This window comes from Girardinichthys multiradiatus, chromosome 14 (genome assembly GCF_021462225.1).
Source record: "Girardinichthys multiradiatus isolate DD_20200921_A chromosome 14, DD_fGirMul_XY1, whole genome shotgun sequence".
NCBI lineage: Eukaryota > Metazoa > Chordata > Actinopteri > Cyprinodontiformes > Goodeidae > Girardinichthys > Girardinichthys multiradiatus.
In genome coordinates this window covers 9,179,505-9,251,593 of record NC_061807.1, presented here as the reverse complement: position 1 = coordinate 9,251,593, position 72,089 = coordinate 9,179,505, and the positions used below count along the sequence as shown (strand labels likewise).

The following is a 72,089-nucleotide window of genomic DNA, read 5'->3' as shown; positions in this document are numbered from 1 at the left end:
TTTAAACAACCTACAATACTTATAACAACACAAAAAGAAGAGAAAGACAAAGAATTAGTTATTAACTAGCAGCGAGAAGAACGGTCAAGATGTGTTCATTTACATTTCCCGCACCGCTCTGAACCCATCTGACCGCACCTCTCTTTTTATTATCTTTGGGGGTCCCTAGTTACAAAGAACGTTGCTCTCTAAAGGATGGGAAACAACAGCTGCATTGTAAACAGGTCATAAACACCATTATCTTTCAACAACATACTTCCACAGTCTCCATCGTCCAGGATCAGTGTGTCTTCTGTTCAGTGCAATCAGCCACCATCTTTATGACCTCCTCAACTGGACTGCTTCCTCCTAGCAAGCTCAGCTCCATTTATGATCTTTGCCTGCAGACAAACTCATCACATCCTTACTCACATACATCATGAAAGGTTATAAAATCAAAAAGTCAAGTTAAAGAATAGGAGAATATATAAGATAAATCTATATTCAATTATTCCAACATTTCCTCCCTCTTTATCTTATATAACAGTCACTTCTTTTAGATTTTTAACTGTAAGATTATTTTCATGAGTACAAATATAATTACACTCAGAGATACTTACTGACATTTAAATCACAGATTCATATAGAAATGGATCTGGGTACAGGTCAGAAAAGTGGTCAGTTGCATCCTCATCATCTTCATCATCCTGATGTTTAAGTAACGGATAGAGTTGTGTAACTCTGTCTTCCATAGGAGAAATAGCTGTGGTGATGAGACGGTTAAGCAGAGAATGAAGTCAGGGAATACAACAACATCCACACAATGTCAAAATTGCAGCAAACACTGCAAAGGAAATTATTACTGATGATACTAAAACTTTATACTTCCCAAACACATCCAGCCAGGAGTCCCACATCAAGGTGTCTACTCCATAATGCTCCTTCATTTTGCCTTTTAAAGATCTCAAACCTTCTATGGCTTTCGTTAGGCTGCCATCAGCCAGCAGCAGTGTTGTTAGGTGTGAATGTGCAACATTTTTCTCCAAAAATAGCACAAACTTCTCCTTTTTCAGCTAACAACTTGTCCAAAGCAATTCTATTCTGGAATGACATCAGGGAAGTTGAAGCCAATTAGTCATGGACAGTTCAAACCCGCTTTGTGTCCAATTTCCTAGTTTTTGTACATTGTAATGAATATAGTTGATCCTATCTACGTTTCTGTTCAACGTACACCACCAACAGATACTTGATTCAAATCCTGCAGCTACTTGATCAGTTAATTTATCTTCATCTATAGCATCTATGTATGTAGAGTCTCCCTCAGTCTGCCAAGCTACTGCTCTGCACTTTCTATCACACCAATCATGTGGGTTTACACTAGATAGTCCATCTGTTACTTCATCTACTAACATAGAATATACTGAAACTGGTAACAATAAAGTAATTAGAGCACAGAGTCCTGTTACTTTTGAAGGTAATCGATCAAACAACCTGTCGTCATCACACCACCACCAAATGTCTCCTCTAGAGACTGGTTTAAAATACTTATTTACTTTTACAATTGTAATACATCATACTGCAATGAGATTCCCCAATGTATTGCCTCTCTCTGTCATAAAGGAATGGTCTCCACACACGTTAACAAGGCTTTGGACAGAGCAGCACAAAGCTTCACTGAACAGCCCAGCCAGATCAGACCAGAGGCTGTAGAGATAAAATGCAAGATGTGCTGAAAAGATTCACTTAGATCAATTAAATTCATTTTTCTGTTTACAAAATATAGAATAACCAAGTATCTCTCAATCATCCACATAATTAAACAATTTAGCCAAATTTGTTTATTAATTACTTGGAGACTAATAAAGTATTTCTGAAATTGAATTATAATAAGCTACAAAATTAAACAGCTACTGAACAAAACATTGATGGCCATCATGAGTTCTTTCCTTAGCAAAATAATTCATTGCCTTTTGAGCTCCAACTAGATGATAAATACAATTTCACTTAATATATGCTCTTGCATCTTATACTGCTCTATATTTACTCTCACTCACTTAAAACTGTGCACATATATTTATATTATATTGTAGATATGTTTATACTGTTTAATTTGTACTGTATTGCACCGAATACGCCAAAACAAATTCCTTGTATGTCCAAAAATGTACTTGGCAATAAAGCTTTTCTGATTCTGATTCTGATTCTGATTCTGATAAAGGTATATTGAAGATGTTAAAATGGGACAAATTAAAAAGCTCAGAGTAACCAGACATTTTAAACAAATTAATACAGCACTTGAGCAAATACTGTAATGGGAATTAAGAGTCTAACAAAGTCAAAAGTTGCAAAATCGCTGACGCCCCACTCACTGTTAGGTTACTACAACAAAATACACTCGATATTTAACAGAAATGTTTCACTGTTGATGCTTTGACCTTAGAAAAGCTGAAGAACTGATATTAGAACAGTCTCTATGAGTTCAGAAGCAGATTTAGTGACCAGACTAGGAAACTATGTGACAATAATCAAATTAGTAACCTTATGGGATCAGAAACAGATTACCTGTTGGTTGGAACTTTCATATATATCTTTGCATTCAATTTTAAACTACTATTTTCATTTTAATTTGAATCCTTTGTTGCTTGTTTAATTTTTAATTTATGGGAATCTTATTTTAATATAAAAAGAAATGTGAATTTCTGCAAATCAGTCAGTCAGTCATTTTCTACTGCTTATTCCATAGTGGGTCACAGGGAAGCTGGTGCCTATCTCCAGCAGTCTATGGGCGAGAGGCAGGGTACACCCTGGACAGGTCACCAGTCCATCACAGGGCAACACACAAACAACCATGCACACACTCATTCATACACCTAAGGTCAATTTAGAGTGACCAATTAACCTAACAGTCATGTCTTTGGACTGTGGGAGGAAGCTGGAGTACCCGGTGAAAACCAACGCATGCACGTGGAGAACATGCAAACTCCATGCAGAAAGACCCCCGGCTGGGAGTCAAACCCAGAACCTTCTTGCTGCAAGGCAACAGTGCTACCAACTGTGCCACCATGCAGCCCAATTTCTGCAAATCTTTGTTGTTAATTAATGTCTTTATTTTGTTCCTTTCTGCATATAAATAGGTTCATGTCAGACGTTACCATGATCTCCTTTCAAACTATCAACTATGAAACGTGCAGCGACACAGATGAACATTATGGGACCAGAGATGTTTCATGGTGGAACTGATTCAGCCTCACTATTAAGTCACAACAAACAAGCCCAGGGTTTGATTGCATGAGTTGCATTTATAATCTGACTAACAAATAACTAACTGTATTGCTTTAAGTTTTCTCTTTTCTTTTTTTTCAGAAGCTGCTAATCTTTCCCATTCTACCCACCTTGTTCCAATGGCAGACATACAAATGTTATCAAATGCTTTGTTACATAGGGGAAGGTAAGGTCCAGAAACAACCGTAATGTTGCCTCAGGATTTATCTTATTGAAACTGGAGGTGGCCATAGGGATACCGGTGAGTCATTCCTACAATACAATCCATGTGTCGAGTACATTTGAAAAGTAAAGCATTCACATAGTTAGGACAACAAGTAAGCGAAGGGACAATTAAAAACAATTTTCAGTTGCTAGGCAGACTATATAGCAAAACTAGGTGTAGAACATTTGAAATATTTAACCAATTGTAAGCAGTTTACTAAGTTGCTTCAAAGATTTAAGTCAGGTTTAACCAACCTAACAATACTTATAACAACACAAAAAGAAAAGAGAGACAAAGTATTAGTTCCTTTTACTCGCTTTGCGAGGAGAAACGGTCAAGATATGCTCAGTTACAGATCTCGCACCGCTCTGAACAGCATCTGTCCGCCTCCTCTTTTTATTGTCTTTCGGGGGTCCCTAGTTTACAAAAACATTGTTCTCTAAAGGATGGGGGAAAACAGCTGCATCTTAAACAGGTCATAAACAGCTTTATACATTAACAACACATTTCCCACAGTCTCCTCCAACTTGTAGGGTCAGTTGTGACTTTTGTTGAGTGTAATCAGCCTTCATCTTTATGACCTCCTCAACTGGACTGCTTCCTTCTCTGCTAGTTCAGCTCCATTTATTATCCTGCAGACAAACTCATCACATCCTTTCTCACACATATATCATGAAAAGTTATATAATCAAATAGTCAAGTTAATAAATAGGAGAAACTATAAGACAAATCTTTATTCAATTATTCCAACAATTTACACTGTTGAATATTCTTCCTTTTTCTACCTTTAAGTATTTGTGCTGAATGTGAAATTGTTGAAAAACATCAGTGTTAGCAAACATTAGTTTTCCTAAAACTTTGCTTCAGCATCTCTTCCTGTTCAGACACTTTTCTCCTAAGCTCCCTGCTTGCTTGTATTCTTTTACTCCTAACTTTTTATCTCTTTGCCAAAATTACGGAAATATTGGACTAAAACAACTTCTTACCAGCGACTCCCAAGGATTATTATTATTATTATTTTTTTTTTTTTAAAGGACTTTGATGTTTTTATAATCGAACTCGAAAGCAGGACAAGTTGACGCCAGCTAATCAGCACAAAACGTCTCCCTTCACCACAGAGGACTTGGACAAACTATTACAGAAATTGTCTGTTTTGGAGATGAAAATCCATGGACTAGAAGTGAATGTGGAGGTAAATATGAGGTACAACGATGATTCAACTCTGCCTGTGATCCCAAACAGTGACAGCCAGCTCAACAACTCAGCCGGCAATCAGAACTCTGAGAATAAACCTACCGGCAGACCCACTGGCATGTTTTAAGGCCATGCCCCAAAAATCAAAGTGGACGACTCACTGGAAGATCTCAGCAATTAAATAAATTATAATGGCCAGAATTACAGAGAAATGTCCCCGTTTCTCCTGGGAAAAGGAGACTTCGACAGCGAGCTGCTGTCACAACAACTGATAGGAGTGAGACAGCTGGAAATAATGGAGTTCTCCTCCAGAACAGATTTGCTTCACTACAGAATGAAAACCAGGAAAATGATCCATCTTCTGAGAACAATAAAAGGTTTGAGAACAACCTTCATTCTAAACAGTCTTCTCCTAAGCTGCCAGAGAAAAAGCGCCCCACCAGACCAAGAACCCTAATAGTGGGCAACACAGCTGTGGATGGGATTAAAAACTTCTGCAACAAAAAAAAAAAAACACAGAAGTTCTGATTGGTACCAGTAACGTGGTCTCTGATATCTCAGAGAATATTCTTGCAATCACAGAAAAGCACCCGTCTCTAGAAAACCTTATTATACACTGTGGAGCCATGGATGACGTGGCTAAGAAAAAATCAGAAGGACTGAAGGAGGATTTCATTCGTCTTCTGAATATTGTTGGAGATCTCAATATCAAAGTGTTTCTCAGCGGACCCTTTGCACCGATTTTCTGTGGAGATGAGATTTTTTCCAGACTTCTGATGATTAATAAATGGTTGAAAAAAACATATCCTTCTACACCTGTGAACTTCATCGACAACTTTAATGTCTTTTGGGAAAAAAGACAACTCTTCAAGCAAGATGGTTTCTGTTTGAACAAGCCAGGAGTCAGACGTCTCACATCTAATCTCTTCTATTCAGTAAATAATCCGCCAGCAGCTTCGACCTTCAGCAGAGAACATGGAGTATCAACAACAATGATAACGCTGCCTCCAACAGCTCCAGCAGAGACAATCTGGCTGAGAAAAGAGAGGTCATCACAAAAGGTCTCCCCGTCGAAATCCACAGGAGAAGTTATACCCCCATCCCCCCAAACCCAGACCCAGACCCAGACCGCACAGAACTCTCCCATCTCCCCACTGAGCCGCTTTTTGCTTTACTGGATTCTGATAACATAAAATAGAGCTCTTAAAATCGGGACCCAAATGGTTCTAACATCTTCTCCATTCAACACCCCCCGTGGCCGAGGCCCTGCTACTGAACCAACATCTTCCAAATGCTGCAGAGCTCCACCACCTCCCAATCTATCTCCTACTAATCAGGACCTTCAAATCACTTCTCTGTGATACAGTCTGGGCCCCAGTGGTAACTATCAGAAATGAACATGTCCAGGAAAAACTTGGGCCCCTAATAGGAGATAGTTGTAAAATCTCTGTGCTTATACGTGACAGAAAGAACAAGTCATATAAACTGGCTTTATTGAACATTAGATCTCTGTGAGGAAAATCATTTTTAATCAATGACTTCATTACTGACCACAATCTTGATGTTCTGTTTTTAACAGAAACATGTTTACATTAATTTAATGAAGCTCCCATTCTGATAGAGGCGACGCCTCCGAACTACAATTTTCTTTGTGAGAGCAGACAGCAAAGAAAAGGTGGAGTGGCCACTTTGTTTAAAGATTTATTAGAGAGTAAAAAAGTATTTCTGGACAAATTTGACTCTTTTGAATATTTTACTCTCCAGGTAAAGAGCCTGGTCCGAACAGTCAGTCAGTCATTTTCTACCGCTTATTAGTGGGTCGTGGGGGAGCTGGTGAATATCTCCAGCAGTCTATGGGCGAGAGGCGGGGTACACCCTGGACAGGTCACCAGTCCATCACAGGATAACACACATACAACCATACACACACTCATTTACACCTAAGGCAATTTAGAGAGACCAATTAACCTAACAGGCATGTCTTTGGACTGAGGAAGCCGGTGAGAACCCACACATGCATGGGGAGAGCATGCAAACTCCATGCAGAAAGACCCCCAGTTGGGAATTGAACCCAGGACCTTCTTGCTGCAAGGCAACAGTGCTACCAACTGCACCACCGTGCATCCCTCCTGTCTGAACCATGTTCTTGAATATTTACAGGCCTCCTAAGTCCAAAACAAACTTTATCAGTGATTTTATTGAGCTTTTATCTGTGATATGTGTTGATTATGACTGTTTAATTATTGTGGGAGACTTCAACATTCACATGGACAATCCTGAAGACAGAAGTGCAATAGATCTATGTGACACTCTTAGAAATGTTGGTTTGACTCAACATATTAAACAGCAAACAGGGACATATTTTGGACTTGATCATCACTAAGGGTCTAAACATTTCCAAGGTGTTTGTAACTGATGTTGCTCTATCTGACCACTTTTCTGTTATTTTTGAAACCATCATCTACAATGACTCAGTTTGTCAAAGAGACATGATAAGAAAACGCATCTTTAAGGACGGTGCAGCTGAAACCTTTAACCAGATTTACTCTTCTACCTCCACTTTGACCTGTAACACTGTAGATGAGCTGGTAGATAACTTTCATTCTAAAATCTCAGACATCATTGATTCAATTGCTCCAATTAAAGTGAAAGTCGTTTCTGGGAAGAAAATGTCTCCATGGAGAAGTGCTCCACCAGTCAGAAGTGAAAGAAAGGAGTGTTGAAAAGCTGAACGCAGGTGGAGAAAGAGTGGACTCCAGGTTCACTATATTATCTATAAAGAGAGACTATACAGATATAACCTACAACTGAAAAATGCAAGAGAATCTTTATTTTCTGAGATCATCAGTAAAAACATTAACAATACTGGTGCATTATTTACCACGGTCGACAGGTTAACAAACCCTCCTGTAACTGTAGCATCTGAACTCCACTCTACCAGGACCTGCAATGAATTTGTTAACTTCTTTACTGAAAAAACCCAAAACATCAGAGAGGCAGTCAGAACATCCACATCAACTCCAGGACCAATGTTGTTTCCAACTAGAACTCATTTTATCAAAATTTCACAATTTCCCCAAATAAACTACAAAATCTTAGAAGAAATCGTACAGCAACTAAGCTCTTCTTCCTGCTGTCTCGATGTTTTACCCACAGCTTTCCTTCAGGAAGCTTTGCCTGTAATAACATCTGATTTAACACAAATAATAAACACGTCCCTTTTGTCAGGTGTTTTCCTCCAGGCCCTGAAAACAGCAATTATCAAACCTCCCCTTCATCAGTAAGATTATTGTAAAAGCTGCGTTTCAACAGTTAAACAACTTCCTAACAACGACCAACCACTTCGATGTCTTCCAGTCAGGCTTCCTGCTCACCACAGTACAGAGACTGCTCTTGTCAAGGTGTTCAATGACATCCGTATAAATGCAGACTGTGGAAGAACCACAGTGCTGGTATTATTGGACCTTAGTGCAGCATTCGACATTGTTGATCACTCCATTTTATTAGAGCGCCTGGAAAACTGGGTCGGCCTTTCTGGTACAGCACTCAACTGGTTTAAATCCTACTTGAAGGACAGGGACTTTTTGTGTCAGTAGGTAACTTTACATCAGAGAGCACAAAAATCACATGTGGCGTTCCCCAAGGGTCCATCTTAGGGCCCCTCCTATTCAATATCTACATGCTCCCCCTAACTCAGATTTTAATAAACAACAACGTAAGTTATCATAACTATGCAGACGACACACAGCTATATGTTACGATGTCACCAGGTGACTATGAACCCATTCAAGCACTGGGTAAATGCTTAGAAGAAATCAATGCATGGATGGGCCTACATTTTCTTCAGCTGAATCAAAACAAAACTGAAGTAATAATCTTTGGACCAAAGGAAGAGCGTTTAAAAGTTAGCACACAGCTTCAGTTAATACAGCTAGAAACCACCAGTCAGGCTGGAAACCTGGGTGTAGTGATGGACTCAGACCTGAACCTTCAGAGGAACATAAAGACAGTAACAAGGTCAGCCTTCTATCACCTAAAGAACATCTCCAGGATTAAAGGACTCATGTCTCAACAGGACCTTGAAAAACTAATTCATGCGTTCATGTTTAGTAGAATTGATTACTCCAACGATGTCTTCACAGGTCTGCCTAAAAAGTGGATCAGACAGCTGCAGTTGATCCAGAACGCTGCTGCCCGCATCCTCACTAGAACTAAGAAAGTGGAGAACATCACCCCGGTTCTAAAGTCCCTACACTGGCTCCCTGTAGCTCAGAGAATAGACTTTAAAATACTTCTGTTAGTCTATAAATCACTGAATGGCTTAGCACCAAAATACATTACAGACTTGTTGTCAGTGGATCAACCACCCAGACCTCTCAGGTCTTCTGGCTCAAATCTACTCTGCAGAACCAGAACCAAACATGGAGAAGGAGCTTTTAGTTCTTATGCTCCACTAATCTGGAATAAACTCCCAGAAAACTGTAAAAATGCCGAAACCCTAAGTTGCTTTAAATCAAGATTAAAAACTTATTTGTTTAGAGTGGCCTTTGACTGGGCCATCCAGGCATGATTAGTTGCGTTTTCAGTCCAATTTTCCTTTCATTTTCTTGTCCATCATTCTATTCTCTTTATTTTATTTGACTTTTTTAAATTACCTCTGTGTTTGATTTTATCATTTGATTTGTTTTTTTGTGTCTGTATCTGTGTTTATTTTCCTTGTGATTGTATGTACAGCGCTTTGAGTGTCTCATTGCTGAAAAGCGCTGTATAAATAAACTCACCTCACCTAACCTCACCTAAGGATTAGAGGCATAAAACTATGTTGAGGAATAGAATTGTGCAACATTGAGAAACATTTCACAACTTCAGATAGTTATTTATGATGTTATACTGGAGGTGACTTGCTTAAATGTACGCTTTTAGTGGATATATTTCAAAATAAAAATGTTTCAAACGACAGAACTAGCAGTTCTGAGTCTTTGGTCCAACGAGTATTTATTTATTTTGTTTATTTGGGTTGTTGAGGATTGCTGGGAAAGGAATTTGGCTTCTTTACCGTTGTCACAAACCTTCAAATTTGATCTTCATGAGACTGGTAAAGAGTATTTTCAGATGTAAAGTGAAAATAGATTTTAGAATCCTCTACTTACAAACCACCACCTGGAACAAACTGCAAAACCAGTATGATTAATATGCAATTTAATTTGAGAAATGAATGAACTGGGAAAAAGCTGAATGAACGATGATTTATGCACAAAATCAAACATACATTTAGTGATTATAAGATTTCTCCAAGGATAATGATCATAAAAAGATGTTAGGTTAAAACAGAGGTCCAATCATGGGGCATTGAGGGATTATTATCTGTTATACCAACTACAGAGAGAGACAGTTAGATCTCTGAGGAACTATGAACATTCTTGTGATGAACAACAACTGGAAGCAGACAGCATTTGGCTCAATTTCATGTGTTGTAGGACAGGAAGCATGAAATATGTCAAGGAATTAGACCTCTTTAATACTGTTACATAGGAAACATTATTTTCTTCAAAATGACAACAGAAATATATTTCTAGAAATCTGGAAATAGAACCATGAGCCACAATTATCACAAAACAACTGATTAGGATCAAGTTATTGTCTCTTATCCTCATGCATGAATACATTTTAAATTACTTAATAAAATTTAGGAGATTAGATTTTATACATTACATGTTAAGGACTAACGGATGAGAAAATAAAAGAATTTAGGGCTAGGAATACAAATGCACAACTAAGTTCAAATGAAATTAATATAACAATAGTAATGGCACATTAGGACAGTTTTAATGTTTTTAAGGTGTTACCCAGATCCCAAGAAAACTGTGTGGGAAGTTTAACCTCTAACATATTAACTGAAAATGTCAATGTTGAACTGATGCTTAATGTAAGTGTTATGTGATTTTACTTCAACTCTAAACTCACTGAAGGGAAGATCTTAGGAAAAACCAATGGTCCCTTTAAGGCAAAATGTAGTTGACATCTCTTTCGCAAATAGAGAAAGTACAATGTGATCTGGATGTCTCTCAACAGCTATATGGAGAACTTTTTGACTCTGTACAGACAATTATGAATCAACATAAATTAACATAATCTTTGAGAGTAAAAAACTGCAGTGGTGTTTGACGTGTCTATAGAACAGTCTCAGACTGTCAGCAAATTATGACGTTTATATCATAGGAGGGAGGAATGAACTGCCTACCTTGGAATTGGTTATCTTCTGTTTTGAGAACTTCCAGGACTTGGAGAGACATCGCCAAACATCACATTCCTTGCACAAAGCACACAATTGCAGCCTCTGTTAAGTATTTGCTCCCTGAATATAGAGGAATAAAGGCTAAAAGCTTGGCATAGAAGTTAAAACTGATCTTTGAGATAAGAGAATGTGTGGAGGAACAAACCCTTATGGAGCTAAGAGTCTTGGCACTGGATGCCAGTTTTTAACTGAATGAAAACTAAAAATACTGGCAGGAGAGAAGAAGTATCATGGAATTTAAATATTAGTACAGAAGCAGTGGTTAAATTAAGTTAGTATCATGGAGATACAACATTATTCACACATACAAGGACACAGAATGTCAATAAACAAGAAAACTTTGAATGCTGAAAACTGACTTCTTCATCTGAAAGATTGCAGAAACAAGATGAAGTTGACTACAGAATATCAGCTGAAATCTGATAAATTAACAAAATAGCAGAAACATTAGCACCTGACTATGTGGAAAATAGCTTAACTAGGTGAAGTTACCTCAAAATAACTTATTGAAACAGTTATTGAAATGCAAGAACTGACAAAACCTAAAAAGACGGCCAGCTGAGATGATACTGGAGCAAACTGAAGAAAATATAACCTGAAGAAGCTGAAATCAATGCTAATATATGTTAAAATAAAAATGGCATGAACTGCAAAGCAACAAGGAAGAATTAACAAGTAAAAGCAGAAAAAAGACAAAAACAAACTAAAATTGCCTAAAGAACCAGAGAGAGAGGAGACAGACAGACGTGGAGTGAGATAGAGGTAGACTGGCTTTGGTCTCCATTCTCTATCCTCCTGATTTACTTCAGCAGCCCCACAGTGACAGTTTAGTGGCAGTTGAAAACTGCAGATATCCTTCTCCATGGAATAAACTGGGATGCATCATCTCAAACATGCATCTCTCATTAAAAAACAGCATCTAATATCAAAAAGAAATGTTATTTAACTGTGAGTGGAAGAACCATTTGAAGTACATAAGTGACAAGGCTCATGTCTTCAGTCAAATAAGATGGAAACTGTAACGATGAAGCAACTCAACCAGAACCCAAAACGCAGCCAGACAAGAGAATGGTTAACCAAGTTTTAATATTAAAAAAAATAATAATAATAATTGGGTAGAAGAGGTTCCACTGAAGCGGTCAGACAGGAAGAACAGGAATGGAGGTTTATCAGGGAACTGAAATCCAGCCGGGGAGGAAGGGGAAGTGGACAACAGGAGATCTCGGGGGTTCCAGGAACAAACAGGAGACAGAGAATATTTCCACCAACCAGATGCAGAAACGGGAGACAATCCAAGGTAAAGCACTGGAGGGTTTCAGGCAGGGATAGTCCAGTAATCCAGAGACAGAGTCAGAGACAGGCAGGTTTCAGCAATGTGAGGTCAGGACTTTTCCAAACAGCAGAAGGACAATTCAGAAATCTGTGGTCAAAAAACAGGCAGGATCAGATAACCAGAAAAAACTCTCTTGAAACATGAATCAAGGCTTGAAAGCTGTGACAGAGGCAACAAACGATCTCGCACTGAGCTTCTTCTTCTTCTTCTTCTGTGTTGTTTTTTGGCAGTTGGCAAATAACTTGATGATGTGCATTACCGCCACCGACTGGTATGGAGTGTGGTTCTTCATGGTTTTAAATCTTATTTACTATTACAACAATCAAATTTTATTTATTAATTTAGTGCTTTTGAAAAATCTAATTATAATTTGAATATGTTTGCTACCTAAACTTCTTTGCAAAGTATCTCTCAATATAAAATTTTCTTTAATACCTACAAATTCTCTCCTTAAAATTGTTCTTTCTTGTTCATATTTCTGACACTTCAATATTACATGTTCTATTGTTTCCTCCTCTCCACAATAATCACATTTTCCTGTATTATGTTTCTTTATCTTGAACAATGTAGAATTAAGTCCTGTATGTCCTAGTCTTAATCTTGTAATTAATCTTTCCTCTTTTCTACTCCTTCTTCCTGTTCTTACTTCTCCTACTATCTTGTTGATTCTGTAAAACCATCTTCCTTTCTTTTCTTCATCCCACCTTTTTTGCCACTCTTTCCTGATTCTCTGTTTAATTATATTTCTTGCCTCTGACCTACTAATATTTATTATAAAGCTAATGTGTAACTCTATGCGTTACATTAACGCTCAGCTTGGACTCCTGCTTTACTTGCACAATGATCACCTGCACTGTTGTATTGCTCTTGCATCTTATACTGCTCTATATTTACTCTCACTCACTTAAAACTGTGCACTTATATTTATATTATATTGTAGATATGTTTATACTGTTTAATTTGCATTGTATTGCACCGACTACGCCAAAACAAATTCCTTGTATGTCCAAAAACGTACTTGGCAATAAAGCTTTTCTGATTCTGATTCTGATTCTGATTCTGATGTTGTTTTGTGTTGCCTTCTTTGCCATCCTGTCCACCTTCTCATTCCCTCCAACTCCTACATGTGCTGGTACCCATAAAAACACTAATATTAATCCCATTCTTTGTATTCTAAATAAAGTAAGTTTTATTTCCAACAAAATGTCTGGTCTACCCTCTGAATGATTATGTTTTAAACTTAATAATGCTGAACTTGAGTCTGAACAAATGATTGTTTTTAATGGTTTTATATCCTCCACCCACTGCACTGCTAACAATATTTCTAATAATTCTCCTGAATATACTGATAATCCATCTGTAATTCTTTTTCCTACTTTTATTTTAAATTCTGGTATTACAACTGCTACTCCTATTTTTCATTTGTTTTTGATGCGTCTGTGTAAATCTGGACATAATGATAGTAATTGTTTACATATTCTTGTATTATACTTGAATCTAATCTACATTTCTTATCCTTTTTCTTTTTCATCAATGCCATATCCACCACTGCTTCTGGTAACAGCCACGGTGGTACTACTGGCAAAGGCAACATTAAACTTATTTCTTTTTCATATATTTGAAATTTTTCTGCTATATTATTGATAATCCAACCAAAACTCTTAACTTGTTTTTTTTCTTTTTCCCAGCATGGTTTTAAAATATCACGTGTAGGATGATCCGGATTATTGCTTTGTAAGTTTATCCAGTAATTTATTGCTAACTGTTTCCTTCTTAAATCTAATGGCATCTCTCCCATCTCTACCTGGAGTTCTGCTATTGGACTGGTTCTGATTGCTCCTGTACAAATTCTTAAAGCTTGATGTTGTATATTGTCTAATTTTATAAGATGAGTGTTTGCTGCTGATCCATAAATTATACTTCCATAATCAATATTTGATCTAATTAATCCTGTATAAATTCTTTTTAATGATGTTCGATCTGCTCCCCAATCAATACCAGCCATACATCTCATAATGTTTAATATTCTTTTGCATTTATCTATGATTTTTTCTATATGTACTTTCCATATAATTTTTTCATCAAACCATATACCTAAAAATTTTATATTTTTTACTTGTTCTAAAACTTGATTGTATAATTTTAGTTTTATATTTTCTCTTTTCCTTTTCTGTGTAAACACCATTAGTTTTGTTTTTTCCACTGAGAATTTAAATCCCCATTGATTTGCCCATTGTTCTATTCTAATAATCTCATCCTGTATTTTCTTTTCAATAAGTTTGATATTACGACCCCTTTTCCATATAGCTCCATCATCTGCAAATAGTGAGCAACCGACTTCCTTACCAATATTTTTAAATACATCATTTATCATTATAGAAAACAATAACGGACTTATAATACTTCCTTGAGGAGTACCATTATCTATTATATATTTATCTGACAATTCTTGACCAATTCTTACTTGTATTGTTCTATTTGATAAAAAATCTTTAATCCAGTTAAACATTTTTCCAGTAATACCCATTTTATGTAATTTAATTAATAATCCTTCAACCCACATCATGTCATAAGCTTTTTCTATATCAAAAAATACAGCTACTACATTTTCTTTGTTTATTTGTGCTCTCCTAATTTCATATTCTAAACATAATGCAGAGTCATTTGTGCTTCTCCCTTTTCTAAACCCATTTTGATTTCTAGATATATATCCATTAATATTTAAATAATATGTTAATCTATTATTAATCATTTTTTCCATTATTTTACAAATATTTGATGTTAATGCGATTGGTCTATAGTTTTCTGGTTTTGTGTTATCTTTTCCTGGTTTAACTATTGGAATAATTATTGCTTCCTTCCAGCTCTGTGGCAGCTCTCCCTCCTCCCAGACTTTATTGTATAATTCTAATATTTAGTCTTTTGCTTTGTCATTAAGATGTTCTATCATCGTATAGTAAATTAGATCTTTTCCAGGTGATGTATGTTTTGTTTTCCTGGTAACAAAGTTCAATTCTCCTTGTGTAAATGGTTCATTTATTAATTTATTTGTATCTACATTATTTTGCATTAATTCTTTATATTTCATCTTTGTGATTTCCCTACCTTTCTTTCCCTCTTCACTAATATTATTTGAACTATGAATTTTACTAAATGTTTTAGCTAATATTTCTGCTTTTTCTTTATCTTCCGTTATAGTTATATTATCTATTTTTAATATAGGATATCCATATTCTTTTCTAATACCCTTCATTCTTTTAATCGTTTTCCAAATTTGATCAATTTTTGTTTCTCTCCCTACGGTATTACAAAAGTTTCTCCAATATTCTCTTTTTGCATGTTTAATGATCTTTCTTACCTTTGCTTGCTTTCTTTTGTACTCAATTAAATTCTGATAAATTGGGTTACTTTTTAACATTTTAAATGCTTTATTTCTTAATTTTATTACTTCACTACATTCTTTTGTCCACCATGGCACAATTTTTTTATCGTTCTTTCTTCCTCCTTTTTTTATTGATTCTTCTGCAGCCTGTAATATTTTTTTACAGATATTTATATTTAAACTATTTATATCAATTGACTCATCTATTTCTTCCAATTTCTTTTGACTTAAATATTTAAATTTTTCCCAATCAGCCTTATTAAAGTTCCATCTTTTATATAATCATGTATTCCTGTTATTTATTAATATTCCTGTTATGATTTTAATGGGATAATGATCACTACCTACTGTTGTATCTTTGTCAATGTCCCACTCACAGTTATTGGCTAAACAATTTGATACTATTGTTAAATCAATCACAGATTCTGTACCTGTTTTTACATTAATTCTTGTTCCTCTTCCATTATTTATACATACCAAATTTTTTATTTCCATTATTTCTTCAATAACTTGTCCATTTTTATCATTACATTTTCCCCATAATGTGCTGTTAGCATTAAAATCTCCACACCAGATTACTTTTCCTTCTAAGTATCCCATTAATTCATCCATCAACTCAAATGATAATATTTTACATGGATTATAAAAATTTATTATTTTACATTTTTCCTTTTTATTGTAAATTTCAACTACTATATATTCTAACTCTTTGCCTTTTCCTAATATCTGATATTGTATCCCTTCTTTTATAAATATTCCACATCCTCCTCCACTTCCTTCTTGTCTATCTCTTCTGATACTATTAAACCCTTTAAACACAAAATCTAGGTTTGGTTTTAACCACGTCTCCTGTATACATATAATTTCTGGTTTTTCTTCAATTCCATCTATATACCATTTAAATTCCTGTCCATTAGCGATTAAACTTCTTTCATTCCACTGTAATATTATCATATATTTCTATCAGCTGGGGTTCCTCCTTGCCTTCCATCTGTTTCCAACTTTTTATTAATGTTTTCCCAAGATCCTTCTTTAAACCCTAAGAACTTTTCTGCTCCTCTGACTATTATTTTAATCTTTTCTGTTTTGTGTTTAGCCTGTTCAGTGCAGTTAATGACATAAGCTATGAATAATATCAGTTTTTCCAGACATTGTAACATTTTCCTCTGATTCTACTTTTCTTTGTTGATAATCTTGAATCCTAATTTGACCTTCATCCCTTGATCTTTCTTTCTGTACATTTTTGACTGCTTCAGCATAGCTTATGTTTTTAATCATTTTAATTTGTTGGATTTCTTTTGCTTTCTTCCTTACCTCACATCCCCCGAATGTAACTCTATGTTGCCCTCCACAATTGAAACATTTTTCCTGCACTTCTTCCCCACAATCTTCAATTCTGTGATCTTCTCCACACTTTGGACATCTTTGTTTTCCTTTACAGACAGCTGCTATATGACCATATCTCTGACATTTAAAACATCTTAGTGGTGGAGGAATGAAAGGCCTCACAGAAAAACTCAGATATCCTATTTTAACATTTTGTGGCAACACCTTTTCTTCAAAGTCTATTAAAATTGACAGGCTTCCTACTCTTTCACCATTTACATTTTTTGTCAGTCTTTTGAGATTTTTTATCTTTGCACCAACAATGCTTTTTTTTAACTTGTCTATATCTTCCTCCATAGGAATGCCATAAATTACCCCCCGAATGATTTTATCTTCTCCTATAATCTTCCTCTCTGTCACTGTTTTCTTGCAAATGTTTTCCACTTGTAAAGCCTTTCTTCTTTGTTCTTCAGTTTTACACACCACCAGTATATTTCCATCTCTCAAGACCTTCACCATTTCAACATCTCCTATCTTTTTTTTAATTTCTCTAGATAGTGAAATAGGACTCAGGTTCTCTTTTTCTTCTTCATTTTTTATCTTTAATATTATTTTACATTCTTCCCTTCCAATTTTCCTCCTAACTTCTCTCTCTTCTTCAGAACTGTTTTCTTCCAACTCTCTTTTACTCCTTTGGCTGTCTAACATTTTTCCTTCTTCTGCTTTACTTCTTCCTCGTCCTCTCCCTCTACTTACTGGCGTCCATTCATCAAAGTCCATATTATCCTCCTGTGTATCCATTCTGAACCATTCACATACCAGTTTATGCCTTTTACTGCCACTTCCAAAAGTAAATAATTTCTACCACTGTGGGGTTCTTAGTAGACCAACGTTTTCAGATCGAAGTTTCGCGCCAAGATCCTGCCTCCAACCAATCCTTTTCCGGGTTCAACCAACAACACCGCCGACCGCCGACCGCCTCCCCCCAGTAAGGTTACTTTGACCGGGCTGATTTCTCTGTCTCGCACTGAGCTGGTGACGAGCAGCTGATTAAATAGGAGCAGCCCAGTGCAGGTGAAGGCAATGAGTAATCAGCACAGTCAAGGTGGAGCTGAAGGGCTGGAATCATGACAGGAAACCTGAGCTTATTGGTGAAGCCTGAACAACTCATCTAAATGTTCTGATGTCTCTTTCTGATCAAAGGGGAGTTAAGTCAAAAGTTTATGAGATCGATTTAAGAATAAAATAACACATGAGGTGAGGTCACACACGTTTTATAAGATTACTAATTTCTGAAGGGTAATAAGATGCACACTAGACATACTATTTTCAGGCACTGGATCAAATTTAAGACTTTTCATCTTATTTTGACTTACTGTACAAAAACACAGTAGTTAGCAATGTCAATCTATCTATTTTCAGGATAATGTCTGAGAAATACATAGTTTAGAACAATATCTGTGCTGATAGGATGAGGTAGAATGGCACTTCATGCTTCCAGGGGAAAAGGTGTTTGCTTGAACTATCCTTGTTAACTTCTGTTTCTTTCTTTGGCATGAAAACCCTGAGCAAATATAATTGATTATCGCTGCTTAAAGGAGCAGTTCAGATCTCTCTATTAATAGCCTTTTACAGGTGATGAGAGGGAACCAAATTGACCTACAGAACGTTTCCCTCCGTTGATGTGGAGGTTGGACCTGGGTTCTCGTTCAGAGAGATTTTATAAGAAAGTTCTTTCTGAATTGAAAATGGTTTGACCATTTATTTTATTTCTTAAGAACCTTATGTATTTTTTATTTGCTGCAGTACAAATCTAATCTAGAAGATTTTCACCGTTAAATTTGGCTTCAAAGTTCATTTCTGCTCATAATTATTTTGTTTTCTGAGATTCCTATGTACTCGGGGCTGGAGTTGAGCACTGCTGTAAAAGTCATCACACCCCTGTTCACATCATCATCGCATTGGACTATGATAAAGGAGGACGTTGAGGAAATACAGGAAAAAGGACGTTGAGGAAATACAGGAAAGGTGATGCTAACGATGCAGCGACACCCAGTTTACATGTGATACTTCTTTTACAACTATGATCTGAACAAGTTCCCTGACGTCTGATGCTTGGATAACATGTATGATATAACAACTAAGAGGAGATTAGTAAGGGTTTAACTGCCATTTTTGTTGTACAACGTTTTCTCCTGTTTCTGTTAATTTAGGAAGGTAAGATTAATGTATTTGGTTTCAATTTATTTTATCAGGTGAGGTTTATCCATAAAAGGCAGATCTGTTTGGTTGTTATTTTGGCCTGGGTTAACCCTAAAGTTACAACAATCTCCTTTTTGCACAACTTAAGTTTTGATACTAAGTACATTAGTTGGTTTCATATTCGGTGATTTTATAGGGCTTTGTATGGTTTAGAGGGGAATATGTGGAACAGTTAATCGGACATGAAAGTGGACACAAATAGGAATCGGACTGTGGAGACATCGAGAATACAATCATATACGGATGAAGGATGTTTAAGTAGACGTGGTATTTTAATGTCATGGGTTAGCAAGATACTGGTCAGTAATGACACCATTCCAGAGACTGGTTGTACAAGTAACCTTTTTGGGCGTTGGACTCAGAGACCTATGGACATATGAAGACTTTGTGGGACCCTGAACCAGAATAAATGCGATGGCAGAATAATAAAGTTGAAAAGAACCAATCTAAGAGACTAAAGAAGGTTCCAGGAAGACCAAGGACAGAGACTGAACTACACTGTGTTGCTGCTGAGAATTTTACTGATGTTTTTCTATTTTCTGTTATAACTTCAAATTTGTCTTTATGTCGTTTTAATGTTCTGAATTGATTCAAGCTGTTTATGCTCTCTGATAGAATGGGAGCATCCAGTCTTGTGATATTCAGCTCCAGAGTTTCAACATGGTCAATGTTTTCTGTTACATATATTGTGGTGAATAGGAATGATGAACCAGGACCTGATTGGCATGAAAGATCCTTACAATAGATGATAATGATGCATATTAGATTCAAAACAGAAATCTCTCGTTCAGATTGGTCGAGAATGAGATTTCTCTGAGGCCTCCAGACGTTTTTCCTGCCTTTTAGAACAGGTAGGTTTTTCGACTGGTGTGCCCTAAGCCAACCTGAACGTCCCCTTCATCGATACATAAGCTTGGGAGTTTGACTGACATGGATGTTTTCCATGGGTGAGTTGATGAGATGTGTTCCTGAAGGAGACTTTTGGGAAGAGCTACAGAGTAGCCGGATTTAGTCTAATTAGTGAATAGGTTTAGTTTATCATAGTATAACACAGTTAAAATAATGTGCGCACAGGAACTTTAAATAGAATCTTAATTAATTAGTTGATCCCGAAATTTCAGACCTAAATAAGAGCAATCATTTAGGGTTGCTTAATATTGTACATAAGGTAAGTTCACTACCTTCCATAATCGTTCACATTTTTATTCCGTTCACTCACTCAAGAACATCACATATATTCACAGGATATTTACAATATGAATATAAGAGCTCTCTCAGCTGTTAATTAGCTTAAAAACCTAATTAAGGGGGGAACATGTGGAAGCATAAAGCTTTGTTTGTTAGATTAAAAGTGTTATTATTATTTATACCATATGCAAGATGAGTTCTGTGAAGAATTGTTCACTGAGTAAACATGCAAGCCTTCTGATAATAGATTGCATTAGGGAAAAGTTATTGGCGAGAGGAAAGACTAATGGGCTTGTTATTGCAGTTCAGCCAGGAAATCTTGTGATACCCTGACCCCTGCCAGGTCAGTTTGACATTATTGTTCAGCATCCAGGTAAATGATGTTACGGTGTAACTGTCACGTAGACCAACTTGACGTTTTCCAGATGTTTGGCTGAATGTGTATTCCCGGAAAAGTGATAGAGAACCAATGTTGTAGGTGCCAAAAGTTTTACATAAATGAGTATGATGATTTCAATTGGTCAAGAGGACCCCAATACACACCAATGTTGAGTATTTGTATAAAAAACAAGGATTGAAAGTTGGGGATACTTCTGGAAGTTTTGATGAAGATGTTTTGTGCGCTGTAAGAAATAAAATTCCCCCCATGAAGGCTGGGAAGAGAGAAGACTCTTGAGTTTTGTGTTAATTGCTTTTTAGCTCAGCAGTAAGACCGCCCTGTCTCCCACACTACATTAGTGGTACAATGTTGGAAAAATATACAAACTGTTAACATGTCAGAATCACAAATGCGTGATATGTTTCAGCTCAAGATTGAAGCTCCATTTTATACTCTGAGCTACCCTCATTGTTGTCAGTACAGTCCAGTACAGTACAGTTTCCCTAAGATGGTCTAGACAGTATGGGAGAACTTTTTCTCCAACTTTAACTCACTCCCCAAGAGTAGTTCTCACAGCTCCTAAATTATCTCATGACCAATCGATAGGCTTATAGTCAGGTTCAGACGCAGAGCTGACTACGCAGAAATAGCCAGAGTGAAACAAAAAGAGGAAGAGCCTTTTGAAAAATATACGATTAGACTCACAAAAGTGTTTAAAATACATAGTGGTTTACAAGAAGATGAAGACGAGCAAGGAGCTTATCGACAGCAGTTAAAAGATGCACTACATGCTGGTTCCAGGGATGCAATTAATACCTGGGTAAGGAAACATTTTATAGGGTTCCCCACAGCAAATCTAGAAGACTATGTTAATCATGCCCTCCATGCAGAAAAAGTAATGAAGGATAAAAAACACAAAAAGATAGTCAACACCTTTTTTTTTTAGCAAGAAGAAGAAGAACAGATTTATTATCAGAACAACAGAGGAAGAGGAAGATTTAGAGGCAGAGGACCAAAACAGCAGGGGTCAGAAAGGAGGAGTGAGCAGAGGAAATTACAGACAATACACCTCAGGATGCTGGTGTTGTGGAAAAGAAGAACATCTGATCAGAGACTGTCCTGAGAGGAGAAATAATGATTCAGCATGACTAGGACAGAAAATAAGTGAAATTGTTCCTAGTACCTCAGACACTGATGAAAACAAAAAACCAAAAACACAGTGGCAGGATATCCTCCTAAAGTTCCAGGACCTTCTCTCCCTAGATGGCATAAAACCTGAAGTTACCTTACTGTTGAATGGAAAATCAATTACTTTTCTTTGTGATACCGGAGCATGGAGGACCACCTGTAGAGAAACAATCCCAAATTCCAGACTTAGTGATCAACAAATAACAGTAAGGTCAGCTAGTGGGAAATTAACACAAGTCTGTGAGTCTGAACCAGTTTGGATAAGAGATCCCAATGGACAGTCATGTCAGCTATCTATTCTAATGTTCCCTGAGTGTCCGGTGAATCTATTGGGACGAGATGGATTATTACATCTGGGGTTAGCATTGATTCCAACCTCAGAAGGACATATTGTAGTAAAGAGAAAAGCAGAACTCAGCCAGGGAGATTATTTTGTGTTAAAAGGAGTGGGACCACATTATTATAACAGAAGGAAGAAATGTCATTACTCAACTACAAGATCAGATGACACCAGATGATCTACATATTACCATGTGGTATAAAAATACTCCTGGACCAGATAAAACTTATGAAGAAGCATTAACTAAAGTAACCCCTACAAAAGTCATGGTAACTTATGTTTATACAGATGGGAAGAGTACGTCAGTTGCTGAAGTAGTGTTAGAGGAAGACACTAGGAAGCTCTGCAAAATGTGGACACCTCCACACATATCTTTATTCAAGGATAAAGAACTCAAGTGGCATGACATGAGAAGAATAGTGCAGAGGGGAAAAGATGTCACAGACTGGTTTGCAACAACAATGAATACAGAAACTAGTGCATCCACAGGATTAACTAGGAAGCCATTATTCTGGACAGTGACAGTGCAGGAAGGGAAACATTTACATACAAAACAACAATGAGAAATATTCCTTACTGAACAAGAGGAACAGTTCTTGAATGAAGTCCCTGATAAGTTATGGTCAAAAGACCCAACTGATGTGGGTTTAGTAAAAGGATCATTACCTGTTCAGATTAGAGCAAAAACAGAATACAGGCCCAGAATAAATAATACCCTTTGAAACATGATGCACGTGAAGGAATAAAACCAGTAATAAAGGATTTAATAACTGCAGAGGTGATAATAAAATGCGAGGATTTACCATGTAACACCTCCGTTTTTCCAGTTAAAAAACAAGCTCCATCAACAGGATGGCGCATGGTACAAGACTTAAAGGCAGTTAATAATGCAGTTGTTCAGAGAGCACCGTGTGTTCCTGATCCTTATACATTATTAAATTCCCTAAGACCAGATGCTAGAATATTTACTGTAGTTGATATAAGCAATGCATTTTTCTCTGTACCTGTAGATAAAGATAGTCAGTTCTGGTTTGCATTCACCTTTGAGGGACAAAGATATACTTATACCAGTCTACCTCAAGTCTACTGTGAAAGTCCAACTATATACTCTCAGGTAATGAGTGCAAGTATGGCCAAGTTTGACCCTCCAGGAGGTAGTCAGGTTTTACTATATGTTGATGATGTGCTATTAGCCTCTCCTGATGAGGAAACCTGTAAAAATGACACAATAGCATTATTAAAACATTTAGCAGAAGAAGGACACAAAGTCAGTAAAAATAAACTTCAGTTGTTTAAAAATTAGGTTAAATACTTAGGTCATAATCTTAGCGCAGGGGGACGCACAATAGTAGAAGAAAGAAAGACTGCAATATTACAAGTTCTAAAACCAGTAACAAAAAAGCAAATGATTTCTTTCCTTGGACTAACTAATTATTGTAGAAACTGGGTGCCAAATTATGCAGAAATAGTAGCTCCATTAAACAAACTAATGTATGAGGAAGAGCTGAAAATGACGTCTAAATTGAAATGGAGTCTAGAAGCTGAAGAAGCATTTACCAACATAAAACAAGTTCTAGTTTCCAGTACTGCTTTAGCATTACCAGATTATAGTAAACCGTTTGTTCAGATGGTAGATTGTAAGGAACATTTTATGACTTCAGTTCTGGTTCAACAACATGGAGATAAAATGAAACCAATAGCCTATTTCTCATTCAAAACTAGATAGTGTTGCGTGTGTGCAACCATATTGTATGAGAGCTGTAATTGCTGCCTCCATGGCGGTTGAAGTCAGTGCTACAATAGTGTTATTTCACCCTTTAACCTTAAGAGTTCCCCATGCAGTTTCAGCATTAATACTGCAGACAAATATGACCTTTTTATCACCTGCCAGACATCTGTCCTGCATGTCAACCTTACTGTGACAACCACACTTAACTATAGAAAGGTGCACCACTTTAAACTCAGCAACACTGTTACCCACACCTGAAGATGGATTCAACATGATTGTCAAGAATTAGAAGAAAAAGAAGCAAAAACTAGAAGTGATTTGCAGGATCATGAAATAGTTTATGTGAATGATTCCCCCAGAAAAGATGAGAGGGAGAAGATACAAACAGGATATGCAGTAGTGACAAGATACAGTGTTAGAAGAAATTCAACAACAAAGTCCACTACAGGAGATAGAAATGTGGAAAAAACATGGAGCTGCATTAAAAGATGAAAACTATATTTGACCAGATAATAAACCTGTCCTACCAAAGAACCTATAAATGGGCAGCAGTATTGCAGAGAGGAATGGTAGGACAGATATATTAATATTATAAAACATATGGATTTAATTCTTATTCATAAAATGTTTGTAGAACATGTTTAACGTGCAAGACACAATCCTCAAGGGAATTTAAGACCATGAAGGGGACAATTTCCAAAACCAAAATACCCTTTCCAAACAATTCATATGGATTTTATTGAGTTAAATCATAGTGAAGGGAAAAAGTTCTGTTTAGTCATTATAGATGCATTTTCTAAACGGATAGAACTATTTCCAACTAAACATTACAAGCACCTCAGGGTTAACACCCTATGAAATGTTATTTGGAAGACCATACAGATTACCACAGTTCAAAAATAAGTGGGAGTTAGATGAAGAAGCTAACCTAGCTGATTATATGAGGAGTATGTTAGAAAAGTAACAGAAACAAATTCAAACAATGAGGAATGTTTTATTTCCCAGAAAGAAAACTAACTAGTGAAACCAGGAGACTGGGTGTTAATAAGGAGTGTAAAGAAGAAACATTGTTATTTCACCTAAGTGGGAGGATCCATATTAGTTATTATTAACCACTGCAAGGGCAGTAAAATAACTGAGAGATGAACCTGGATTCACCTTACACATTGTAAAAAGATCATTTCGGTTGAAAGCTCCGTCAGGGGAAGTGATTTATAGACTGATAATAGGGTGGACCCAGACATTTAGAGTCTGGAGAGACCTGAAAGTCAGTGAAGACAATTAAGACACTGGAACCATTTAGAGGAGTGAAAATTTCAGCCAAAATGATTTCTAGATGGATGAACAATACTTTCCGATGCTGTGTGTTTATATTTTTTTTTATATTGATTTTTTATTTTTCTGGTATTTCTGGGAACCAGTCAAGATGAATATGTAACAACACCTGTTATGAGTTATATGAAACAAGTAGCGCTAAATCAAGGTAGGTAAGATAACCTAACTATGTGTACTAAACAAACTTCTTATACTTATGGTATTCAAGTGTGCGTGAAATATAAAACCACAGCTGTGGTGCTGATCCCACTCATTAGCTTGACCAAACGAGGAAGGAAAGGGCAGGATTATAGAAGTTATAAATGGTATTTAACTAATGATAGAAGAGACACCTCATGGTCCATGATGGTAGCTGATGAAGGAAATAATTGGACACCAGAGTGGTGCACCACTGCTTATGCTAGTTATTAAAAGAAGTTGTTTAAGTTCCATAAAGCTGATAATGTAATCCAGGTAACAATTAACCTCACGCATAACTCTTTATGTCCTCCCGACTACGTTACATCAGGAGGAAAATGTTGGGGATTTCTCCTGTGGGTAAGTAAAAACTGAAACAGCTCTCTCCCCTAAGACTACAGCGAAGAGAGTAAAAATTATGTTAGGAAAGTGCTAAGCATCTCTGGGAACTCCTTCAAGACTGTTGGAAAACCATTTCAGGTGACTACCTCTTGAAGCTCATCAACAGAATACCAAGAGTGTGTGGAGCAGTAATCAAAGCAAAAGGTGGCTACTTTGAAGAACCTAGAATATAAGACATATTTTCAGTTGTTTCACACTTTTTTGTTCAGTATATAATTCAACATGTGTTAATTCATAGTTTTGATGCCTTCAGTGTGAAGCTACAATATTCATAGTCATGAAAATAAAGAAACCTTTTTGAATGAGAAGGTGTGTCCAAACCTTTGGTCTGTACTGTATGTATATATATATCTTAACAGTTGTTCTACAGATGTGTCTACTGCTAGAACTCTGTGTAGCATTGACCTGTTCTCTAATCTGAGCTGCTGTTAACCTGCGATTTCTGAGGCTGGTGACTCGGATGAACTTATCGTCCGCAGCAAAGGTGACTCTTGGTCTTCCTTTCCTGGGGCGGTCCTCATGTGAGCCAGTTTCTTTGTAGCACTTGATGGTTTTTGCGACTGCACTTGGGGAGACTTTCAAAGTTTTCCAATTGTTTGGACTGACTGACCTTCATTTCTTAAAGTAATGATGGCTACTCGTTTTTCTTTACTTAGCTGCTTAATTCTTGCTATAATACAAATTCTAACAGTCTATTCACTAGGTCTATCAGCTGTGTACTGTATCCACCTCCTGCACAACACAACTGATGGTCCCAACCCCATTTATAAGGCTTGAAATTGCACTAATTAAACCTGTTGCCACCTTTTTTTCTTACTATTTATGGCTGGCCATCCAGTTCGGTATATGTAAGCCTTGTGTGTATCAGCGAATTACTTATGCATTAACCCGCGGAGGAGGTACAAGTCCAGGCCTCGAGAGCTACTGTCTTTCATGTTTTAAGTGTTTCCCTTCTCCATCATACCTGAATCAAATGAATAGCTTATCAGGCCCCTTCAGAGCTGCATGACATGCTGATGATGGGATTCATTCTTTTGATTCAGAGGTGTGGAACCGGGACAGCAACCCTTAAGGACTAGAGTTGTGAAGACTCTGCTCAACTCTGAGTTGAGTTGCTGCTTTTCATGTAAATTGACTTGAGTCATTGCCATACTAATGCTGTGTGAGCTGTCACGCACAAAGACCTTAATCTATAAGATGACTGAAGTAACATTTTATTAGCAAAATTTGACAAGAAACATTTTCTAACTAGGGCTGCATGGTGGCGCAGTTGGTAGCACTGTTGCCTTACAGCAAGAAGGTCCTGGGTTCAACTCCTGGCTGCAGGTCTCTCTGCATGGAGTTTGTATGTTCTCCCTGTGCATGTGTGGGTTCTCACCAGGTGCTCTGGCTTCCTCCCACAGTCCAGAGACATGCCTGTTAGGTTAATTGGTCTCTCTAAATTGCCCTTAGGTGTGCATGGTTGTTTGTCCTGTGTGTCTCTGTGGAGATAGACACCAGCTTCCCCATGACCCACTATGGAATAAGTGGTATAGAAAATGAATGACTGACATTTTCTTACTAATCCCAACAACATGGCCATTAGAATGAGTCAACCTTTAAAAACAGAAACTAGATCTAATACAGCCCTGTGTTATACATTGGTGACTTAGTGTAAAATATTAACATTATTGTTCTTGTGGTATCAAAAATAACAAGAGTCATCTAGGGTGTAGAGATAAAACAAGTGTTAATTGTTGAGAAAATGCACATACAAAAATTGGATATCTTCTGTTCACTGCATTGTATACTTTCTGTTTTTAACATTAGGAACCAGTAAATTTCTTCAAAACAGACTGAATCCATTATGCAGTGGATTATCGGTGGATGAGCAACATACATGCTTAGAATCAATGTGACATTTAGAAAATACTGGAAAATATATAAACATGTTTTCTGTAACTTCCAATTGTACTTTTGTATTCAACAGCAAATACTAAAGATTGATGCCTCAACCTACCTTAGCTAACAATTGCATAAGCTATAAAGAAACAAACTGTCAGACATGACTTATTCAAATGTGTAAAATTGTACAGATTGCTCTTGGCAATTACCAATGCTGTTGGAAAAAATGTATAAGACTGACAATGTAACAATGTTTGAGTTTTAGTCCAGGCGCAATAACAAAATATCCGGATTAATAAGTCTGGCTCCTTGTATTTGATTTAGCTAAACTGCCACAAAACACGAGGCACTAAAGAAAGCTTAAAAAAGAAGCTTCATTATATTTTCTAGATCTCTTGTAATAATTTTTCTTGTTGCTGCTGTAGGTTTGTTTCATGCAGCTGGAGAACTTGGATCTGGTGAAGACGGCTCTGGATATAGTAATAAACAGTGTACTCATTTGTTTTGTGACCACCTCAATGTATCATGTGAAACTAGGAATGATAAAAGAAACTGGATTTTTTGTCAAAACTGGTTTTCTGAAACAAATGGACAATTACAGGAGTAATTTGCATAACTTCAAAATACATATTCTTTATGTCTCTTTGCAGCTCTTCTCTGGTCTGCATGAACCGTTTAAAAGTAGTGGGTTGCAGTTGCTGTCCAAGCAATGTCCATTACCCAGACATTGCTTTCAAGAGTGGTATTAAATTCAGAACAAAAGTCTGGGAAATTTTCATTGCTGTGAGCTATTTGGAGAATACTTCAACATGTGTGACCCACTGGTCTTCTTGCGAATGCCGTCATATCTTGAAATTCCACAAAAATGCTGTTTGTTACTGTAAGATCAGATCCAGTGCAGAATCACATACATTTCTGAAGTTTAATGTCATCCAGCTCTCTGATGAATCTTTTGAGATGATTTCCCACATCTTTTTGCTTTGGAGACAAATCCTCAGCAAATTTCAGCAGTTGGCAGACTTTTTTTGATGTTGGTTGTAGGTCTGAGAACAACTTGATCAGTGCCTCTGGACTGAGGGAAAGATGTGGATGGATGATCTCTCTCCATCAGTCAATGACGAACATTGGTTTTTGAACAAGCTGCTTGTGTGCTATTTCATCAAGGATTGTAGAGTCTCAGCAGTTATTCTTTTTCTACACCCATAACTGTCAAGAACTTCCACAAGATCATATTGGTCAACAGCAGAGAAATGCTGGACTGCTTCCCTCAGAACCTCACATTGTTGGGTGCTGACAAACTGTAGAAAATGTGCTTTAAGATCGCTGAAAACACTACTGAAAAGCTCTTATTCAAGAAAATTTATTTGGAAAATACTAACAGTCTTGGTAACCTTTCAAAAGTATTCGTCCAACTGCCTTCCATTTTTCAGCAGGAAAATCATGGCGAATGAAGGGGACTTTAACTGTTGTACTGAGGGTGCATCGCTCATTGAATTTATTCCAGAAGCAGGTGAGAACATCTCTTAGTATACCTGAGCCACTGCCTGCTTCTTCTGTGTTGTCTGGAAGAATGCGCTTCACATTCAGTGTTTTTCTCATAATATCTGAATCAGAGAAAGCAGTAATAATGTCATGTAAAGTGTTAGTAGGATGTACAGTGATTGTTACGACATCATTTGGATTGGCTGGACTGAGGGGTACAAGAAAACCCCTGTAGGTTTAATGTGTCTTCTGTATCTTCCTCAACATTAAGAATGGGACCGAAAGTAATTTCTTAATCATCTGAAGGTTCTAAACCAGGGTGGGCATCAACAGAAGAACTCCTGACTTCCCCCATTTGCAATGGATTATTTTAAAGCTACTGCTTTCCAAGACAAATAGGACTTCAGATGCTGTCATCTTGTTCAGGAACGTTTGGCTTTGTTGCAATGTAGAAGCATAACATTGTCAGCCTCGCTACTTCATACATATTGACAATCATTAGGCAGGTGTCATCAGTAAGGTGGTTCTGTTTAAAGTCCCAAACCTCAAATTCAAAATAAGTTTCAGGACCCTTAGGAGACATGCCATCAGGAAAATAAAGTTCGCTATCATTGCAGTGGCAATGATGTGGTGTGTCGGTGTGGTTGTGGCGGCGTGGTGGGGGACGTCAGCCCTGAGTGCTTGCTGCTGGCCGGGGACCTCTTGCTGGGTTAGTTTATCCCGTCTTGGTATGGGGTCGGGGGTTCCGTTGTGGGCACGGTGCTCGACTGTGTCTGCCATGTTGGGCCTGTGGGCGGGGGCAGCGTAGCGCTGAACCCTTGCCTTGCCGTCGCAGCACGCTGTGTGGTGGGGGCATGACGTGGCCAGGTGCTTGGAGCAGAGCTGTGTGGGTGTTGCTTCGTCAGCTTTTCAGGGGCTCACCTGTGGGGGTGTGCCCATGTGTTGTGTGGAGGGGATTCACAGCATTTGGGTTCGGGGACATGTGTTTGATATCTGTGTCCTGGTTGGGGTGGCCCTGTGGGGAAATTCATGTTAGGGTTCATTGGGGGGGGGGGGCTCATGGGGTTGGCTCAAACTCAGACCCACAGGTGTTTAGATTTAGGTGTTAACAGATACACAAATGTTCTATATTGAGCCGCATTATAAGTACCGTGCATTTTTAAACTGTTAATATGAATGTTTCTGCAGGTGTAGAAGCAAGCAGTGTTATCTTGTATTCTCTTCATCCTTCTTTCTTTCCTCCATACTTTTCTCCTTCTCTCCCCTTTTCCTTTTGGCCCCACCTCTCTCTCTTTCATGCTTCTTATTTTTTTCCTTTTCATTTCTGTCGGTAACAATTAAAATAATCCGAATGCAGTTTCTAATAAAGTTTCTTTTATGAATATCAAGTAGACTTTTAAAGAGTTAGCTGTAATGCTCCACTTGTGAAAGTAAAGTTGTTGGGCTTTTTCTTGGCACTCAGACAACAGTTCTGAGCGCTACTCTGGACAGGATATGTTTACAAAAATGTTTTAAAAAGGTTTCTTTCCTTCCTAAAGAATATGTTTTAGTTCAGCATCAGTGACCATTTGAATTTTTCTAGTGCCATCTCCCTGCTTCGCTTTCACCTGTTTGGTTATTTTTTCATCACTGTCTATCCATCCTATCTCAATATTTCATTTTGCTTTTGTTTCTTTGTCTGTCTTGTTCTGTCTTGTGAGGTGTTTTCCTTTGGACTTTCCTTTTTGTTTTTCATTTTCTCACAAAGCTTCTGCAGAAGTCCTTGTTTTCTTTTTGAGAGTGCTTGTTTGCTTTTGCAGAAATTGAAGAGGGCAGTTTGGTCTCCATAGGAAGGGATGTAATTTTCCAGAGTTGCATCATCCATCAGCGTTATGACATCACAATCAATCTGCACAAAACCAGACAGAAAACACAATTATTTTCTTCAAAGTCTTCCCTGCAAATCAGTGTTAAGTTCATCCTTAACATTGAACCCTTAGGTGCAATGTTAAGCTTATGCTAGTAGGAAAATACTGACTTTAAATAGCATAAAAGCTATATACTGTTTTAGAGAGACATAGAATGATGGAAGAAGGAGCTAAAGCATACCCATTCAGTAAATAAAACATCATCTACTTTATTAAAAAAAAGGAAAGAATGGGGTAATTATCAAGTAGGTCCAATAACAGATTCATAAATACACAGTCTATTTAAGTTAAAATGTATTACACATAGAACACACTATGAAACATTGTAAATCATTACTTAGAACAGCAATGGGATCATCTTGTTAATTATTTATTTATTTACAGAATAAATAGACGTGCCTCTCCCCAGACACCGCCTCCAGCTCCTCCGGGGGGAACCCAAGGCGTTCCTAGGCCAGCCGAGAGACATAGTCCCTCCAGCGTGTCCTGGGCCGTCCCCTGGGCCTCCTCCCGGTGGGACGTGACTGGAACACCTCCAGAGGAAGGCGTCCAGTAGGCATCCAGTATAGATGCCCGAGCTACCTCATCTGGCTCCTCTTGATGTGGAGGAGCAGCAGCTCTACTCCGAGCCCCTCCCGGATGGCCGAGCTCCTCACCCTATCTCTAAGGGAGTGCCCGGCCACCCAACGGAGGAAGCTCATTTCAGCTGCTTGTATCCAGGATCGCGTCTTTCGCTCATGACCCAAAGTTCATGTTCATAGGTGAGGGCAGGAACGTAGACCGACCGATAAATAGAGAGCTTCGCTTTTCGGCTCAGCTCTCTCTTCACCACAACGGACCGGCACAGTGCCCAAATTACTGCTGCAGCTGCACCAATCCGTCTGTCGATCTCCCGCTCCATTCTTCCCTCACTCGTGAACAAGACCCCGAGATACTTAAACTCCTCCACTTGAGACAGGACCTCCCCTCCAACCAGAAGAGGACAAGCCACCCTTTTCCGGTTGAGAACCATGGCCTCAGACTTGGAGGAGCTGATCTTCATCCCAGCCGCTTCACACTTGGCTGCGAACCACCCCAGCACATGCCGTGGGTCTTGGCTAGAAGGGGCCAGCAGGACGATGTCATCTGCAAAAAGAAGAGACAAAATCCATTGCTCCCCAAACCAGACTCCCCTCCGGCCCTTGGCGGACCAAACCCCTGCTCTGCTTATACAGAGACCAGATGGTCTAATAAAGGGCCCCCGATTCTACACTCCTGGAGCACCCCCCACAGGGCACCATGTGGGACACAGTCGAATGCCTTCTCCAGGTCCACAAAACAGATGTGGACCGGTTGGGCAAACTCCCATGAACCCTCGAGTACCCTGTAGAGGGTATAGAGCTGGTCCAGTGTTCCACGGCCGGAACGAAAACCACACTGCTCCTCCTGAAGCCAGGGTTCGACTATCGGCCGGACTCTCCTCTCCAATACCCTGGTGTAGCCGTCATTAAGAACCTGTTACGGCTGCAAAAGCTTACGAGCTCACAAATAAGATCAGATCCGCTACCAATAGGCAGTCTAAAACACAACTTAATCTGTTTATAAATATAGTTATTTTCCCCTCATTTCAAATAGTTTCTGAACTGTTCTGCTATGCTGGATCCTCAACGCTCTTGCTTTGCTTCTCTCCCCTCAGAGCTCGAGGTTTTTGTGAACAGCCAGCCTTTAAAACGTAATGTCTGTCTGCTCGCTGCTAAATACCCCAGTTAAAAACAAAGGGAGAGAAACTAGTTGTGTTTCATGTTATTTTGCTGAATTACAACAACACAGTACAGCTCGAAAACACCGCTTATGAACAGAGATTTCAGACACTACACGAGAGCGCATGTGCACTTACCTCCAAAACAGAGCGGTTGCCAAGGAGATTGGTGCGTTCGATTTAATGGACTTGGAGATTTTACACAGGTGGTGCAAAGACATAAAAAAACGCTGCTTGCATTAGGACAGGACAAACAATAAATCACTTAGCATCTACAGACTTTTACATAAAAACCGCGAAAACAACCGAATTTTTAATTTAGATCAAAACTTGACCACAATGCAGAGAACAATCACTTCTTTGTTCAAAAGAAAACACGGAAACTGAAGATGAAAAGTTATGCATCAGAAAATGATTTATTGTTGTTTCATACATGGAAGTTCTTTAACAATTGAAATATTCTACATTGTCTCAAGTGATTCTAATTTCTGCCTACAGTAAAGTAAGATACTGATACGTTTTAATTAGTTTGAGTTTGGCCTTTGCGGAGAGAGAGAGAGATCTTGAGGGGGCCAAAGATGAGAGTATCAATTAACACACACACACACACACACATTACATATATATATATATATATATATATACATATATATAGTTTTGTGGTTATTATTGTGGTTTTAGACCACAATAATTTATTAGTATGGTGTAGGGCCTCCTTTTGCAGCCAATACAGCATCAATTCGTCTTGGGAATGACATATACAAGTCCTGCACAGTGGTCAGAGGGATTTTAAGCCATTCTTCTTGCAGGATAGTGGCCAGGTCACTACGTGATACTGGTGGAGGAAAACGTTTCCTGACTCGCTCCTCCAAAACACCCCAAAGTGGCTCAATAATATTTAGATCTGGTGACTGTGCAGGCCATGGGAGATGTTCAACTTCACTTTCATGTTCATCAAACCAATCTTTCACCAGTCTTGCTGTGTGTATTGGTGCACTGTCATCCTGATACACGGCACCGCCTTCAGGATACAATGTTTGAACCATTGGATGCACATGGTCCTCAAGAATGGTTCGGTAGCCCTTGGCAGTGATGCGCCCATCTGGCACAAGTATTGGACCAAGGGAATGCCATGATATGGCAGCCCAAACCATCACTGATCCACCCCAATGGTTCACTCTGGTCATGCAACAGTCTGGGTGGTACGCTTCTTTGGGGCTTCTCCACACCGTAACTCTCCTGGATGTGGGGAAAACAGTAAAGGTGGACTCATCAGAGAACAATACATGTTTCACATTGTCCACAGCCCAAGATTTGCGCTCCTTGCACCATTGAAACCGACGTTTGGCATTGGCATGAGTGACCAAAGGTTTGACTATAGCAGCCCGGCCGTGTATATTGACCCTGTGGAGCTCCCGACGGACAGTTCTGGTGGAAACAGGAGAGTTGAGGTGCACATTTAATTCTGCCGTGATTTGGGCAGTCGTGGTTTTATGTTTTTTGGATACAATCCGGGTTAGCACCTGAACATCCCTTTCAGACAGCTTCCTCTTGCGTCCACAGTTAATCCTGTTGGATGTGGTTCGTCCTTCTTGGTGGTATGCTGACATTACCATGGATACCGTGGCTCTTGATACATCACAAAGACTTGCTGTCTTGGTCACAGATGCGCCAGCAAGACGTGCACCAACAATTTGTCCTCTTTTGAACTCTGGTATGTCACCCGTAATGTTGGTGCATTTCAATATTTTGAGTAAAACTGTGCTCTTACCCTGCTAATTGAACCTTCACACTCTGCTCTTACTGGTGCAATGTGCAATCATTGAAGACTGGCTACCAGGCTGGTCCAATTTAGCCATGAAACCTCCCACACTAAAATGACAGGTGTTTCAGTTTCATTGTCCAACCCCTGTATCTCATTAATTCAGCATTAAGTAACCATGTGACCATGGTCTTGCCATGCATCCTCCATTCACCAGTCATTTCTTTCAAAATGCCTCAGTATAGTCTTAAATGGTAAATGGACTGAATTTATACAGCAATTTTCCAGCCATAGCAACCACTCAAAGTGCTTAACACTAGAGGCACATTCACCTTATCACACTGTCAAAGGAGCACACATTCAACTTGAGGCAATTTGAGGTTAAGTGCCTTGCCCAGGGGCACATCAAAATGTTACAGGAAGTAGCTGGAATTAAACCGACAGCTTTCGGAGTGTGAGATGGCTACTCTTCCCACTGAGATCAAAGGTTTTCAAAAGCTTTCAGCTGCATGAAAGCATGTGAGCAGGACCAAGTCTCAACATCTCGCCATGAAAGATGAAACTTTAATAACTTCCACACACAAAGTCGCATCAGTACCAGACTTTCTGACTCATCTCAGACCAGCACTCACCACATTCACTCGCTCATTTGCTGAGATCACTTATGACCCGCCCACTTAGATTGGAGGTCACATGTTTCACAGATGGGTCTCCTCCTTTGACACTCTGATTTATACAGATTTAAAACAGTTTCTGATAACACAGAACATGATGTTACATCTTGCTGTGAACAGTGATTGTTGGCTGAACTTGGCAGAGTGGCGGACTTCCATATCTGGCCGTTTACATACAATTAGCTCTAAATCACAAGCATGCTGCTCTAAACCAGAGATGAATATCCTAGTCAACCACCAAACAGCTCTATTGGATTAAATTTGAATTTTAATCTACTGTGCCCCCTAGAATATTTCAAATGGATATATGTTCCTGTTACATCATCGGATCCGCATCAATATGTGCTTCATCATGGAGGAGGAGGTGCAGGATGCCCGGAGTCGCAACAAGAGCCGGAGAGGCGCTAAACTGCGAGGGTCGCCTATTGCTGCTTGCAGCTTTTATTTATTGTACTGATCCCCAAACAGATATAATGTGCTAGGCGGGCTTGCCATATCATCCTTTCAGCTCCGCCTTCTTCCGTATCTATAGTCGCAGCGAGATTTCAGTTATCGCTGTTTCTGAACGGTGGATATTTTATTAATAAATGGTTTAACAAACAGCTAATCTAAGAAGTTTTAGTGTTTTAAGTTAAAACTCTTGGTCCCTTGTTGTTTCTTTAAATCATAATATCGATCTAAGCTAAATACGTGAAACTGTCGGGCGGTGGATCAGAACCAGGAAATGGATTCTTTAGCGACGTTCTCCCTGGTGTCGGTTCTGATCATCTTCATCTCACCTGTCTCTACAGGTGAGGTTCTGCAGCAAACATTACAGTTTTAAAGTGATTTTGATGTGAGATCCGGAGCTAGCTTGTTACACTGATTGTTCATGGAAACATCTATGTTTAAATCAGTGATCTTAGTCGCTGTTTGATGACGTCAGCAATGCTGGTAAATACGTCAATCGGGGTTTAACAAGAATTTAAGATGGATGAACAGATAAAACCAAAGAGAAGGACTATGAACCATTGAGAAATGTCTGTTTAAGTATCAGACTGTTTGGTTTTTATAACAGTGACCCCAACATTATCTGTGGAGCCTCACATGGTTCAACTCTCATGTCCACACTGGCTTAAACACTGCATCATGGGATATGTAGTTCTTTCTATACTGTGTGTTGATACCAGCATGTTGTGGTCCTATAGCCTTCAGACTGATGTGAGATCTCTAAAGCACCAACAATCTTATGTAAAAGCCAGCATCTTCTCGTTAGGTTTCTTTAGTTAGTAAACAGCAGTTTAATAAATGACCTTTAACCTCTCTGCTCTGCTTCCTCTCCTGCAGATCAGAGAAACATCACAGCTGAAGCTGGACAGGACATCATTCTGCCATGTAGAGCTCCTGACAGTAAACCTGTTATAGCTGTAAAATGGACCAGAACTGATCTGGGACCGGATTATGTTTTTCTGTACAGAGATGAGCAGATTAGTCTGGAAAACCAGCTTCTATCTTATAAGAACCGGGTGAATCTGAAGGAGGGACAGATGAAGGATGGAGACGTGTCCTTGGTTCTGAAGAACGTGACGACTGATGACAGAGGAACATATGAATGTCGAGTCGTCCAGACAGAGATAAAAAGCAGGACGACCATTATCATCATTAACCTGGATGTACGTCTTCCAGGTGAGTTGCTGTTTAATTGTCTCTAGAACAGTTTCAGCATCTTCTTGGTTGTTCAAGTCAGATGGAAAAATCAGAAAACTCTGAGTATATTAACCTTGAGTTTGGAAAACCTCAGGGTTTCCAGAAAGAAGGCTAAGTTTAAATATATCACCATGGTAACAGTTCATGTGAAAGAAAATAAACCTAGCAGTCGCTGCCCACTGCAGCAGCTGCCTGTCATTAGTTAATATTATAAACTCTAAATGAAGTGAAATCAGGAGTTTTACTGTGACGTCTGACTCTGAGGGAGCATCTTCTGTCCTCCAGTGGGGTTCTGTGGAGTCCTCCTGGGTTTATAGTCGACACATTAAAGCTGTAGTCCATAACTTCTCTTAAATGATGGTAGAGAGAGGACATTTTGAAATCTAACTGCTTTAGCTCCGCCCCTGCTCCCCCTCCCCTCCTGAAGGAGCTGGAAGCCACGCCTCCTATATACGAGTGTAGGCGCACGGCTAGCGGTGTGAATACAGAGAATAACCGCATTGATCCGGCATAAAAACAATCGACCGATGAAGCGTAAGGTTGAACGTTGTTCTAATCACCAAGCTAACACCTCCCTCTTCTTCCACTGCATTCAAGCTAGCATCATAAATGCAGCATATTATAATTATCTACAGCATTATTTGTGTTTTTTAAAAAGATTTTTGTTATAACTCGCTACTAAATAAATTTAGTTTTTACCTCCTAGAAGAATCTTTGCCAACTCTTCATCATCTTTGAGCCCTTGTAGATCCTCCACCTTTTTAAAGTATCTCCAACGTAAATTCTTCTGGAAAGTTGTGAACGTCTCTCAGCCAGTTTAGTAGAAGGACATTTAAATGGTCTAAACTTTCTTTGAGAAGCAGAAAATAGTCGAGGAATTTGTAACTTTGGTCCTTGGTTTGATCTCTCCGTTGTAAATGTAGCTGTGCGCCTGCATCTCTTCACTCCTACTCGTGGCCCTATGAGACATTTACAAACTCTTTCGTCTTCAGATTCCCTGCAGACTCTTACCTTGTTTTTACTCTACTTCTGCTGCTCCTCAAATGCTGTCCTCTTACGTCACATCCTCTCTTCCTTCTTTTGATGCACTGGGACCAGCACGCATTCACACTGCAAGCGAACAGCTGCAGGGTTCCTGTCCTGCTTATTTTTAACAGAAATACGGACACAGTGAGTTGACGGTTTTTTGTGCGAGACTTCCGGTCGGATACTTCCGGTCCCTGGCTAGCTGACTTCCTTTTACTGTAGCGGCTAATACAACATGTTTTCTTCACAACCAACTCATTGTTATGGCTTCGATAAAGTCCAGGACTGTTTGTGTAGGAAGAGGCGGTCATAAAAATTGATCAGAAGAAAGGTTCACCTGGAGCAGGACTCTTATGATCATCGGCCGCGTACGATTGCTGAATGTGGGTGTTTACATGCGGAAAAAAACCTTGACTGGAATAAATTATGATCGGTTTAAAAGAGAAATAGTAATCTGAATGCAGCATTAATAATACAATAAAATAATCCAATGACGTGTGTTTATTTGCAGCAGGATCCATTTAGGATAGAAGCTTTCTGGCATGCAGAGGTGTCAGATTTCCCAGAAACAACCACAGCAGACGTGTTGTACTTCTGCCTGTGCAGAAAAACAACAACAGAAAAACAAACGTTGAGGTGTGTTGGTTCTGAATGTTCGGAGTGCATAGAATGGACCTGCACCACGTTCTGGGAGCGGTTTAGGTGTTATTACTTTTCATAATTAGGCTACAGGCTCAGCAAGACATGCTATTACTGTTCTTGTGATGAGGGGGCAGGAGGAAATTTAATTCAGTTCAATTCAAAAATACTTTAATCATCTCAAAGGGAAATTAAATGTTGTTGTAGCTCATATTATGCAGGTTTCTTCAAAGTTGTAGATTAATAAAATAAACATCCTTCAAGGTTCTATGCTGTCCGGCGCTGCTGCCCCGTCCTCCACATATCTGCTCATTTACTTCAGTTTGCCCCAGTCCGAATGACATAATCGGAACCAGTGATTAGAAGGACGCTAATCGGATTATTGATCTGCATAAATCACCCCTACTCAATAAGGAATACCATTTCATTCCACCTGACCATAATATCACTATCAGCGTGTTTACATGACGCATTTTTTATTCGATCGGCCTTTTATTGCCAATATTTATGTACATGTAAACACAGTTAGTACGTTATGAAGAGACGAATCCTCCTACCTTCCATATGATCGCCGCTGCATGACTGCAGGACTTCCCCTGACCCGCAACACAGCAGAACCAAGCCGTCTCAGTAATACCGGTTGATGTAGTCAGGATCCGTGCAGAGTGAACGTGAGACTTGCTTTGGCTTGGTTGCACATCAATCTTCCTGAATGTCAGGTCGTCGCTGTTGTTATTGATTAATACTTTCTCCAACTTTTCCACTGTGGAGGTACTGATATGCCTCTGTACTTTTGTAATTACGTATTGTGGAGCGATCGGCACCAAGTGACATCACAAAATAATTAAAAATGTCTTTGTACGTTATATGAGGCCACTTGTTCATATCATCTTCCCACTCGTGGATAGTTTGAGGGCGTGGCACTGACCTGCCGTTTCGATTTTTTAGTGATTTTTGGAAATGTTCCCACGACGTAGTTCACAAATTTCGTCAAGCATATGTTATTTAGCCGAGGAAATCAATGAAATGGAAGAGCCCCAAAACCGGAAGTTGGACGAATATTTATTTCCGCTTTCGAAAATAAGGTGGATAAGCTGTGCCAAGACCAGCAGTTGTAACCGAGCCAGGGTACGGTTCTGTGGTCCATTCCAGAAACCGGATATTGCAGCGACTTCAGGAGACAAACTACAAGCCGCAAAGTTGCTGAAGTGGGGCCGTTCCTTGTCCGACACGCTCGTAAAAAAAGATCCCGAGGTCGAAAAAAATGCCTTTTAATGACTTTATTAAGAAAAAAATAAACAACTTAGAGTAACGTGTCCAAGAATACGACTCAACGAACACAAATCAAAATGATCTCGACTGATAGCGGTCAACAAAAAATACAGCGGCCCACACACCCACTCTCCTGCCTTGACACTCCGACAGGGGGGTTAATATGCCCAGTCACCAAATTTCCGCCCATATTTAGTTGACCTACATATTGATAAACAAACAGTAACAAAAATAACAATTCTAAATCCAAACAATTAAATATCTAATAAATTACCTTAATTTCATTTATGGCTCCTACACCGGACTCTGGTACAGTACAAAGACTTCCAAAATGTTTCATGAAGGTCCTAGAGAGGCTCCTGTTGGCCCACCTGAGTAAGCAAACAATGAACCATCTGGACCCCCTTCAGTTTGCTTATCGCTGTGGAGTTGGAGTTGAAGATGCCATCATAGACCTGCTTCACCAAACCCACTGTCATCTGGACAAAGCCAGCAGCTCTGTGAGGATCATGTTCTTTGATTTCTCCAGAACATTTAACACAATTCAACCTGATTTACTTTGTCAGAAACTCCAGAAGACTCAGGTGGAGGCCTCAACAATCTCCTGGATCAAAGACTACTTGACAAACAGACCACAGTTTGTGAGACTGAAGGGTTATGAGTCCAACCAGGTAGTCAGCAGCACAGGAGCACCACAGGGGACGGTACTCTCACCATTCCTTTTCACTCTGTACACCTCAGACTTCCAGTACAAGACAGACTCCTGTCATCTGCAGAAATACTCGGATGATTCTGCAGTTGTGGGGTGGATCAGAGATGGACAAGAAGATGACTACAGGAAGGTGGTGGACCACTTTGTGGCATGGTGTGGAAACAATCATCTCATCTTGAACGTGACTAAAACAAAGGAGATGATTGTAGATTTTAAGAGAAACAGGAATAAGTCAAAAACTATTTCCATCATGGGAGAAGAAGTGGAGGTGGTGGAGGAGTATAAATACCTCGGTGTTCAACTGGACAAAAGACTGTGGTGGAGATGCAACTGTGAAGCCATCTACAAGAAGGGACAGAGCAGACTGTACTTCTTGAGGAAGCTTAGGTCCTTTGGTGTTTGCAGCAAGATGCTGCATATCTTCTATAAGTCTGTTGTGGAGAGTCTGATCTCTTCTGCCATCATCTGCTGGGGAAGCAGCATCAGAGTCAGGGACTTAAAAAAACTCAACAAGCTAAGAAAGAAGGCTGGTTCTGTTCTGGGGACTCCTCTGGAACCTCTGGAGATCATTGTGGAAAGAAGGAGTCTTCATAAAATGAAGAACATCATGGAGAACCCTGAGCATCCTCTACATGAGACTGTCCTACAACAACAGAGTGTCTTCAGTCAGAGGCTTCTTCAGATCTGCTGTAAGACGGACCTACAGGAGATCCTTCCTGCCCACAGCCATCAGCATCTACAACGACTCTTTGAAGAAACCTTCATAATGAGCTACAACAACATTTAGTTTCCCTTTGGGATTAATAAAGTATTTTTGAATTGAATTGAAAAGTTACAAAATTAGACAAATAATGTCTTTGTCTAATTAGTGATTTTTACATCACCAACATTTCACTTGTATAAAATCAGTGGGTTTTTTACCCAAGGAACAGACAGTATGAGGTGGAAAAAATGTTTCAGTTTCAGACTTTTCTCATGACTCAACTTCCTGTTGCCTTGAAATGTTTTCAGCTTCACAAATATTAACAAGAAGCTCCCATTTGCAAAAAAATAAATAAATAAATATTGTGATTTGAGCGCTTGTCTGCGCTGTATAAGAAAATTAATGAGACTTATTAAGGATGTTGGGCCAAGCCATCAGAGAACAAAGGACTAAGGCGGGTTTCAGACCAGAGAACAGAGGAACATGTGAAGAACTCTGCATCCCAGAATGCACAGCATTCCACACCTGGGGGTGAAATAAACCCATTGGTTGAGAAAGCTCCTAGGAAGGTGGGATCCTCCATGACAGGACAGAGACAAGGACTTCCTCATACCAGGAACTCCTTCATATCATTCAGGGATATTTTTCATGTTAAGAAGTGCAGAGTGCTGCTGAAACCATGCAGGAGCGTTTTCTGGTTGAATGAAAGACTTACTTACTTCTTTGTAACCTTCAAGAAGAATCTTGGATCCAAAGTGAAGTAAGGTCCGCTGCTTTGGGCCTCCGGTGACCTAAAACTGAGACCAACCATGTACATCCTGCTTTCTTAGTCCCTGCAGGATGAGAATCTAAGCATAGATCCTCCTACAATTGAGCTTAAACACAACTGAGGCACTTCACACCCAGCCCCCCTTAAGGCCGAAGAGCCTTCGCACTCCACCACTTTCGACCATTTTTGTAGTTTGATAGCAGAGTGCAGCGGTGCAGAAACGTTTTATTCCCAAATTGATTAAAATATGTTATTATTTTATTACTTTTACTGACAATATTTTATCACAAATTACATGTCAGATTCCTTTTAAAAATATGAATGCTGCCATAATATGAATGAACACGTCTTGTAATCAAGGCCTCAACATAGTTAACATGTTAGCTAACGCTAGCTCCAAGAACGTCACTGAATGCATTTGGATCATGTGCTCCCCACGACAAAAACAGCAAAAACAATACAAAACTGCTGATTATCAATATGGTGATTGTTATTTTCCATATTTACCAGGTTTTATTTTTGACAAATGTGTTTCTGAATATTATTCAGAAAGTATCATTGTAAATGTCTGAAGATGCTAATTCAACGTTGAAGTTTTTAAAATATGTTTCCTCTAGATTGTGAAAACAGTCCGTTATGCTTTTATTTTGAAAGCGGGTGCGTAAAGGTGACTTCCTCTTAGTACTTTGACAAACTGAAGGATTCTTTCAGTTAGAATCAACAGGATACAGTAAACTATCCCGACTAACAGCGCCATCTACCACCAAATCCACAACATTCCTGACTTCTTCAGCAACATGACAGAAGTTAGCCGTTTCTGCTAGCTCCTTTTCAGAACTCAGCAGCTACGTCCTAAAGGCTTGACTTCAGCCAATAGGAGAGAAGCTGACGTAGTGACGCTGTTCCAGAGACCGCCTCAGTCCCGCCCCCTTTGTATTTACATTACCAGCTGCATGTTGAGGAGGAGAAGACGATAAAGCGATCAAGGAAAGTAAAAAAGACAGAGGGAAATAAATGGGCTCAGGGAAATCTGTTGGATAAAAAAAATGCAACCAGAATATATTAGAAGAGAAAATATGTTGGTGCTTAAGAAATAAAAGGATGGTAAAATAATTTGAAATATATTTTTGAGAGAAAAGATTTGAACATATTTGGGTGTTAATAAATATAAAAGATATAAAAGGTGTAGGAAAAATAAAACGGCAAGAACTTGTTTAGTTGTTCAGCAGCAAATACTGTGACATAACAGTTTAAATATTTTACAGATGATAGAGAAAACTGAATGGACTGAAAAATATGACTCAAACAGAATATAAAGATATTTCTGCAGCACCTGGAGAGACTAAATTTAACTTTTCTACCCTCCTACAGCCTCCAAGTTCACAACAAATGTATTTAAGGGCTAAAAAAGTCATATGTCCCTTAAACCCCAGGGTGTTGTTTTCAGAGGCTTTGGCTTAAAGCAACCTATAAAAACCTCCAAAGATTCTTTGAACTATGCACCAAAACCTTTTACCACCATCGTAAACAGAAATCACATCAGTGGGTCAATAATTAAATGTCCACAGCATCTCTAATGGTTATAATTGCTTATTAATAGCAGAGCTTTGGTGTGATCAGCAACAGCTTAATTAATCAGCACAGAAAAGACCAAGAAACTCACAAAAACCCATCATGTTAAAACTATCTGTCCCTGAAAGCTGAGGCTGAGGAAATGTTGATGTAATATTTTGATATTAGGACAGATAGACGCTTTCATAATTATATTTTGGTCCCATGTGGCAACAGTTTGGATCCTTGGATGAGAGGCGAGGTGCAATCCAGAATCCTGATTACTGATAAAGTTGGTGCTCATAATCCTTGTTTTGTCATAAATCATTTTAAAAGGATGGAAAAACCCGTAATCCAGAAAAATAAAATCATATAACGTCAATCTGAAACTCTAATCTGAAAGTTTAGTAATTCTGACTGATTTAAAACCCAGTAATCCAGAAAAATCTGTAATTTGTTTTACAATTATGTAGAAACAGTAATCCAGAAAGATTTCCAGATACCAAAAATCCTCCAACCAGGTTCTTCAGCCACCACAGTGGGTCCAGCAGATCTGAGAAGATGTCTACTTCTAGGACTTCAACTCTTCAGACTCAAGGACTGAACCTTCGATGCAGAACTTCAGTCACTATTGAGGATCTGATACTAAAACATCTGCTGGGTTCTTCCTTCTAATCCTGTCACAATCTCTGTCCACGATGTCGACTGAAAACTCTGCAGAGAACAACCAACTCTTAGTATAGACCCTAAAACCAGCGGGACGAGGAGCCTTCACTCCTCTTCTGTATGTGGACACCTGTGACTGGTTGTTAGTTTCCTAATGACCCCCTTATTACTTTAAATACACATTCATATTAAAAATCGTTATGCCGTTGGAGTCACGTACTGCTGGACCAGCTCAGTGTTTTCAAACTTGTGACATCTCTCTATCTCCTAGTTTTAGAAAAGTTTCTGACTGACCCGTTCCTCTTTTGTTCTGTTGCCATTGAGGCGTTGGCTTCACCACCCAGAGCAGCTTCCCTCTTCATTTGTGTCATTAATAAAGTCAAGACGTTGCAGTGTCTTCCTCTTGTCTTAATAATTACAGATCATAACCTTTTCAGCACATTACACTTAGTTTAATAAGTACACGACCAATTCAATAAAACATTTAGTTTATGAATTGTTTCTAAAATCAGCTCATTACTTTGTATTTGCATGTTCTCCCCGTGCATGCGTGGGCTCTCACCAGGTACTCCGGCTTCCTCCCACAGTCCAAAGACATGCCTGTTAGGTTAATTGTTCTCTCTAAATTGCCCTTAGGATAGAACAGAATAGCTGTTATTTCATCCAGTTTCCTTTGCTTGTGTTTAAACTCTTCCAGCTTGTCAGCAGACCGCTGAGCCTGATGCTCCAAGCTGTTTCTTTTTGCTCTGCATTAGATTATTAGAGTTGAAAACCCTCGCCGCTGGGCGGGGATCTTATCCCGGCCGGGTCTGGGTTCCTTTTCCTCGTCTTACCACAAACAGTGGCACAGCTTCTAGCGACCAGCTAGATTTAGTCTTTTTTCCTGGCTGCTACAGCTAACTGCCAGCTTTTTTATTGCACATCTCTCTCTGCTAGCTTAGCTGTTAGCCAGTTAGCCGCCATAGCGCCACACTCATACATCCACACCTTTATTCCTGTACATGTGGGAACACGGCACCAAAAGACTCACAAGATCGTGTCCCTTTTCTCTGGGCTGCTAACACCAACTACAACCATTGACCTTTGTTCAACTTGACGCCAGTTTCTCTGTGTAAAGTCACGTCGTGGCGGCGTTCGCCATCCTGGGTGCAAACCTCTCACTTCATTCACCGTCTTGCTGGCTAGTTAGCCTTCATAAACACACACACCTGTAAACCTGCACCCACCATTGTTTTATTCAGCCTTAGCCCACTTATTAATAATTATTGATGGTAGAACAACATCACTGCTGCACAACAGAGAATAATTTGAAAGCTTTGGCAACAAATAAAAATATGTGGGAATGACGTTACGTCCAGTTTAGGTCAAGAAATGTTCCTCCAGATATTACAGAATAATTCTGCTCTGACCTGAACCCGACTTTAGGAATATAAATCCATGTGGGACAGAACTTCATGTGGGCCAGTAGAAACTCTACTCAGATCTTGTTACCATGGTGATAAACTCAGAGTTTAACTTTCCTTTTTTAAACATGAAATCCAGAATTTTCCCAAACTCAGAGTTTTCACATCACCAGTTTTCTAGAGCGCCCCACTGGTCAGATGTTTCCTCAAGATGTTGATGATGAGACTCTGTAGAAAGCAGCTGGTCTGAGAGCAGGAGATGATGTTCTTCAGACATCTCCTACCTGATAGATTATACTAACACCTGGTTCTGTTCTGCAGGTGACCCGGATGGAGGCAACAAAGATGGAGCTGTTGGGCTGGGGGTCGGTCTGTCAGTTGGTATAATTATTGCTGTTGTTGCTGCTGCTGGTTGGTTGATCTATAAAAAAACTTCATGTTTTAAACCAAACCAGCCTCCTGAAGAACCAGCTGGACCTCACAGGACTTTAATGTCTCACAACGGAGCAGCTGACCCGTGAGTCCATGTTGACCTGCTGGATGATGGAAGATCTGTAGAACCAGAGGAGACAAACCTTCCTAAAGAACTTGATGCTGATGAGAAACATCTCAGTGGTTAGTCGTCTATTTCCTCCTCATGAGGACCAACCTCATCATCTCCATCACCAACCAGCTGAGAGGAACCCAAACACTGGTACCAACAGTTTCTGTCTTCCAGCAGAACCAAACCAACCTGTTACAGATTTGTTCTAGAACCCGTTCCAAGCTGGACCTGAACAGTGGAGACCCGTTACTACATTCTTCTCTAAACCTGAATCAAGCTGAGCTGCAGAGTTTGAGGTTCAACTTGATGAAGGTCAGGAGTTTCTGACAGCTTCAGACTTTTAGATGTTTTCTTTGTTAAATGTTCCAGCAGCCGTCTTTAATCATTTGAATGAATTATTTTGAGGCTTAAACTGGTTTGACTAAGTCTCAACTTCAGTAAAGTAATGAAAATACTATAGATATAGTAATATTGTACATTGTGTCTCTTTCTGTTTTCACCCAGTTTTACATAAACTAAAATAAAAACTCAATAACATGATTTATTCCAAACTAAACATTTATTAAAAAACAAAAACACAAAGTGTTTACATTTGATATCTGAATTATTGACTTATTATCAGCATCTCTTGTTATTCTTGCTGCAGGCAGGTTTCTGCTTTCTAGGAGCAGCTCTGAATCATCTAGAAAAATAAATGACATTTATTATTATTATTATTTATAATTTAATAACTGAAAATCATTTTCTTAATCTCACAACAACAACTTTGACCAGACTAGACTGTAGCTACATGATGAGTCGTCTGTTTTCAGTGTCATTGCTTTAAGCTCTGTTGTAATAAGTTGCTTAATAATTACAGTTTTATGGCAACATATCAGATAATCAACTCTACATGTTCTATATGGGAGCAGAAATTAGCGCAGATGATGCTCGACACTGCAAGCATTAAATACATTTACACTCATTCCTGTGTATAAAAATATAATAATAATAAAACACAAACTTACCGGCTTCAAATGGATCATTTCTGTTGGAGAAAGCCTCTTCTGTGGATCAATGTTTGCCAGAGCTCCGCGCTGATCCAAAGGAAGTCCTTATATGGTCATCTACCATTACCGCCCCGCCCCTCCAATAAGGTAGTATTAATACTTTTTCACAGTTAATGTTCTTCATTTATTCATTTTATTGGATCGTCGTGACTGATTTCTGTCTTTGCTGCGTCGCTTCTCTACTTTTTATGGCTAAATTTGACAAAAACTGGACGAAAACTCTCTCCTCATTCTCTGCGTCACCGACGCTGACGCTGAGTTACGTAGCCTCGCTGGTATGGAAAGCCATTTAGTTCATTATCTGTGGGTTTTAAAAGGCAGATTTGAACGGAAACACTTCCTCTCCTGCGAGTAGAAGCCGGACAAACTCTCCTATTCCTGGTAGATATGGAGAAGGTACAAGTACACAACATAGTCCAAGTGTTTCATGACCCGGACACGCAGATAAAGTCCAGTCACCACCGAATAAAAGGTTCTGACCCGATCAAACAGAAGAGTTTCTGCCCCCAACTGATAAATACGCCACTAAACAGAGAGAGAGCGTCATTTTTCTGAGAGAGCGAACCGATGGTGTTTTACTGCTCGCCGTGATGCGTTCAAAGACTCTCAAATAAAGGTCCACGCCCGTGATCAGAGCTATGCGCGCTCTCGATTAAAAGATGCACTGTTGTGATCGCTTAATAATCCTCTGATTTTTGGAAGCAACGTGACGCCATAATAAATGTCCACAGAATCAATAAAAGATGCAAAGTTAACATGAAATGTACCAATAAAATCAGTCCCTCATCCTTAATAGTTGCTTGAAACTACTGTCTTCAGAGACTTATGACAACAAAGTTCCTGTTTAACCATCGAAGCCTGGAGCTTCTCTGCATGTCCACTTAGAGGAAGAAAACTGAAGATTAAGCCGTCTGTCCTTCAATTCATTTGCTTGTTGTTACCAGAAGAAACATCTCCACAGAACCAGAAAGATGCAGAGTTAACATGAAAGGTACCAATAAAACCAGTCCCTCATCCTAATAGTTGGTTCAACTCCATGTGAAGCTGCTCCTTAGTTTTATTTACAGTTTTCTCACTTCATCTCATTTACTTTCATTGAGTTTTTAAACTGCATTAACATTTACTGATCTTGGTGTGTTGAGCAGCACAGCAGCGAGGTCAGACCTGAGGAGAGAAGATGGTCAAGTTATAGTTTAAGGTTTTATATTCAGTAAAACATCAAACACATAAACTGAGTATCTGCTGGTCTTCAGAGCATTTTCACCAACAACTTCCTGTTCACTAGAAGTCAAAGACAGGCACCGATCTGCTTATATGAGCTGTGTGTTATTATAAAATCCTAATCCTGACTAATAAAACATATTTACTCACCCAGCAGACAAAGTAAGGATGTTTCCATCGTCATCTTAACAATAATCATTCAAATCTGTGATGAACTGGTTTCTTCTGAAATGATCCCTCCTATCTTCTCTGATGTGGTTTTCTCTTCACTGAAGACTTTGCGAAACCTCCACATGAGGTACATGAAGCAGGAAGATTTTAAAATAAAACTATGGAGAAAATAACAGATTGTGCTTTGAGTACAACAATACATGAACTGATTAGAAGATGATTGATGTGTGGTTGATGTTTGTGACTGACCCACCAGCTGTCCAGGGTTTACTGCCCCCCCACCACCACCACATTAAACCTCAATAGAATAAAGTAGGATCTATGTTGTCTTTTAATTTTTTTATTTCAATACATTTTAAACTTTCTGGATTTTATTCTCTCCACACTGACAGACAGACATTTCAGGCAGTAAAAGCAGCTTATCTGACAGGAAGTGGTTCAGTTTAGCTTCTGCAGGTATTTCCTGTCTGTTACCCCAGAGACTGTGGTTGGAAACAAACCCTGTTTCTGCTCTGACAGCTTCTGCAACTCTACATGTGTTCAAATAAGCACATTTTGGTTTTTATGTTCAGCTGGTTCGTGCTGGTTTCTACTGGTTAATTTAGTTTCTCTACGTTCAGTTTGCTCCACATGTATAAACAGTCCTGATATTCTCTATGCTTGTTTTAGAAACAGTTGATTGTATTTATACAAGGTTAACATTTGAGTTTTAATCTTTAATTGTTTCTGCATCATTATTTAGTTTCTTCTTCTCATTGAGGTTTGCAGATTGCTTCATCCTCCTGTGGTTCTGTTATACTCATATAACAGCAGATCTCTTCATCTCAAACCCAAACTAAGGAAACATTGAAAAAAGATAAAAAATAGATTTACAAAACTCAGCATGGATCACATCAGCTGCTGTTTGAGGTGATATCAGATGCTAGCTGGTCTGCAGAGACCAATAACATGATGAACATGGAGAAACAGCAGCTTCTGATGTTCAGCTGCTGCAGGTCTGTCTGGGTAATGAACAGCAGGTGGCGCTCTAACAATGTCTACACCTTTGCTCATGTATGTTCTCGTCTTTATAACCTTTGATTTCCTGTTCTGACAGTATGATGATAATGTGTATAAAGTCCTGATTCACAAAGAGCTGCTTGCTTTGAACAAACTCCTTCCAGCTTCTTCTTCCTGCTACCTTCCTCCTTCATCAGGTGTGGATGTGGCTCCCAAGGCTGGAAAAAAAATAACTGAGACCTAATCTCCATGAATAACATTAATAGAGGGAGAAAAAGAGCTTTTCACTTTAATGTTTTAATAAAAGTACAATAGAAACCTGATAAACCTCCTGTCTGGTCCTTCTGTTTCTTCAGCAGCAGATGGCGCTCTAACAAATGTTCATCTGTATAAAGTAACCACTAGAGACCAGGGCTGGTTTATCCAACTTCTCAAAGTTTTAGTCTTAAATGTTTTTCATAAATGTACTCCTGCTTTCAGACTTTAGAGTAAATGCCAGTTATTAATATTCTAAGGCTTAGAATCACTCTGACTCTCCTGGTTATTTAAGACAGCTGCAGAGGTCTCTCCACTGGTTAGGAGTTGCCACTAGGGGGCAGTGATGGCACTGAGAAGACAGGGTGAACCTTCCAGGAAGAATAAAATGACTTGAAGATGTTAATTATTGTCATATTGTTAATGTGAAAATAAATAGATGAAAAAAACACATTTCCTGAGATAAATGACCTAACTTTATGAGATCTTTGGTCGTCTCCAAGAATGAGCTGCATCGCCCCAGAAACTGCACTCAGTAGTCAAGCTACTGAGTGCAGTTTCTGGCAGTTTCCAATACATTTTTAACATAAAACATATGAAACCATTTCATATAATGTATGTATAATCAAACAGGGTAAACTACCTCCGGTGACAATATATACTTTTTATTGTATATTACATTAACCTCCATGTCATAGAAATCTGAGCAGATAAAAGTAACATTAAAATAATAAAGATTATGTGAAAAAAAGAAAACTGATTTTTAGTGGAACTTAAACCATACGTCTGTCTGCTGCATTTTAGGTTAAAATGTGCTGGTTTTTTATTCAGTAAAGTTGCTCACAGTGGATAGAGCTGCCAAATATTTGACTCAAGTAAGAGTAGCGATACTTCATGATATTACTCAAGTAAAAGTAAAAAGTATGTTGTATGAGTAGTAAAACTACTCCTAAAAGTAAAGTTTTTGTGAAAAAGTTACTCAATAAATGTAACTATTTACTACCCATGTCTGTGTGTAAGTGATTCAAAACAGAGTCAGTAGACAAGTGAAATACACCACTAACAAGAGCACAGGGCAGATGTTGCTCCTATTGCCATCCTGGAGACTGTCTTCTTTTCAAGATATTACATTTTGTCTCTGTTTTTCAGATGACATTACGTGATTCAACACCAGTTGTGCTGATTAGCAGCTACTGCTCTTGTGTAGCTGGTTGTGGAATCTGCAACCACTTAGTTGCATTGCTTTTCCAGACTGCTCATTATTCCCAATGTGGTCTGTCTGTTGACCCTCCTGTACTTTCATGCACACAGACAGAACAGAAGTGGCATAAACCACGTACTATGGTTTATCTCATTTCATTATCTAACGTTTGTATTACATTTTACAGTCACTTTACTAACACCATGTTTTCAATAAATAGGGGGTGAAGCCTGGACCTGTGGATGCCATGGTTGTCTTAAAGCCTAAACTAGGGGCTACTACAGCCAGTGGACTAAGGTATGTAATATCTAATTTAATAGGGAGCCCACAGTTTGTAGATTTGTTTGTAAAAATAAATGTTCTTGATCATCTGATGTTATTCCATCATTGCTGTTACCCTCTTCTCTTCAAAATCTTTCATTTTACCTCCTAGTGCTTCAGATGACATGTGATCTGCGCTTCAGTCAGTTGTGCTGGTAAACAGACTACAATGTGTAAAAATAAATGTCATCAACTGTTCTGTTATTTCAGATCTACACTTTACAAGTCCTACAGCGGTGAGCTCCCACACCCGGCCATCCTCAATCCTGGACCAGCCTATGCTGGAATGAAATCTGAATCTCTTCCTCTCATCTGCACTATGAACATCTCCGCTGACAAGCCACTTGTGGACTCCATCTTTGGGAAGGTGCAAGCTGGTAGTGTACTGTCCTATCAACAACCACCACCTCCATCTGATTGTGTTGTCATACATGAGGATGCACCCCCATTCCCGAATGTGCCACTAGAAGGTTACCATTTAAACCCATCTGAATTTTCATTTGTGCCGACACGTCAAGAACAGCTACACCTGACCTCACTTTCTGTGACCTTGTCACAGTCACACCTTATTGAGGAGGCAACAAGATGCCAAAGTGAGACACATGAGTGGCGTTCACTTAGGAGAGAAAGAGTGACTGCCTCACATCTCAGAGAGGTGAGCCATGTTAGAGGTCCAGGAACTGCAGAAAGCCTGGCAGAAAGGATAATCCGAGGGACACAACAAATGGCACACATGAAGAGGGGACTTGAAATGGAAACGGGGTCCTTAAAGGACTATGCAGTTTTGAAAAACCTGAACCTGACCAAGTGTGGGCTAGTGATCCATCCAGATGCATCATGGCTGGGTGCGTCGCCTGATGGGCTTGTATATGACCCACTGGAGCATCCATCATTTGGGCTCGTAGAAATGAAATGTCCAAATGCACAAAGCTATGTAGACTGCAAATTCCTCAAAGTGACACAAGGGCTACACAGATTGAAGGAGAGAAATGGTTATTATTGACAAGTCCAGGACCAGTTATTGATCACTGGTATGCAGTGGTACGATTTTGTTATCTGCGCCCATAATGACATCTTTGTGCAGCAGATATACAGAGATAACACTGTATTAGAGGAGTTGAAAAAGAGGTGACATGTTTTTCTTTAACACTTAGCTGCCAAAATACCTCTTCATGCCCAAGTAATAGAAAATTATAATAAAGATATGAACTCATGAACGATTAAAAAACATTTCTCATTTTATTCTGACAATAATATTACTACTGTAATCATTTCATTTTTACATATTCAGTAAAAGTACAAAAAATACAGTGTTGTATTATGTAATCTCAATTTTAACATTAAAGTAAAAACATTTCATACAAGTTATGAAATTCCAATGTATCTTAACACAAACTATATTTACAGTGCAATGCATGACCTAAAGGGATCTTTTTGATGTTAGAGATGCAAGTCTCTACACAGATAAGAACTATACACATTATTTTATCATCTTTCTAATCCTGGATTGAGATTAGCAATTGCTTGCCCAGGCTTTCACCAAAGGACCATCTTGATAATTCACCAAAAGACAGGCAACAGCAAAAAGTTGATTTATGCTGCCTGTGATTGAAAGAGGAATCACTGTGCTGAATATTTTATGTTCTTTGACTCTGTGAATCACACGCTCTACATGGTCTCTCAGTCTTGCAATAGACTGTGTCTTTCTGATCTCTGACCTAGACAGTTGAGCTCTCTTCGACAGAAACGTGGGTATATGGACTTTGCCTGGTACACAGTCTTCCACAAGGAAACCCTTGTCCACCATGATGGCCATAGATGGTTTAAGGAGGACCACAATGCCAGACTGCTTTAAGATCTCTTTATCACTGGTGGCACCTTGATAAAGAGAAGACACAAAGGTCACTGCACCATGAGGGTGTTGTGGAATTTTCTTATCAAAGTGGGTAGAAGTTGACTCATAACAAGAGAAAATCCGGACTTTGTCTCAATAAGTTTTATTCAAAGGCATTCAGCGTTTGAAGACCCTGACACTGAGGTTTAGTCAGTGAAACAGAGCCACGAACAGAAATCACAAACAGTATTTATACCAAAAATGAGGGTGTTATCTCAACTTCAAAGAGTTTTAGAAATATGGCCCCTAGACCCTCCCCGGGTCAGAGTTAACAAAGTTATTTATGAGGCCACCCATCTACCTACCCTTGAAATATACACTTCAGGAAGTGTTAACCATAAAACTCTCCAGCATTTGAATTTAGAGTCCATCTGCTCTAAATAACAGAACACTAATAAAACACAGAGGTCAGAGGAGAGAGGTAGATGGAAGGTCACCTGTGGGTGATAAAAGACAGAATCAAATGAGAGAGGTGAAGGGAATATCAGAGCACTTTAAAAGAATTTTCCATTACACTCCTTTCTTCTGATTACAAGATAATCACATAACTAAAAGAAAATTCTACAAAACCATCACCCAAGGAAAAACGACCTCCACCAACCGGTTATCTGGAAAGAAAGTAGCTAGAGCATAAGTAGTATCAATAGGAACTGGTACCAAAAATGGTTGATCATTAATAACATGTGAAATCAAACAACAAACATAACAACAATCATTTCTTATCTTCCTCACGGTTTGATGCATCAGTTGCCACCAGACATTATCAGTATGATCATAGTAGTCAGAAAAGTGATGGATCTCTCTTCAAATCTGCTGATGAATATTATTAGTCAGATTAACCACACATTGTCTTTGCTGTACCTTTTCCCAAATGAACACAAGAGTTATAAAAATACTTGAAATACCAATTATTAGCATCAGAACAGACCATTTTCCATATAGCTGCATCGTAACCTTGAAGTAGAATGTCCTTTCTTCTGGTACTGAAAGCAAACAGTTTTTTTTTCTCAAAGAAAACAAATTATAAACAACTTAAAAAAAACAAAAATCCTGCTGTCTCTCCTGAGTGGCTTCAAGTTGCCCTGTTACCAGTCTGGTACAGGTGGGCGGTCGTAGGAAGCTCCTCTAGAAATATATTTAGAAACAGGAACTCTAACCTGCTGGAAGTCAGGCTTCCATAGTCCAACTAATGATTTCTAATTTTCAGGCAATGCGATGGCCTTAAGTAGATTCTGAAATAACGTTGCACTGCCCAAGGGATTATTGTGCCCTTGTAAGAACAGTGTTCTTCAACCACCTCTTCAATCACTCGCCAGTGATCAGCTTACAGTTCTTTGTCTTGTGGTGGTCCGCTGTCCTCACACCTTTCAGGCCGTGGATGATCCAGTTAGAAGATGACTCGTGTCCTGGAAGCCAGATGAAGCTGGAGGAGCTGGAGCTTTCCTGCAGCTTTCCTGCAGCTTTCCTGGGTGTCTAGTAGGATCTGATATGGGCCATTCCAGCACCTGGACTTCCTGTGTTTTCTCCTAGATTCTCTGACCAGAATCCAGTCGCCAGGAATAAAGGACTGGAGGGTGGAAGTGGCTGTTTCTGGTAATGCAGCCTTCACCATCTGTGAAACTTGAGAAAACACAGTGGACAGGTTTTGACAGTAAAACAACATCCTATCTTCACACAAAGATGTGGAAGAAAATGATCTTGGAAATATCCCCATGTCCAAATTAGGAGACCTGCCACACAGCACTTCAAAAGGACTGAGATTTACCTGTGTCCTTTGTCTCAATCTCATATAAGTGAGAACAATAGGTAGAGTCTTCACAACACTTGGCTAATTTTCAATTCAAAGTCCCATTCTCAAACCTAAGTGCTTAACTACATGAACTCCATCAAAACATCCAACAAAATCCAAATAATTGATCTTCTGACTTCACCTGATATACTAGCAGTGACCATCAGCTAAATATTCTGAATATTAAAAATGTGACATGATGTTTGAGGAAGGTCTGATTACAGGTCAATATTTCATAGTTTCAGAATACCCAAAAAGAATTTCAAAAATGGTCTAATCTGTAGAGATATAAAATTTCACAAAAGAATCAACACCATAATTTCAGAGAGGTTATCATAATGTGGTCTTAGGGAGCTATGCACCATTTATAGAAACAAAGTACAACGTTTCTCTCGCATTGTCACTAAGTCCTCACTGGAGGTCTGAGCTACCCTTTTTCCCATGAGTGCTAAAACTTTTAGAACCCCATGTTACTTTATTCTGACATTCCCCTCTTCTGGCGCAGGGTCCAACCCATGAGACAATCCAGCAAAAAGTTTGTACAAAAATGTTCTAGTAACCAAGATCACATTACATAGAACCAAAGAAATGAATTCTGACATAACTATGTGTCACTATGAATTTAACGAAAGCAACATAAAGAAAATCCAGATGTTTTTAACTGCAATTCAGTTCCATCAACAACCAAACACAAACTTTAGTTATTTACGTCATCAATGTCTCACTTAGAAATTAGTCACATATCATCCTGATTTGTCTTGTAAGAAGATGAGTATTAGATTAATGGACATCTAATGTAATTCAGATGCATAAACCCTACAAATTTAATCTAATAAATTATTCCCACCAAGTATAAAGTCATGACTCTGATTCTTTATCAAAAATATATTCCTTACTTTTGGCATATCTTGAACTGTCAGTTAGCTTAATGGTACCAGGGAAACTTTCAATCTAATAAACCACCAATGATTCTGCTTGCAAAACTAATTCTTCAAACTAGTTTAAACTATTTCATTAACCTTTTAATAATAAAACACATAAATCTAAAAGTTATCCTACATCCTTAATCATTATACAAAAAAAACATGTTATTAAGGCAACAATCACTACAAACATGTTGATTCTATTGTCTCTTAAACAATGTTAAAACTCAGGAAGGGAGGTGCTGAGCGTTACCATGACAACAAAGGTATAAACCAACCTGGTAGGTGGGCGGAGTCAGGCAGAACTAACCTCTGATTGACAGCCTATGGGCGGGACCACAGTTTCTTCATTCCAACCCATCTTAATGAACCTTAAACTGGAAAACTGTTAACATGAACCTACCTCAGAAACAAGCTGCTTCTTAACTCTCCTGAAAACTCAAAGTTTTAATCAATCTTGGACTTAGAAACATTATTCTAAACATGAATTATTGTTTCATGCAACATATAAACAAACATTCAGTCCAACAAAACAAACACAAAACATCAAAGACAAACAAATGAACAAATTTGAAGCTTCAAGATTTCAAAGAAATTTTTAATAATCTCTTTTCAGAATATGTTTTCTCAACCATATCTTTTAATGCTATAATTGATCAATGTTGTTATGACAATCTTCAGGATCCTTTTTTAAAAAATGAGTGCACATAGTCCAAAAAATCTCAAAGTATTTAGAAGCACAGCAACAGTTTTCTCTTAAATTAATCCAAATTTACTGATGCTGAAACCTTTTGCTAATTCTTTGTACTGTAACTCTGTAATAATAATAACTACAATCCTGAGAGTTATTGTTATAATTCTCTTTTTGTTTCTCAATTTGATCGCAGCTGTATTGCAGAATTCCAAGTTAAATGCAAAGAAGTATTTTAATTTAATTCAATTCAAATTCAAAGATACTTTATTGATCCCCGAGGGGAAATTAGAAAAGTCACGGTTGACATTTTTATGTTATACCCAAACTAAACAAAACTGCAGTGTTTGATTTAATCAGAAATTAAGATAAGAAGCTCTTCTCCAAACTGGACTTTTTCCCACATAATGTTTCAAAAAGAACAAACATAATTTTCTTTATTTTGGCTATTTAAATTTTGAGAGTTGGGGAAAACTTATTACTAGAACCCCTCTTTAATAATCCAAATGCTGATAAATGTTTCAATATTTTATCTCTTAATAATCTGAAATCACCTTGTGTATCTTTGTACTCATATGTATTCTTTTAATCTTTAAACCCTAAGAAATCAAACAAGGAGACTGGAGTTTGAGCCGACCATCCTCTTACTGTTAAGAGGGCCTTTATTTCTTTTCTTTTCCTAAAATAAAGGATTTTACTTGTCTTTATTCTGTTATAAAAATCCTAACCTTGGTTCCAAAACTAAACTCTTCAGCACCAATCTGTGTCCCCAGAGTAGAAATTTTGAGTATTATTGCATTTCAAAGCCACCAAATGACTGGAACCCATCATTGACTTAGATCTATTTTAATAAGTAATCAGCCTACCTTTAATTAAATATTATAATTTGATGGACCCAAAATCTATGACTTACGGGCTTCAGGAGTCCAGGAACCACAAGTTGAGTACTACTGCATTGAACAATGGTGTTAACTTTCTGCAGAGATTGAAGGATTGGCTAAATATATTATTTCTGCTTGGACCATAATCAGATTTAAAATTATTAGTTCACAGCTCCTAATTTACCTCAGATCATATTTGCTTCTAACCCAGTTCATAAGAAGCTTCAGACAAACATTATGCTAAAAAGCCAAAAACAAAACAAAAATAAAGATCTGTTTTAAAATAAAGAAAAAGCATCCTTAAAAACTTGTTACTGTGGTGGAAAATAACTCCACGGTTCTGAAGGCCTTTTCATGCAGAGTCTTTTAGGAAACATGAGATTAGTTTAATTTTTGTGTGGTACCACTGTCCAATCAGATTCTTTCTAAATAACCCCATTTTTCATTCTCATTTTAAAGGTTTGTTTTACCAAGGAAAATGTGTTTAACAAAACCAATTACTCTCAAAAGTTTTAAAAGTTTTTAGCTGCTGATATCTTAGAAAACAACAAGTGTTTTAATATTTCTATGCAACACAGAACTGATCAGGTTTCTCTTTCCTTCTCCAAAGGGAGAAAAAAGAATCTGCAGAACCAAACCTTTCATAGTTTTTGTCAGGACCTGATATAAGGTACAGTGTAAATCAACACGCTGCATGAATCCGAAGAGGGAAGAAAAAAACCTAATATAACCTCATCCCAGCAGCTGCTGTGAAAAACAATAAATTTGTACTTTCCATAAGCGTCAGTTAACACTTGCGGACAAAAACTGCACCAAACTGTAAATACTGTGTCAGAAACTGTATGAAGACCATCTGCAGTAGAACTAAGCCTGTTTTAATGAGGTCTCTACCCATTAGATTTATGGGATACAAAATCTGACAACAGAAAATAATATCTGAAGGAGAAACCCATCAGGTGTTACGCATTCGCTGGGTTTTATAAAAATACTCCTTCATGTGATCTGTCCTGAGAATAACATAGAAACACTTGGTTACTGCTGAGTTTTGGAGATGTTGTAACTTCCTCTGCTTTTAATAACTTTTAATAACTAGAATAATTGACCCTGAATATTCCACGACAAAAGAGAACTTGTTTCTCTAAAAGAATTAACTGGAAAGTATCAAATGAGTTAAGTTATCACCCTTTTAAAGATACTTTTCTAACCCTAAAATAATATTTTAACCCGCTATATCTGTCCACGTCAAGCAAGCGTCACATGAGCAGCGGTTAATAAGCGTTCTTCATTGCAGAAAATAGGAAAAGATTTATGCAAATGTGTGTGTGTTTGTACGTTACCTCCATCAGTTTCTAAATCGCTCCAGAGTCAGACTGTCATGGCACACAGTCCTCTATCAGTCCAAAAAACTACCAGGACCTTCCCAGGTCTGTTGGTGAGACATTCAATCATTCTTTGTCCACTTTAACTTCTCCAGGAGGGAGAAAGAAGAAACTTTGCTCCGGCCTGTTTCTCTTCTGCCCACATAAGATGCTTTCAATATAAATCCAGTGTATCACTCTTCTGGCTCTGCAGCAGCATGGATCGTTGTCCATCTCAGTGGGTCCAGACTTCTTCTGAGTTTAGTTTTTTTCTTGTAGAAAGTCACACTGTGATTTTCAACATGCAGGAAGGCAGATCTCTCTCTTTCAGGCCGTGCTGGAGAAGCGTCTCTGGTGGAGTAGCCATGGAGAAGGGCAGGTTTCTAAAATCCAGACTCAAAAACGCAGATGTTGAACTCAAATCCCATATATGTGTGTATTTGTGTGTGAGAGAGGCAGAAGAAAAGTTTAGTATAGGTTCAGATTTTGCACAAAGAAATATTATCAGTCAGTCAGTCAGTTGTCCCCCTGCCTGTCACTTCCTTCCACAACATGAACTATACTCCTTTCTAAAACAACTTTCTTTTCGACTCTCTAATGTCCCTTTTCACTTTTACCTTCTTTACCGACTGATCGCAATATTTAAGACAAACGAAACTTCCTTCAGGAAAGTTTTAACTCTTTAACCCCTTAATTGATGCACTCTGTGCTTTTTAATCTTTTCTTATGTTTTTTTTATTTATTTTTCCATCAACTGTTTTACTTGAAACTATTTAAACTATTTAACTTATTTACACTCAAACTTCCACGCTGTGAAAAACCAAACTTATCTTCCAAATTAAAGCACATTTAACACAATCATCCCCACTTTTTCCTTTCATTATTTTATAAATCAGAGTATGAAGAAGGAGACACCCCTGATGCCTCAAGGTTCCAGAACCATTTGTTTTTTACCTGTTCAGCGGCACATCTGCCGTCTGGCTTTTCTCCTTTAAGAGGTGTAGAAAATTGCTAAAAACCACCCGTAAAACCCTGTGTTCTGCTTTATCTTATTGTTACCAATAAGAACCTCCCTGTCATTCCTTAACAGGGTAACCGGGCCCTCAGCTGATGTCCTCCCTCTCGCAACTCTGGAACCTAATTAATTAGTTAGGAGATGATGGTTAATGTATAATAAAAATAATAATATACATTATATCATACAGAGCAACTTCTCACCCAGATATATTTGAAGACAAATTGTTCGGATCTAATCAGCCAGACGCCGCAGGCGGGCATGAGGACTCCACTACCGTAATATGGAGGTGGACTGAGAACAACTCTCAGGCTGGCCAGGTGTCCCCCATCCTGCGGTCTCCTCTGGCACGTTAGATCCTGTTCATGACGCTAAAATTGTTGTGGAATTTTCTTATCAAAGTGGAGAGAAGTTGACTCATAACAAGAGAAAATCCGGACTTTGTCTTTATAAGTTTTATTCAAAGACATTCAGCGTTTGAAGACCCTGACACTGAGGTTAGTCAGTGAAACAGAGCCACGAACAACATTTACACACAGTATTTATACCAGAACATGACAGTGTTATCTCAACTTCAAAGAGTTTTAGAAATATGGCCCCTAGACCCTCCCCGGGTCAGAGTTAACAAAGTTATTTATGAGGCCACCCATCTACCTTCCCTTGAAATATACACTTCAGGAAGTGTTAACCATAAAACTCTCCAGCATTTGAATTTAGAGTCCATCTGCTCTAAATAACAGAACACTAATAAAACACAGAGGTCAGAGGTAGATGGAAGGTCACCTGTGGGTGATAAAAGACAGAATCAAATGAGAGAGGTGAAGGGAATATCAGAGCACTTTGAAATAATTTTCCATTACAAGGGGTTATCCCAATCAACCCTTTGACATCGTAGTTCTGTGCAATCTAAAATAACTTGAGTGTCAGCGTAGTCCTGAAACACTTCTGGGAAGTGAGCTTTTAGTGTCTTCATCTAGCCAAATATTCACAGCTCCCAATACAGTATAAAGGAAGTTGGCCCAGGTGTTAACAATGCGACTCACAGTTGACCGATGTATTCTAAATCTGTGGGCCAAATCCTTTTGCATCAGTCCCAATGACAAGTAGTTCATGAACAGGAAGAACTCATCAATTGGTTGAAGAACCTGGAAAAAAACAAAAGTTCCTAAACTCATCTAATGTACTTTTTGTTTAGGATTTTGTAGAAATATTCCTGTTTATCTATATATAGAGAGATGGAGAAGACATGCAGTGAACGACGTGAGACCAGGAGACAAACCCAGGAGAGCTGCTCTGAGGACCTTAACTTCTACATCTGCTCTACCTGCTCTACCGACTGAGCTAGACAGCAATCCTGAACCACGTGTCCAAGTTCATAAGAACTAGTTGTTCATTCAGTGTATTAATGATCATCCTTTCAATCAACCCACCCCAGATCTGTGTCTGATCGAACTCAGGATAGTCATGGAGCCATGATGGCCGTGAGATGTGAGGACAAGACTGCAAAACCACTTAATGACGATTACCTCAGTGATGTAAGACACGAGTCATAAATTACTCCCTGATATTTTCTTTAAGCTCCACAGGACAGTGACTGTTTTTTTAAACCTGTTGAATTCAGAAACATTAACTCTTCTCCTAAACCATCCAAGGCTGAATCCATTGATCTGTTTCATCTCGACATACTTCAGCAGGATATTTCCAATGTATTAAAGGGAACATGTATCTGACTCATCTAGTGTCTGTTTAATGTGAGAAATACACCATTCAGCAGAAAATGATGCAGATGACAACATGTTGAGGAAGATGAGATAAAACTGTGCTTGTATTTGAAGCTGTTAATGGATTTGGACAAAGATCTCAATACGGAGAACGGACAGATCTTATTGGTTAAAGTCATCTGGTGTTCATTCTCATATCAGAGTGGAGGAGTTATAAACGACGCCCCTTTGGTTCCTCAATCCCAGCTGCATGTTTTGAAATCTCACATTGCCCTGTGATCTTGTTACATTGAGTTATATGACGTGAATAAAAGTCATTTTAAAGAATTGCTGAGAAATTACTTTATTAATTACAAACATTAAAGTTCCTGGCACATTTTATATATAAAATGTCTCCTCTTTGTGTAATTTCTTGATTTTATTTCAGGTATTTATGCATTTTTATAGGTCATTTTTTATTTCTATCTTTTGTAAGAATCACCAGGTTTCCTGATACAACAGCACCAAGGTCTAATATGGAAAATTAGCTCCTTACTGTCAGATCAGATAAGATAAATAAAAACAAAATAAAAACTGACTTAATTGATATTCCTGCTGCTTTAGTGTGAGGTTGTGGTTTAAGGTTAGAGGAAAGTAAGCGTCTGCAATGTTGTGCAACAATAGGGTTTGTTTGGCTAAAAATAACTATTAATACGTGCTAAATGCAATTATTAACAAATTGAATAATTTTGAGCAAAATGACACAGACAGCTTCTCTCCAAAATATGTTTTTATTAACAAAAACATTTAATCTCAATGTTAAAATATTTCAGTTAACAAACTTTTTTACTAGGCCAGAAATAATTCAACTAAAACTAACGAGCAAAATGAAGGAATCAGGAAAACTAATGAACTAAATAAAAGAAGGAAACCAATAAATTGATGCAATGATATCACAAATCAGTCTTAAAAACGAATTAAAAACAATATGTGTTCAAACAACCAGTCACAATGTTAATCAGAAGGCAATAAAATAATATTTTAAAGAATGATTAGTTGAACTAAAAATCAATAATCTTTTGGACAATTGACCTTAATGCTTGACCTTCAGTGGATTATTTTTGGAAGGGCTGACACTCACAAAATGGCGACGAACAGGATTTAAATATTATATAGCAATATTCAGATAGTTTTATCCTATCTAATCTTCTTTGCCCAGACACCACCTCTTTTATGCTACCCCTCAAGGTAGCTCCTGCTGGCTGCTACCCTAACCCCTATCCTAACATGATTAGAGACACCGTCTCTTCTGGGGGAACCTCTGGTTCAGATTCCTTTTCTGCATAAGCTCAGAAAGAAAAGTTTAACACAGCTTGTCTAAATTATCCCCTGATATGAACACTGGGTGCACATACAGCAGATCACAACGTAACTTTTGGTTGGCGTATCTTTGATGGATACATGAATGTCAGATCATAGTCAACTGGTGATCCAAGGATTCTTTGAAGTAGAGCCTTACTCACCAGTGAGACATTCAGGTGGTCACACGCTGCCTCCCCAGTGGGGTCAGCTGCGCCACCATGAGTATAAAGAAAGATGTTTGGCTGGGAGAAGTGTTTTGTTAGTGGCTCCATGACATCACTGAGATTGCTGCTGTGGCTCCTCCTTTCTGGGGTGGACTAAAGTTGGATAATGTGGTGCATTCTGGGATTCAGAGTTTTACCAGTCTCTTTGTTTGTGTCGTTCAGATGTTCTCTATTCATGGCTGAGCCCAACAGTCGGTTAGCCACAACTGAACCAGAGTCCCTCAGATTGTCCATCTGTCTTATATGAAGTCCACAGAACCCCATAAAGAAAATCAAAATCAAACCATTTGTCAGGTCCAAAGAGGAAACCATCTGCCTCTGAAGAATTCAGAGTTCGATGCAAGATTTATAATTAAAGATAAAATTACATGTCTGTGCTGGTCTGAATTTCTGTGTGAACCACCTGAGGGTCCAAAGCTAAACATCAGCGCTTTTACTTCAGTGAGGAGTAAACAACATCCAGCTCAGGTGAAAACTCTGAAAACACAGACAGACAATTTAAACAAATACTAAAATTATTTTAATTCAGCAGAATTCAGTTTGTACCTCATATAAAGGTTCAAGACACCCTCATGAGGACCATTATGTCAAGGCACATGATGTCATCCGGTACGGCGGAGCCGGGGTCCCACCCTGGAGCCAGGCTAGGGGTCGGGACTCAGGTGGCTGAGTTGCTCCTCGCGGGACCCGGCCGGGCCAAGCCCGAACGAGAGACGTGAGGCCAACCCCAAGTGGGCCCACCACCTGCAGGGGGAACCGCGAGGGACCGGTGCAAAGAGGATTGGGCGGCGGACGTAGGTGGAGACCTTGGCGGCCCGATCCCTGGATGTTTAGACTGGGTCTAGGGACATGGATGGTCACCCACAGCGTGGGCTCTGGAACCCATCTTATTGAGAGGGGCTGGATTCTACTCTTCTTCTGCTGAGAAACTTCAACGCCCACGTGGGAAACAACAGTGACACCTGGAGAGGCGTGATCGGGAGCAATGGCCTCCCCGATCTAAATCCGAGTGGTGTTTCGTTATTGGACTTCTGTGCTAGTCATGGATTGTCCATAATGAACACCATGTTCAAGCATAAGGATGTCCATCAGTGCACTTGGCATCAGGACACACTAGGCGGGAGGTCAATGATCGACTTTGTTGTCGTGTCGTAAGACCCTCGGCCGCATGTTTTGGAGACTCGGGTGAAGAGAGGGGCTGAGCTGTCCACTGATCACCACCTGGTGGTGAGTTTGATCCGCTGGGGGAGGAGAAAACCGGACAGATTTGGCAGGCCCAAGCGCATAGTGAGGGTCTGCTGGGAACGTCTGGCAGAGCCCTTGGCCAGGGATGTATTCAACTCCCATGCATTCCCTGGTGCAAACAGAGGCTGGGGAATCGGGGGTTAGACTCTTTCATCACCCAGACTGAAGTCACAGAGGTGGTTAAAAAGCTCCGCGATGGCAGGGCTTAGGGGGTGGATGAGATCTGCGCTGAGCACCTCAAGTCTCTTGATGTTGTGGGGCTGTCATGGTTGACACGCCTCTTCAACATTGTGCCTCTGGACTGGCAGACTGGGGTGGTGGTCCCCTTTCATAAGAAGGGTGACCGGAGGGTGTGTTAAAACTACAGGAGGATCACACTTCTGAGCCTCCCTGGTAAGGCCTAAGCCAGGGTATTGGACAGAAGAGTCCGGCTGATAGTCGAACATCGGCTTCAGGAGGAGCAGTGTGGTTTTCGTCCCGGCCGTGGGACACTGGACCAGCTCTACACCCTCTACAGGGTACTCGAGTACCCAACTCGAGTTTGCCCAACCGGTCCACATGTGTTTTGTGGACCTGGAGAAGGTATTCGACTGTGTCCCTCATGGTGCCCTGTGGGTGGGTGCTCCAGGAGTATGGAATCGGGGGCCCTTTATTAGGGGCCATCCTAATAAAGGGCTCTGCTGTACAAGCAGAGCAGGAGTTTGGTCTGCCAAGGGCCGGAGGGGGTCTGGTTTGGGGACCAATGGATATTCTCTCTTCTTTTTGCAGATGACGTGGTCCTGCTGGCCCCCTCTAACCAAGACCTACAGCATACGCTGTGGTGGTTCGCAGCCGAGTGTGAAGCAGCTTGGGATGAAGATCAGCTCCTCCAAGTCCGAGGCCATGGTACTCGACCGGAAAAGGGTGGCTTGTCCTCTTCAGGTTGGAGGGGAGTTCCTGCCTCAAGTGGAGGAGTTTAAGCATCTTGGGGTCTTGTTCACTAGTGAGGGAAGAATGGAGCGGGAGATCGACAGACAGATCGGTGCGGCTGCCGCAGTAATGGGGGCACTGTGACGATCCGTTGTGGTGAAGAGAGAGCTGAGCTGAAAAGCGAAGCTCTCGATTTACTGGTCGGTCCACGTTCCTGCCCTCACATATGGCTATTGAATTTCGGGTCATGAGCGAAAGACGCAATCCTGGATACAAGCAGCTGAAATGAGCTTCCTCCGTAGGGTGGCCGGGCACTCCCTTAGAGATAGGGTGAGGAGCTCGGCCATCCGGGAGGGGTACGGAGTAGAGCCGCCGCTCCTCCACATGGAGAGGAGTCAGCTGAGGTGGCTCGGGCATCTATACCGGATGCCTCCTGGATGCCTTCCTCGGGAGGTGTTCCAGGCACGTCTCACTGGGAGGAGGTCCTTGGCGGTCCTGGGCTGGCAGGGGTAGGAGGCCCAGGGGACAGACCAGGACACGCTGGAGGGACTATGTCTCTCGGCTGGGCTGGGAACGCCTTGGGCTCCCCCCGGAGGAGCTGGAGGAGGTGTCTGGGGAGAGGGACGTCTGGGCGTTTCTGCTGAGTCTGCTGCCCCCAGGGACCCGGTCCCGGATAAAGCGGAAGACGACAAGTACAGGTACAAGTACCTCATATAAAGGCAGTACAAAATCACAATGCGGTACTTTTCTGCACGGACCAACAGAACATATGGTTCAGTTCTGGTTATCTCCTCAGTTCTACAGATCTATCTGAACCAGAAAAACACAGGTTGCTGGTTTAACTTCCTGCCTCGATGCTTAGGCCTCATAACTGAATATATCCATTAATTTCTTTAACCTCTGCTTGATTCTGCTTTAAACTAGTCCAGGATTTAAGCCTGGTCTAGATTCCTTAAATTTACTCCTCATGTGTTGCTTTTCTCAGATGTACATTTTCACCCAGGAAGCTGTCCTTTATACTCCTTATTTGATTTAAAACAGGTTTGGCAAACCAGTCCATACAGCTGATCACTTCTGTTTCTTTGAAATAGATCCAAAAACATGCATATCCAGAGTGTTAACCTCTGTGGTAACTCCTAATGGCTAAGCTATGAGTTCTCAGCCTAAAGTTAAAGTTCATAGTCTCTTACCTTTTTTTTGTGCTCCTTTCTAGGAAACCTCAAGACCTGGTCTCATGTCCCTGCGACCTTCTGCTCTGGCTCTAAGTCCTCAGTTTGGGATCCTGCCTCAGCCTAAGAACTCAAGCCTCAGAAGAAACCCAGTTTGGTTCAAGCTCCAGCAGATGGCTCATTACCAACTCTGCCAGGCAAGTGAACCCTGCTCACCCTCCACCAATTGTTCACCAAAACCTCACCAGGTAAAATCTTCTCAGTAAAATTGATCTGGATTATTCAACTGCCCAATACTCTCCTAAAGCCTCAGCAGAGGACTCAAAGTTTCCGCAGCAGCGTCTATTCAGTCCTTCCAGGCTCCACATAATTCCTCCACTCCAACCACCTTTCATCAAACCGTAAGCAAAAGATCTTGCTCCAGTTCCCAGTAACCCCCATTTGTCTCCAGATAACTTACCTGTCCTCCCTTCCCATGCGGTGCTGTGCCTCCAGTTCCAGTTCAACATCCATTACTTGTCAAAATAAGCTTGTTAAACTTTTCTCCTGCCTCCTGAGTGTCATTCTGAAAGTGGGTCAAATCTGTAAAGAAAACCATGACAGCTTTGACTTATTTTCCATTTTTCTCTGTATTTACTCTGCAGTTTTGTTGTTCCACATCAGTTTAGCAGTTAATAAAAAGCTTACTTTTACTTTATCTTTTTTCTAACACAGAACCAAATATTTAACATTTTTAGACCACCTTCATGTTCATGAATGCTGCTTTGTGGTGTTTCAAAAGCTTCACAATAATTTGACTTGGTTTTCATTTTTTGTTAGTCGTTTAAGTGAAGGATGAAGATTAACAGTTTATAACTGATGAGAAAACGTTTGGCTGAAGCAGATAATGACACATTTTGTGAAATTTAGAAAAACTTTCTTAGAAAAACTTTCTGCTCTGTCTATCTGACCAAAGTTGTTCTTAAACTCAGAAACTATATTTACTGTGGCTCAAATAAATGTGCTTCATTTCTCATCAATGTAAATTACTTTTTTTAAATTTTACTCTTTCACATCTGAGGCTCCATTGTCATTTCTTACATTTCTAAAAAAAAACTGGTATAAAATAGATTTTCTCAGATTTTAATACAATGGTAATTCCCTAAAAACACTTATTTGTTTTAATTGTCCTGTGAGCCATCCCAACATTTTATTAAGATATGTTCCTCCTTTCATGAACCTTTTGACTAAAGATCAGAGATTTTCACATCATAATGCAGATCCAGCTAGAAGTTCACAGAGAGGGTTCTACTGTTTCAGGCCATTGAACTTCACCTGGAGCTCAGGTGAAAGTCTCTCATCATGAGTGAACCTCCACCTCATGTCTTGCTGAGTGAATCAGTGATTAGCGCTAGCTTACAATTAGCCCATTTTGAGTCAGCTCTCAGGTTTAACGTTAACTTCATCCTGGGTTCAGCCGCTCTCCTTCCACCTGTTCCTGGTCGCTAAGACCCACCAGCCTCCCTCTCTCTGGTTGGCTCCACAGCTGCTCTGAAATCAGCCGTCTCCCCTGTTGTAGCCCTGTTGAGGCGCTCAGTGTACCTTTTCGGGGGATTAATGAGGCAGGCCAATGCTCCTGGACTGAACAGCTGTTCTGGACTTGTCCAGAGTGGATAAACTGCCAGTCCACCTGAGCCTGTGCGCATAGTTGCAGCGTGTGCACAAAAGGTTACCATGCAACTGGAGCGTCCTTGGAAGTAAAAGAGATCCCACGTGGAGTCTTCATTTATTTCTCTCTCTCGTTGGCCAACGAACAATTCATAACTGAGGTTTCTGGACTAGGAAGGCCAGAAATTTCACTTTGCCGATTGAAGACGTGAGTTTAACACGTAACTAAAAACACGGAGTTCGAGGAAACGAACCACCATCGTGTTCATCCCTAGTCGACTGCTGATGGTCAGATCCTATTTTTTCCATTTCATCATAGAAGACCAAAGGACGGGACTGACCACTCTCTTGGAGTGTAACTGCGGACGCGCACAACGCTTCAACCCCCTCCCCCCGTTTTCCCTCTCACTCGCTGACCCAGAAGGAAACTTCACCAAGTAAAACCCATCTTTTATTTAATCTTTTATTTCTTTATTAGAAGGCCTGGGCAGGGTCAGAGGTGTAAAGTGATCAGAATCGCTGGTTAGGATCTCATGTGTTCTGAATAATATGTTCATGTAACCTTGATTATTGAAACTTTGATGTGTGATGTTGATATCGGGAGCCGCCGCGTTCCTAGATCTGCTTGTGTTTTACTATCTGGGAGTCAACACGGGTGCGTTGTAAGACTGGACTGTTAAAACAACCTCATGGTAAAATTCTCCATTTCCCTTTTGTCTTCAACCTCACTGTGCCCCCCCCCACACTCTCCACTCACCACCACACCTTGTCGTCATATTCTCAATTGTGCCACAAATGCTGGTTGATTCAACACCCACTGCTTATGTAGAATTTTGCATGTTGAGTAGGTGAAGATTAATAAATATTCACATAGGTAAAGAGAGAGCGTTTTGTGTTCATTGTGTGCGAAAGTGATTTGTCAGTCAAAATAAGGTTAACGTTCCACACGTTTCGTCAGAAACAGTCGATTAAACAGTGACATCTCCGGCAATAGTTATTAATTATTACGGAGTATTTAACGGTTGTAATTGTCAAAGGCGTTGAGCCACAATTACAACACCAGAAACATCTCTGGTCTCGATTCATAAATGAGGATTTTGGATAAGAAGTTGATTTTGTCAGGTTATGATTTGTAATTATAATTATTGATCTAGATTAATCAATCAATAATCATACTTCCAACATATAGCGTCCCTGGGTGGGCCTTAAAAAGACAGACATCAAATCACTATTGCACAGAATGAACAGTTGGGATCTCCGTTAACTAGACGTGTATTGTGAGACTTTTGAGTTTCACACAGAACGTTTGTGAATTGGGGGATATTTTGACTAGGTTGTACTCAGTTCTACTGCAAAGGATAACATTATCTTTCAGAGGTGTTTGTTGTGGATGCACGGTGAAAGTTGGTTTAACTTGTGGAAAGTTAAAGTTAATTTCCAGTCGCCAGCCTGCTGCTGCAGCTGTAAAAACCAGCGCTGATAAGCAGCAGACCTGCCCTCAGTGTCCGCTGGGCGTAATTACAGTTGTGACCAACATTCTCCCAGTCAGTTAGAGAACAACACCTACATCTGGTGGCCATTTAATAGATTACAGATTGCAGCTGGATTTCCCAAACCATCCCAAACTGACTCATAAAACTAACTTGGTTGTCTAACAGGAAGGTAGGTGATTCATATTAGAGAACACTAACACTTATTTGAAGCTAAGAACAGCATTGAATGTTTTAGTTTTGTTTTCCCATTTTTTAAATTTTATTTTGAATTTGGTTTTGGGTTATTTCAAAATTCTTTCCCTTCTTCCCCTTTTTGTGTGTTTGCTTGATTAACCCCATTAAAGCATAGACTTGGGTAAGCCACAGTTTGAACGGTCAAACCTGTGGGCCCATTTTAAGCAAACCCATACACCTGGAAGATACAGGTATGAATCAGAAAGCGAGCTGAATAGCTTAGCCTGTTGTGTGCAGCTAATTAATTTTAGAAATCCTTTAATCACTGAATAGTTTAGCCTGTTGAATTGCTACTAATTTCTTTTAGTGGTGGTTCATAGATAAACAGTTTGTGTGTGTGCATTGTGCATTTTGGGCCAAAGATGGAGGGAACATCCCAAACTGCAGCTGGAGATGTGTGTATGGTGGAGGACCCCATAGGAATGCAGGCACAAGAGGTGATTGGGTCATTGATTCTGTTGTCCCCCGAGGAGCGTAAAGGCCTCAATGATTATGGCATTGAGCAATGTGAAGCCAGGATTCAGGAGTTGCTCCAAGTCATTAAAAACCCACCGAAGGACAGACGGGTCTCAGATGTGTTAGGACAGCTCACTCTGTTGTATCAGCGAAGGTTAATGTTGGAAGTTGATCAGCGTGTTAAACTGCAGTTCGAGCTGAATGATACTTTGCAGACGGTGGATGTCCTTAGAGGTGAAATAACAGAAGTTGGAAATAGATTGGAAGCAATTGAGGGTAGCCATGCCACCCCTCCCTGGAAGAATGGGGGGACGAACCGAAACCCACCTCACAGGTTGAAACCTTTGGAGGTGAGCCACACCTGCGTAACCCTGAGAGAACCTGCAGGTCAGATCTGGAGGATGTAGAAGCTGCCCTCCAGAGATTACCTTTCCAGGCTCATAGGGTTCCCCATACATCCACCGAGGTAAGAACAGGGGTAAGTAATCAGAATAGGTTCAATGGTGCGGTGCCCCGCCCCACTGCAATCAAGCAGCCATGAACGGTACCTAGCTGGGGACCCAGCAGGTGTAAATAGTTCATGGTTCAAATGCAGGCAGCCGTCAAATGTGACTCGCAGTACGGTCCTCTATGATCCCTCACCTCTGCCAAGGCAACAGGAGTGCTGCCCCTGGGATTCAGGTGGTTCCTACCGCCCTCAACCGCTGCCCAGGACCCGAGTCCGGGAAGCACAGGGCCCACCGTTATACCGGGAGCAGCCTCCACTGCCTCCTCCGAGGATGAGGCGTGATGCACCGATACCCTCTGAGTGCAGCCGGAGTGAACTCTCCGATGATGACTCAGATGGGCCGGGACCAATCCCTGAGAGTGGATTGCGCACCTGCCAGCTTGAGTCCCTGGCCAAAGACATAGAGCGTTTCGACCCTAATAAGGCAGAATCAAACATTGATGATTACCTTAGGGAAGTGGAACGCTGTCTTCTAGATTTGTACTGCCCATCAGCACGGGAGAAACTGAAGCTCATCTGGAAGACAACGTCCAGGAGCGTCCATGTTTTCATGGAGAGCCTGACACCCGCAGTCCGAGACCGTTATTCAACCCTTTGCGAAGCTTTAAGGGAAGAATATTCTGTGTACACGGACCGGGCCTCCGCCACACTTGGTGCTTTCACGATCCAGCAAAAGAAAAATGAAGCACCCAGGGAGTATTACCGGCGCTTAGGAGCCGTTTACTTCCAAGGACGCAATGCGCCCGGCATTGAGGAGGAACATGCTTTTAAATCCCTGTTCCTCCACAACCTTCATGAAAGTGTGCGATACGATGTTACTATGTATTGCAGAACCAAGACCATGAGCATGCAAGAGATCCGCAAATATGCTCAGATGGCGTCGGAAACACGTGCTCACCCGACCAAGAGATCGGAGAGCAAGGCTAGGGTTTTACAGGTCCAGACTGAAAGAACCAGCCA

General features: G+C 39.6%; 2 protein-coding genes and 2 long non-coding RNA genes across 4 annotated transcripts in view; 1 reads left to right on the top strand and 3 right to left on the bottom strand.

Annotated features, from left to right (window-relative positions):
• LOC124880598 (Fc receptor-like protein 1) overlaps positions 1-284 on the bottom strand; it is a 14,217-nt gene extending 13,933 nt beyond the window's left edge. Inside the window, exon 1 of the mRNA XM_047385869.1 lies at positions 257-284. The gene's annotated coding sequence lies outside the window, so the exon portion shown is untranslated. The remainder of the gene's footprint in view (positions 1-256) is intronic.
• Positions 285-35,960: 35,676 nt separating this feature from the next.
• LOC124880612 (hyaluronan and proteoglycan link protein 4-like) lies at positions 35,961-46,954 on the top strand. The gene is made up of 3 exons (XM_047385887.1): positions 35,961-36,234; positions 36,770-37,108; positions 46,192-46,954. The coding sequence occupies exons 1-3, from the start codon at positions 36,168-36,170 to the stop codon at positions 46,389-46,391; spliced, it is 606 nt and encodes a 201-aa protein (XP_047241843.1). The 5' UTR covers positions 35,961-36,167; the 3' UTR covers positions 46,392-46,954.
• Positions 46,955-47,799, bottom strand: LOC124880636. Its single transcript, XR_007041393.1, has 2 exons — positions 47,422-47,799; positions 46,955-47,096 (listed from the first exon to the last, which is right to left on the bottom strand). It is a non-coding gene; the product is annotated as an uncharacterized LOC124880636 (long non-coding RNA).
• Positions 47,800-52,851: 5,052 nt separating this feature from the next.
• LOC124880663 lies at positions 52,852-62,325 on the bottom strand. The gene is made up of 2 exons (XR_007041423.1): positions 61,226-62,325; positions 52,852-53,509 (listed from the first exon to the last, which is right to left on the bottom strand). It is a non-coding gene; the product is annotated as an uncharacterized LOC124880663 (long non-coding RNA).
• Between the last annotated feature and the right edge of the window lie 9,764 nt (positions 62,326-72,089).

Bases quoted from the DNA above. Each gene is read 5' to 3' on its own strand.
- LOC124880612 (XM_047385887.1), top strand. From the start codon at position 36,168: ATGGATTCTTTAGCGACGTTCTCCCTGGTGTCGGTTCTGATCATCTTC. The intron at 36,235-36,769 runs GTGAGGTTCTGC...CCTCTCCTGCAG, and splicing joins CATCTCACCTGTCTCTACAG to ATCAGAGAAACATCACAGCT. The intron at 37,109-46,191 runs GTGAGTTGCTGT...TCTGTTCTGCAG, and splicing joins CCTGGATGTACGTCTTCCAG to GTGACCCGGATGGAGGCAAC.